Below are 72,089 nucleotides of genomic sequence, written 5' to 3' on the forward strand. Positions count from 1 at the left end.
ATAGAAGTTATGAGCTCTTATGGGACAAAGTTACAAGATAGGATTTTGTAGGTAGGTCAACAGGATGACAAATACATGGAGATCATGCACATGTTACAACAGGGTACATGTATAGGTATAGGTACAGGTGTAGGTACACGTATATGTGATCAGAATGCAGACTACTGTCTCATGGAAGATGGGTTGTTGAGATTTAGAGACAGGATCAATGTGCCAAACTGTAGTGAGCTCAAGAATCTTATCTTGAGAGAGTTTCATGTGAATCCATACCTAAGTCATCCAAGATATCAAAAGACATTGACGGTGGTAAAGAGGTTCCACTATTGGCCAAATCTGAAGAAGGAAGTGGTAGAGTTCATGGTTATATGTTTCGATTGTCAGCAGGTAAAGATAGAATGCAAACATCTAGGTGGTATACTATAGCCTATAGCGATTCTGGAATGGAAATGGGAGGTCATTTCCATGGATTTCATCATAGGTCTTCCGAGGACAATGAAGTATCATAATTCTATTATGGTTGTGGTTGACATGTTGAGCAAGGTAGCTCACATCATTTAAGTAAAGACTACATATTCAGCCAGTGAGGTAGCACAGGTGTTCATCAAAGAGATAGTGAGATTACATGGTGCTCCAAAGAATATTGTGTCACACAGGGATGCAAAATTCACTTCAAAGTTCTGGAAAGAGCTATTTGCAGGCTTGGGTATAGAGTTGGCCTTCAGTACAACTTATCATCCACAGACAGATGGATAGACAGAGAGGGTCAATAGGATCTCAGAAGATATGTTGAGGATGTACATGATGCACCAACAGAGGAATGGGAGGAGTATCTTCCATTGGTTTAGTTCACATACAACAATGGTTATCAGGATTCATTGAGGATGAGTCATTTTGAGGCATTGTATGGACAAAGTTGTAATACTCCCATCAACTAGAGTGATCCAGTGAATAGGGTACTTATTGGACCGAAGATGTTGATGGACATGGAGTAGGAAATGTAGGTTATAAAGAAGAATCTAAAGGAAACATAGGATAGAAAAAAGAGTTATGCGAATCAAAATAGGGTATTTAAGGAGTTTCAGGTTAGGGAGCATGTTTATTTGTGCATCAAGCCCAAGAAAAGCTCTTTGAGGATTGGTTCATGTGCCAAGTTGGCACCATGGTATTGCTAGCCTTTCGAGATCCTTGAGAGGATTGGAATAGTGGCATATTGAATCACACTACTTCCAACAGTGAAAGTCCATGATGTTTTCCATATTTCATTGCTTAATAAGTATATACAGGATGTTGATCATGTTGTTGATTGGTCTGTATTGAACGTGGAGCAAGAAGGAGAGTTGCAGTCGAAGCCTCAGTGCATATTGTAGCGGAAGCATCTCATGCTCAGGAATAGAGCCATATAGCAAGTTAAAGTGCAGTGGAAGCACTTTGAGCATGAAGAAGCTACATGGGAAATGGCAGATCAGATGCGGGCCCTGTATCCTTCATTGTTTGCCAGTTGAGGCAAATTAGATTTGGTTTGATGTTGGTATATGTTTGGCATATGTTTTGTTGATGTTTTGGTATATTTATGTATATGTATATGGATGTAAATACCACCATGAGAAAAGTTATAAAGCTCCAATAAGAGGTATGGTTGTCATGTTATTTTGATGGTTATATTGTCATGTTGTCATGATGTTTTTATTTTGAGAATGTCATTCATTGTAAATACTACAATGAGCTAAGTTATAAAGCTCCATGGGCAGTATGTTTATTTTTCAGTGGCTTTGCTAAGGTATCAGTGTGGTTTAATACGAAGGACAATGTTCCCCAAGGAGGAGGGTTCTGTAACAACCCTGGTGAAAATTCATGTAATAAAAGTTAATAAAGGCAAAATAAGAGCACGGTTAAGGGACACTTATTCCAAGATGAATGTTGGGAAAAGATATCCTAGTGGGCATCACTGGATGTGTGTTTTTGCTAAGGAAAATTGGAAAAGGATAAGGCAAAGGCATTAAAAAGAAAAAAGGTAGTTTTGGCACATTTATTTATGAAAATAAATGAAATTAGGAGAAAACTAAGGTGAAAGGTCACACGTTGCATATGAGGAGGAAAATGAAAAAAAATAATGGAAAACGAAGAAAATTGAGGCCTCATTCATAAAAAGTATTATGAGGATCAGTTGGCAAGATTTTGTCAGTGTGAATCTTGTTTCTAACCTTTTTTCAGTTCATATTTGGAGGTCTCTCATTATTCTATCTCTCTCACACTCTTGGTCACTTAGAGTTTTCTTCAAGCACTCTAGCTTTGGATCAAGGAAGGAAAAGCAAGAAAATGGAAAGAAAGGAAAGCAAGGATCAAGGAAAGGAAAAGTAAGATCAAGCAACTTCAACAAGAATACTTGCAGGTAACCTTTTGCATGTGTGATTTCCTAGCTAGTTTGGACATGCATGGTTTTTCATGTTGGTGTATGGTTCTCTTGCTGTCAGTGGCATGGTTTTGCCAAGTTATGGCAGTGGTTTTCGGTCTAGCCTTGCCTTTTTCCAGATGCCACACGATAAAGCCTAAGGGAGAAGTCTTGGTTTAGGGCATAGTGATTTGGGTTTGGATTGCGATAAAGCCTCAGATTCTGGTCTCAGTTTAGGGCCTAGTGTTATGGTTAGGATTGCGATAAAGCCTAAGAGATAAGGAGACAAAAAATTCCTCAAGGATAATGATGGATTCTAGATGGCATTCCAAGTTTGATTTGATTGTGATTGGAGCATTGGTTTTGGTGTGATCATGGTTTGATGAGGGTGGAGGTGGTTTAACCTCTCAATTCCCTTGGTTTTTCTTGGATTGGTTGTTCTATGAGATCCCACATTCATGCTTGGAATATGGCATGGGGGTGACTGGCGGAAATAGAGATTTGGTTCAGCCATGTCTATGGTCAGGTGGTATGTGGAAGTCCTAAACCTAGTCAGATTTTCCTATGTTTAATAAAAGCTAACTTCTCTTACTTTTTCACTGGTTTATATGTGGATTTAATGGTTGTCATATCTCTGATATTTATATGGTTGTATGCTGGTTATAAGCATGGTTAAATGAGTGGTCCATGTCATGGTTATTTCATGTATTTACTTGTAACTATTAAATGGATGGATGCAATACCTAATTGATGATATAATAGTTCAATGGAGAAGGAGATGATTATTCTGGTTATGTTTCATAAGTTCTTTTAGCCATTTATTGTATGTCATGTGTCTTAGACCTATAGGTTGCATTGATGCTAGGTGTTTAACAGAATGTCAGTCCCAGTTGGGGATGCTCAAGCTTAGTCTTGAGGTTGATTTTTTATTTTTTTATCTTGTCATCATGTCTTTGATTGATTTTGGAGGTTGTAACAAGTTATGGGCAGAGGTCAGGGTTTTGGGGTAGAAAAGTGGCTCAAATCTCAAGGTCGCTGGCACAAGTCTTTTGAGAAAAGTGCATAGTCATTGGCAGACAGGCCTATGGGAGAAAATTTGGGTGTTTGGTCAGTGTCTTGCCTATAACATGAGAGTGAATTTGGGTTAAAAGGCTTAAAACATCAGTTGCACCTAGGGACAGGATGTATGTGTGGCTGAAATTTATCCTCGGGGTGTTGTTGATGTTGATGGGTTTCTTTGATGAGTTCTGTCAATTCCATTTCCTTAAGGTCACCAAGGAGATTTATTCCCTTATATTAACCTCTCTCATCACCATTTTTCCCAGTTGGTTGATTTCTTGGGTGGAACTGGGAGGAGGGGATGTTACACACATGCTGAAAATTGAAACACCTAGCCACTAACTCTGCTACATCCTTCTTCATATTCAGCCAATAATAAAACTTATTTACTGCACTCAATGTCTTTTGATGACCTGGGTGACCTGAATATGGTTTCACATGAAATTCTCTCAAGGTCACCTTCTTCAGCTCATTGCTATTTGGCACATATATCTTGTCTCTGAATCTAACCAATCCATCTGGTGTAAGGCAATAGTCCACATCCAGTACACTTGCATATGTACCACTACCTATACCTATACATGTGCTACTACCTATACTTGTACCTATACTACCACCTATACTTGTACTTGTACTACCACCTGTACCTGTTGTTAGTGCCTAAATCTACCTTAGGCTGAGAAAGGTAGGATCTAGGATAACATCAAACCACGCTTAACCTGGTAGCTAGCCTTTCCAAGCCGGGAGAGGGCTCTCCCCTTGTCAATCTTAGCAAAATATGATCAATGAGGGCTTGAGATGACTGATATGAATACTGATCTTAGGCTAGGTATGTATGCAAAAGATCTTGATTGTATATAATGATGTTGTGTTCACTGAAATGGAAAGGTAGATTTGGGTCTAGGGAATGAGGCTCAGTTTTGCAGAGATTTCTATTGGGCAAGGTAGGCAACTGATTTGGCACTTCAAATTGAATGAAATGGAGAGATTTAGATAGGTGAGGAGTTGAAGAGGGCAAGAAAACCTCAACAATCCTCTTCAAACAACTGAAAACATCAATAACTAAGCAAACCCTAGGTAGAGCACTGCAATTTCAGTGGATTCTACCTTTATCCTTGCTTGTTTTAGTTAAGAAGAAGCAAGAGAGATAATGGAATATATAAAACACATATAAACTTACAATTTACAGAAGGAATCACAATACCAAAGCAAGATGCCACATGAATCCCATAAAGTGCTGCAAACCCTGGTCTATTCCTTAGCCAAAACTGTTGAGATGAGTATACAATGAAGCTCCAAGCTTTCTCAAAAGTCCAACCATGCTAATGACTGAAAAATCACAAGATATAGACAAACAATAACTCATCCTAGCCTCTAGGGGTCGAGCTCATAAGTTTAGGAGCTGTTCCAACTAATTCTAAACTGAGAACTAAAAATTAGGCAGTGGAATAGCTTGCCTCTAGAAACTAGGGAACTGATTCATTCAGTTGCAAACTACTTTTTGATAGATGAATCTACCTCCATGAGTGAAAATTTGACATAATTACATCAAGATCCATCAATTTACATTAAATTACATCATAATTTTGATATTAATAAGGAGAAAAGTCAAACCGTTCAAAAGCTAGGTGAAAAACAGAGTATTCTTGGTCAAACTGAGCAAAATTTCCCCAATGCGCTGTGGTGATTTCCCTATGTGTAGTGCCTGTTTGTAGCCACTTTTGGAGGCCTTCCTGGTGTCCAAATTTGCTCCAAGTGTGCTTGTTGAAAGGCCTTCATGTTAACTTTCTAGGAAAAGTGGACTTTTGGAATTTGGGCTCCATTTGTCCCTCCAAAAATGAGTTTTCCCAACACTGCTTCTTGTGTGTCCAAATAGGGGAAGAAAGGTCATTTTTGGGGTGTTTTTGAGCATTTTGGGGGCTCAAAACTTGTCAAAATTTCTTGGCCATTGGTAGTCATCCATATTTTTCCATGCAAAATCCATAAATTCTAAGTTTTCCTCATATGGAAGCTTCCATCAAAAGCAAGCGCCAAGTGGTGCGCGCATTGGGCAGAAAACCCTGTGTTTTGGCCCAAAAATTTAAAAAAGAAAAAAGTGTCCCAAATTTTTTGAAATTTGGGCTGACTGTTCTCCATCAAGTGCTATGTTGGGCCAAGGATGCCTTAGCCAATATCTGAAGTCTATCTGGCTCCTTTCGCCTCCTCGATGTCCTCTTCAACTTTGTTTTCAAGCTTCTGATTCTTGTCTTGTAACTTTTATTTCTCGCCATGTAATGATAGGCCATATGCCTCAACATTGTTTTTTCCCTGTAGGCCTTCTCTAACAAATTTTCCAAGTGGATATTAGCTTTCTCAAGCCAAGACTCGTGATCAGCATTGATTTCTTGTTTAAGTGATGTGAGCTTCACCTTCCTCCTTTTAGTAGCTTGGCGGTTTTCTCGTATGTTTTGCAACTCCATAATGGTTTGCTGATCCTCTAGTTGCTTGTTTCTTTGCTCTAGGTACTTTATTATCCACTTAACTCTTTCTAAGTTGAGAGAAAAAGCATTGATGTCCACCTGTTGCTCTTGGATGACCTCCTTGAGCTTTGAGCTTTGTGGGCCCAAATCAGTGTCATCATCCTGAATGAGAATGAAATTGATCTCTTGCTCACATGAAGGCTCCTCATCATGTAATGGCCTCTTTCCCTTGTCCTGAAGCTGCTGTGCTGATGAAGGAAGCAAGACCCCTTCCACCCAGGTGGAGATAATACTCGCTTTGCTGCTACAAACAACCCTCTAGTGCCCTCTTGATAGGTGACAAACGCTGGCACACTAGAGGTCTGTGTCTCATGACCCTCCTACTGATGTAAAGGTCCACCTATCTCATGAAAAACTTCTAGAGGTACCAGAGGATCTGTGAAGAACTCATGAGAAATGAAATCCTCCCATGAGATGCCCTGCAAACCAAGTTGATGCATGACCACAATCTTGATGAGTGCAAAATGATATATACTATTATACTGTTGCTGAGGAGTTTTCTTTTGCACTACGGTGGTAATATTCTCAATATTTCGACACATGAAGTAGGGGAGATTCATCATTCTTACCCTAGTAAAGTGCATCAACAATCTGATATGATAGGCATATAGGCGAGAAAAATGGCCTTCACAGATGAAATACTTAATTATGATTTTCGTCAACGGAGCATATGAGTCTTTCAAGTACCGAAAGGGAAAAAATCTACTGAGCTGTCTCAAATAACTGGGCTTGATGTATGGATCATAATGTTCCCTCTCAATTTGCTTCCTTTTATTCCACTGCTCTCTGATATTAGGAATGCTGATTGTTAGAGAAATAGACTCTGGTGTCAAGGTGAATGTCACACCAGCTAGAGTGGCTTGGCCATTATGTAGATGAAGCACAAACAACCTGGCCAAATCATGATGGTACTGGACTCTAGCAACCATCTCACAGAACTGATAACAGGATTGGTGTTGGAAGCATGTGATAGCAAGAGGGCAGGCTTGCAACTCGGCAAGTGAAGTAGGCTCCTCTCATATATATTTTCCACCCTTGTGAGGACTTCTTGTTGCATGCATTTCTGTAGGAGAGTCACTGTTTGTCTCTTCATCTCGGTCATATGAAGGATCATATTCCATGTTTGCTAATGTGTGAGTTTTCTTGATGAGTATGAAGAGATTTATGGTGTTTTTAGTTTTCTGCCACCAAGGGTAAGAATGTATGAGGGACTATGTTAGGCCCCTATACTACTAGTGTAACCCCTTATTGTTATTAGTACAACCCACTTATTATATTGATGTGCCCATGTAGTTCCCATATTGTTGTTATTTTGCCACATAGAAGCCCACTATTGTTATTATTGTGCCCTTACATTATTATTGTTATGTCGGTTCTGATTATGTTACGACCCCTTAGACTCCTATATATAGAAAGGAGGTCTTTTCATTTGTATCATACATGAATTGTTCATTTATGTAATGTAAAGGAGGTTTCCCCCTCGAAGAGGCTAAATTCTAAGGCGTTGATCCATCTTTTCTATCTTTTCTTAAGTTGGTTTCATAACATTTGGTATCAGAGCTTTCGATTCTAGGGTTTCGCTGCTCCAAACAGGTCATCGTGGCATTTTCGCTATAACTTTTTTCTATGATGTTTCAGAAGTCGCAAAGAAAACCCATTTGAGAAGAAATCGTGCTGAACCTTGGGTCCAAATTTCAGAGCTTTTAGCACGATATTGGCGGAGATATGATCTGAGAGAGTTGGTATTTTGTAGTCTCCTCAATTACATTCAAAACAGGTGACTTGGGGAAGATCGACATAACCTTCTCTCTGAGGAGCGGATTGAAATTTCGTAAGAAGGTACAAAAATAGGATGGACTGTAGTTTCTTGCATGCATTTTTCAGATCCATAGGTTGAAACAGTGACTCGTTGCACGTCGTACAAGTTTGCTCTACTGAACTAGTCTATAATCAGGTCATCTTGGGAGATTGTCCATAACTCTTTCTTAGAGAATCTAATTTGGATCAGACTGGTGGCATTGGAAATAGGACGCAGAGGGCTACTATATGTTGCAATTTCATAACTTAAAGATCTAAAAGTACAGAGTTACAATCATTTCAAGAATCGAGCTCCTAAAATCAAGAAAAAGCAATATGAGGAAGTTTGATGGCAAGGATCCGGTAAATTGGATACTTCAGATGGAGCAATATTTTGATCTACATGGTGTACCACTATTACAAAAGGTATGTATTAAATCTTCTTATTTAGAGCCAGATCAATTTTTATGGTATAAAGTGCTTTGTTCTCATAAAAAACTTGTTATGTGGTCAATTCTCATGGAGGAAATGATAGCACATTATGAGGATACAAAGAGCAACACCTTCTTACATCAACACCACAACAATTAGAAAGAGTAAAAGGGCTTTGTGACATATTGGAAAGTAAAATTATGGGAACAAGGAAGTCTACCCCTCAAAACTATAAATATGGAAGTGTTGTTTCTCCTAGCCTTCCACAACCTACAGGGGTTACACCACAACAATTAGAAGAAAAAAGAGAAAAAGGGCTTTGTTACAATTGTGATAGCAAATGCACTAAAGGTCATAAGTGTGCTGAGAAGAAATTATTTTACATAGAGTATGAAGAGGAGGAAGTAAAGGATCAAGAAACATCAAAAGAAGAGGATATACGCCAGGACCCCACCCTAGAGAAAGAAGAAATGAATCAGACCATATCTTGTAAAGCATTGGCAAGAATTACCACTCCTCAAACTCTCAAGATAGAAGGACATATCAAGAAGAAAAAGGTGCAAGAAGTGAAAGATCACATCGAGAAAGAAGAAATGAATACACCCATATCTTGTAATTCATTGGTTGAAATTACCACTCCTCAAACTATCAAGTTAGAAGGACATATCAAGAAGAAAAATTTTCAAGTGAAAGATCACATCGAGCATCAAGAAATGAATCCGACCATATCTTGTAAAGGATTGGAAGAAATTACCACTCCTAAAAATCTAAAGATAGAAGGACATATCAAGAAGAAAAAGGTTCAAGCAGTGAAAGATCGCATTAAGCATCAACAACAAGTTCTCCAACTTTTAAAGGATAACACCACTTTGGTGCAAAATCAAATGAAACAACAGGTAGATCAATATCATAGTGAAAAATGTTTTGATGTAGGTGATTGGGTATTTTTACTGCTACATCTCAAGAAAGCTAATTATGAGAAGGAAATGTTGGTAATACTACATGCACTTAAAAAATGGCGACCTTACCAAATGGGAAGACTCTTCAAGGATGAGGCTATGGAAGCATTGTTTTGTGCTATTTCTATTATCCAACCAGATTGGATAAACAAAGCAAGGGATGAATGGAAGAAGGACAAAGAAGTATGGCCACTTATTCAAAAGTTGCAAAAGATCCCAATTCAAACAATATTGCCAGAAATTGAAGAGGAAGGAAAAATCATATTGGAACCTGGAGTAGTCACAGAAACAAGAACCCGACAGCTATGAAATCGATCAATTTCAGAGTATCTCATCAAGTGGAAGAACTTACCTACTGAATATTCCACATGGGAGGACAAGAATTTTTTACAGAAGCATCAAGAACTACTCAAGCGTTGAGGACAACGCTTTTTGAAGGAGAGGGGCATGTTAGGCCCCTATACTACTAGTGTAACCCCTTCTTGCTATTAGTACAACCCCCTTATTATATTGATGTGCCCATGTACTGCCCATATTGTTGTTATTGTGCCACATAGAAGCCCACTATTGTTATTATTGTGCCCTTACATTATTATTGTTATGTCATCTCTGATTATGTTATGACCCCTTAGACTCCTATATATAGAAAGGAGGTCTTTTCATTTGTATCATCCAAGAATTGTTCATTTATGTAATGTAAAGGAGGTTTCCCCTTCTAATAGGCTAAATTCTAAGGCGTTGATCCATATTTTCTATCTTTTATTGAGCTTCTTTCATAACAGACTATGGAGGGAGAGGGTATGAGGGGTTTTGGGAATATTATGTAAGCTTAGGGATAGGAATTAGGGTTTGGGAATTTTGTAGTTAGGATTTGGGAAAATGGAAATTGGGGATAGGGGTGAATGATTTAGGAATATAAGAATTAGGGAATGAGTGGATGAAGTTGAAAAATAAATGGAGTCAAAGAGTAAGGCAGTGATGAAATAGACTTGTTAGAAAAAACATAAATACAAACCCTAGGCAATTGTTTTTGAGAAAAATTGCAAAGAGGTAGGGTTTGATGTTTTACACACTAAACCACCATAAATTATAAAAAAAACTCTTTCACTAGCAAGGGAAGAACTCTAGACATACTTGCACACCATAGGATTGAGCAATTTTGGAAATTTTAGGGAGTTTATGGTGAAATAGGGCTTGCAGCTCTATGCACCGCACCACAAACCCAAAGCATCGCACCCTTATATGCGCTACACCAATGTATTTTTTACACTTTGGAGGGTGGCCCTATGCACCGCGCCTTCTCTATGCGCCGCGACCACGAAATTGCACAGTTCTGCTGCAATTTTTCTCTCTTTGTTCAACACGACCTTATCTTGCTCAATCTTTCTTCTTTGAATGAAAATGAGATTTTTGAATCATGAAAAATGATTTATATACAAGAGCTTTTGATTTTTCATTCATAAAACCTACTTCTGTAATGTTTGCATTGTGACTTACTTTCTCAACTCTGTTTTTTGGGCAGTTTACTTTATTTGTGCCTTTGATGAACTAAATGACTTGATTTTTTGTTTGCTTTGCATGGGATGGAGAAACTGAAGCTTAGCAAGGTGACCAGGGTTTCCACTGAATTTTTTTTACATAGGAGAGAACTGAAATTACATCAATTTATACAATAAAAACCTAAAATACTCTGTTTTTCCTCAAAACAAGGTTTTGAGGAAAAATACATTTATGAGCAAGTGATTATGAAATTTATTGGTACTGGAACTTTATTCAACCTCCTCATGTGTATGCTAAATGTTATTGGACATTTTGAAGACCTTTTTGATGAAACCCTAGACCCAATGAAACTAAAACCATAGAAATGACTCTTGCAAATTTAAAGACAGAAAGTGACTGCAGATGATGTTGATGAATAGAAATGGGCTAGCAGGTAAAGGACATGAGGGAAAATGTACAACAAGCACTACCGTCAGATGATCCATGCTCCTAATGGAATGCAGTTTACTGAGCGAGATACCTAATATGAAATGAAACAAGAGAATTTGATCTCTAATAGAGGGATGAAGATACCGACACTAACACCTATACCTATACTACTACATGTAATTTGTTGCAACCAGTGCATAATCGCCATATACCTAACATCCTACTCACCTACCTGCAATATCCTATCCTGTAAGTCTATCCCATAGGAGCTCTTAGCTGCTAAGTGATTTACCTATATCTGCTTGCTAAGAGCATCTACCACCCTGTTCTCTTTACCTTTGATATATCTGATCTCAAAATCAAACTCACTAATCGTGGCCAACCATCGAGGTTGCCTACCATTCAAATTTGGTTGTTCAAATAGATACGCAAACAAATGTGATCACTCATCAACATAAATATCTTACTCAGAAGGTAGCACCTCCACATCTTCAATGCATGTATGACCACTTCCAACTCAAGATCATGTGTGGGGTAGTTCTGCTCATGCTCATTCAATTTTTGTGACTCATAGCATACCACTGGTCCATCCTGTAAAAGGACTCCACCAAGTCCTTTCGCTCAAGAATTTGTGCATACAACAAATTATTTGTTCAGATATGAAATCTTTAACATTGGTGGATGTGTCAACAACTCCTTAAGATGCTCAAAATTGGCCTCACACTCCTCTGTCCATTCGAACTTCTTACCTTTCCTCTACAATGATGTAATAGGATAAGTAATCTGTGAGAATTTCCTGATGAACCTCCTGTAATAACCTACCAACCCCATGAAAGACCTCACCTCATCTAAATTCCTAGGAGTTGCCCACTCCATGATAGCTCTCAAGGAAAATTTTAGGGGATAATATTCACAAGTGGGCTAATTTTCCATTGTTTTTCTAAAAAAAATCATCAATTTCAATTTTCTCTAAAAATGATTCACCCAAATTTTCTATTATAAAATTGTTTAACCTTAAAAATCGCTAAAAAAATCATAGATAATATATAAAATCATTATAAATTTGAGCATTTTTACAAAAAAAATTCCAAACATTTTGGAGTTTGGATATTAGGGACTAATGATATTCACCAATGTTTCTAAACTATAAGATAAATTTCGATCCTTAAAATTTTCCTTGATAGCCCTTATCTTTTTTTGATCCACTATAATTCCCTCCTTGGAGACAACATGCACCAAGTAATGTACATCAGTCTGAAAAAAACTGCATTTGTTGAGCTTAGCATACAACTAATTCTTCCTCAACAATCTCAACACTGTTGCTAAATGATCGATATGCTCTTCCTCATTTTTAGAATATACCAATATATAATCAATGAACACAATAAAAAATGTTTCCAAATATGAACACAACACATTATTCATCAAGCACATAAATGTAGCTGAAGCATTAGTCAAATCAAATGGACACACAATAAACTCATAATGTCCATACCTAGTCTAGAAAGTTGTATTTTAAATGTCCTCCTCTTTGATGCATCCCTGATGGTATCCGTATCTCATATCAATCTTCGAGAAAACTGCTGCTACCTTCAACTAATTAAAAAAAGTCATAAATCCTTAGTAACAGATACCTATTATTGATAATCACTTTATTAAACTGCCTGTATTCAATGCATAATCTGAGAGTACCATCCTTCTTCTTCACAAATAGTACCAGTGTGCCCCATGGTGATACACTTGGCCTGATGTATCCCTTATCCAACATTTCCTTCAATTGCAACTTCAACTCTACCAACATAGATGTACTCATCATGTAAGGTGCCTTTGATGTAGGAGCTTCCCCTGCTTCCTTACCTTTTTCACTAAAGATGTTTATGGAAAATAATAGACACCCTCTTATGTGACTACACTTTTCTTGCATAGGTGTCACCATCCTAACTGATGTGGATTTCTTCTTTCCCTGTAAGAATCTTGGTTCCCCATTGTCATCCAAGCACTCAATGGTATTGTCATAAAAATCCACCTTGTTTCTATGAAGGTACAACCAATCCATGCCCAACAACATATTATATGATCCCAATGGTAATACATTTAAATGTGCTACAGTAGACATACCATTCAAATAAAATGCACAAGCTCTTACCCAATGATGAATTCGCTTCTTTGTACATGTAGCCAACTGAACTAACCAAGATTCGACATGCAATTCCTTACTCAAACCACACTTATCCACCACGTTAGGACTAACATAGCTATAATTAGATCCACAGTCAATCAAAATAGAAATAACTTGATCACAAAGCTTACCATCCATCTAAATGATAGATGCGTCATGGTCTGCTTGTTTGTTATCTAATGCTGCATAGATACAAGGAACGCTCTCACGAACATCCCCAACGGTCTCTGCCTCTTGTGCTAGCCTATCACCCTAATACTACGAACAATCTCTGCCGTGATGATCTCCTCCACACATCTAAGACCGCATTATCTTCTTATTTTTCTCCTCAGATCGATTTCCCTATCCTTTATCAGATCTGTTGAACTTCTTAGGTGGTGCAACATTCTCTTTATTACCTCAATCCTAAGGTCTTACTCGCTTCTTGTCCCATTTTCATTTATTCCTTGCATTAACTTTCCTGCCTAGCTTAATCTCAAATCTGTGCTTCAATTTTTTATCACAATTCTTTAGCTTTTGGATGGGCTCCTCCAATGATCTAGGCTCATCGAACTCAATCTTGTCTTTGAATGCCATTGGTAACCCACTAGTGAATCTTTGAATCTTGGCCTTCTCCTCCTTGAGGTAAGGCACATACCTCAGTAGCTCCAAGAAATTGCTAGTGTACTTATCATCTATCATAGATACCATCATTAGCTCATATAATTCCTTTTCCCTATCATCAAAGTATCTTTTCGACAGGTACTTCTTCTTCAATAGCTGCTCAAACTCATTCCACGTCAATTTATCCTCATGTATACCTTTGACATTCTTCACATCTTCCCACCAAATGTATGCTTTACCTCTAAGAGTGAAGGTAGCTATTCTAGCTTTCATGTTGTCCGAGTATGCATGTAACCTAAAGAACTTTCTCATGCCAAGAAACCATTCCTCTGCATATGGCAATTTATTCGTGTCTCTGCCAAATAGGAGTGGATTTGATTTCTTAAAATCATCTAGAAAATACACCTTATCACTCCTCCTATAAAGATGATAACGATGTCGATCATCATGCTTGTTAGAACCAGAACTAGAATGGTACCTGTGTCTATCACCTCTCTTATCCGGAGTGTCCAACAATTTTCCATCTCTGACCATGTTATCTCTATCGGAGTTGTGACCATCATGTGACCTACTGCCATATGCCCAAACAATCACAATAAACCAACATACCTTAGTATAGTTCGGGGAGGATATATCGTCTACAAGATCAACCAATTAGCATGATACATGTATAATATAATCATGACAACATATAGAAACATAAGACATAAGCATATAACCATGTAACCATCATTCTAGCTAGGGTCCAATCATCAATGCATGACCTTATCAACAACACATACCATGACCTCATGCATGACGACAACCAGTACATCACTGTACACTTGAACAGTTTTGAACATTAACATGTGTAAACAATGTGTACTCAACTACACACTCATGACGACACACTCCACAACAACACCATCAACTTCCCATATCGACATCACTATAACCATGATCCATACCATACGAATGCAACAAGCACATGGCCCTGCAACACAAGAAACACATATGGAACCGACATGAATTCATGACCAACACACAAGCCATCTAGTCTGAGGGGTGAACCATGATATGATACCACTCTGTAACACCCTCCTCCCACATTTACCCAAGTACCCATCCAATTGGGGTAAACATGTGACGAGAGGCTACTATGATTGGATTCAACCTCCTCAGTGACCTTAAGGAAATGGAATTAATGAAAACACTTCATACAGACCTTCCACATCAGCTACAAGACACCTGAGAACCATCTCAACACTTCTGGAAACCAACCCCTGGGTCCCACTGAGGTTTTAGACCTCTTAACCTCTAGACGCTCCCATGCTATTGGCCTAATAGCATCTAGGAGGCTTTGGACGCTCTCATGACAAGGCATGCCAGTGTCCAAGGACTATTTTTCTCAGTGCTCTACAAGTGTCTCTAGGATTTGAGCCACTTTTTTAGGCCCAGAGCCCAGGTCACTTCCCAGAATTGAATGACACCTTTATAACAAAAAGATATCAATGAAGCAATGATGTAAAAGAAAATACTTGAACAAGCCCTTGAATGGACACCTACTAGCCATGATAGGAATTTCATCAAACATATCATGAATATTTAATCTACAAGTGTAAATAACATATCTAAGCATAGGGGTCTCATACTTAGCTAAGAATCACTAAGAAGCATTGATGCCTCAAAACATTAGCTGCCATTTCATCCATTAGGTCATAGATACATTGTTCATTCATTTATAAGTAAAAAAATGATGAGATCCATACATAAGTACCATCATAAAACATATACATAACCAACATAATAGCAACAGAAATACCAAGGAGATCACAGCCATATAATCCACATATAAACTAGTATAATACTCATAGAAATACAAGGAGAAATAACCTCATATTGATGATGCAAAATCCAAACCCGAGATGGGACTACCACATTCCACTCGACTGTAGACTATATAAGACAAATCTCTCTTCAGTCGTTCACCCCCATGGCATATTCCAAACATGAATGTGGGATCTAATAAACACATCAATCGAAAACCATCTAGGGCTTCCAGAGGCCAAGCACTTGAACCCATCAAACATTGATTCCACCCCACAGTCAAAAATCACAAAACCATCATTAGATTGGTCTCTATCCAAGCCTTCTAGGGCTCTAGAGCATTTGGTCCAACCAAGGCTCCAGGACTAGTAACTCATCCCATAGCCTATACCAGGCTCCATAGCAATTGTCCAACCAAGGCTCTAGGATTACTAATTCCTACCCTTCTAAGGCATTCAGAGTGTTTGTCCAAGCAAGGCTATGGGAATAGTAACTCAACCAAGTTGTTAAAGGGCTCCAGAGTGTTTGTCCAACCAAGGATCTAGGAACTAGTAACTCAACCAAAGGTAAGGAAACATGAGAACCAATCACAAAAAAAAATAAAATAAACCCACAATCTCCATGTCTATCTAGGAAATGGAAAGGATAGGAAAATCCACTATTAATCCAGGCAATCCTCCATGCCAGTGACATATCATGACCAATAAACCACATGCATATGCCATGCATGCCAAAAATAGTGATGAAAACATACATGCAACTCAGTACCTGCAAGAAAAAACCCATTGTAGCTATTGATCCTGGTGTCATCTTGTGTTTTCTTGCTCTTCCTTTTCCTTCTTGCTCCAAAACTCCAAGTATGTCACACCCCCCAAGAGTGCTCCAAGAAAAAATCTAAGTGAAAGAGATAGAATAATGAGATAGCTCCAAAAATGAATGGAAAAAAGGTTACCAATTGATCCACAAAAGCCTTTTTATCAATTAGGCCTCTATTTTCTTCATTTTGCATTATTTTCCTTCAATTTTCTCCTCACATGCAACATGTGACCTTTCACCTCCCTTTTCTCCTAATTTCCATTGTTTCCATAAATAAATGTGCCACAAATGCTATTTTTCCTTCCGAAGCCTTAGCCATTTCCTTTGCCAATTTCCTTAGCTATATTAACCAAAATGAACACCCACACTAGGATGTCTTTCCCAACATTTAGCTTGGAATAAATTTCCCATCAACCATGGTTATTATTTTTCCTTTATTAACTTTTATTACATGGAATTTCACTAGGCATGTTACAACGATATTCTTTAGAAATGGTTCATTTGATCATTGTTACCTCCTATAGCCAAGGATGTATCTATGTTCAGGGCTCTTACCGAGGAACATGCTAGCTTAGTTGCCCAACAACTGGACTTGATTTACTCTCAGTCAAGCATGCTTTATGAAGTAATTCCCAATCCTCCATGCCCTTCTACCGACCCACCCAAACCTAGTCTGGGACCACACTCTAATGGCATGATTGGTTCCCTATTAAAATTTTTGAGGCAACTTGTTTCCAAAGTTGGGAAATTTATCATTACATCACAAGGCCCAACAAGTGTGTCTAGCTCTAAAAATGCACCCACTTCCGAGAAACTTATCAATGTTCTCATGGTAAAGTCCAAGACACCCAAGAACACTCAACAACTTGGTGGTAAAAAGAATAAAAATAATAAACAAAAGAATCAATATTCTCAGGAGACTCAACCAAATCCATCTAATCAAGGAGGTGGCACCACTTAATGTGATCACAAGACAAAGTTCTCTTACAATACTTTTCAAGGTGAGAATTTGACTCATGAGTGCCCTCGAATGGATGACATTCACTCGCTTCTTGCACCCCCACCTGCTACTCAATGACCAACTGTCTTGACTCATCCATTCCTTGCACAACCTCAAAAGAAAAATGTTTCCCAAGCTCCTCAAACTCCGCAATGGAGCATTGAGGGGCTATATCTCTATCTTGCCAGTAATATGTTCATTTTTATGTGCCAAGAGCAAGTCAATGTGATTATGTGAGCCAAATATTATGATACTCCTGAGTCGAGTTATTCCTCTATGGACTCAACCACCCAGGCTACTTCCATTGGACCTCTCACACTAGATAAGCTTATGGAGCCAGTCTATCACCCACCTAAGGTTGTCATTCACAAGTCAACACACAATCCATCTACACATGTTTCCCAATGCTACATTATTTTCAAGGCTTTAGCCTAGGATCCTTGTGCAATGATTTCCTTGGAGGTTTTGTAGAGCTTCCCTCAGAAATGAAAAGCCTTCCTGACTGTTATTAGGGGGATGGATCCCTTATAGTATTCTCTCATCACTTTTAATGTTGATACTCCTTAATTTACCACCAGGTCACCTTTTAGATCGATGTGCAAATATTCCATAAGAATATTCATTGCACTTTGTTGGACAACGGCTCTTCTACCTCTTATATTTTAGCATCATGTTGGAAATATCTCAGTTCTCTATCCCTCACTAAGTTTACTACCACTCTTCATGCATTTGATGAACATCATTGTGTACCTCAAGGGTTCTTCCTAAGTTTACCATCGAACTAGGGGGCAAGACTTCCTATGTTGATGTTGAAGTTTTCAACACATCCTTGGGCTAACCTAATCCTTGACCGTAGTTGGTTTTATCCTATGACCATTGTTATGTCTTTGATATTTCATATTCTTTACTTTTCCCATGAAGGCAAGATCATGATGATCAATCAGTTGGATTATTGTGTGTTGTCAACCTAACTTACAGCTACGAGGAATTCTCTCCGACTTCTTGGAGATAACCCTGGGAGTTATGAGATTGTTGGTGTGGGTTTATTCAAAAGCTCATCCCTTATTGTTGTCTTTCCTTTACCCCCACAAAACATTCCTTCATCTTCTACAACTGCTCCAATGCACATGATCTCTTATATCACTGGTGGATCCTGTGTGTCACCTGACCCTTGGGAGGTGTATTCTTCTATAGATGTAGATCATCATGGTGAGCATATGACACCTTTTTTAGAGGATATTAAATCTTAGGTAGTCTCTTCATTACCTCTTGATGTTGGTTAGAAACTCCATCCTAATATGGAATGTGACCAAGATACTTTTCCCACAAGACTTGTCACTCTGACTCTTCCATGTAAATCCCTTGATGATGAGTCTCCTTCTCGACAAGTAAACATGAAGGTCATGGATTCACCTATTTATTATCCTAGGGATATTATTCCTCTTTCTTGCCTCTAGACTTCCTGACTTGGAAAAGGTATAGATTGGCAAACAAAATCCTGAATCGATAGAGGGAGAATATCCTCGACCCTCCTTGGAAGTTCCACCCTTAGATTGAGTCATGTCTTGGGTTTCTAATTCTTAACTTGCCAACGAATTATCCAACACATATCCACCTATAGATGAGTGTCTTGTGCCCCCTTTACATCTTGATAGTCCTTGTCAAGGGCTCCATTAGGTCGCGAGACCACTCACCTTGTATATCCTTGTGTTATTCTTGATAACGCTATGATTCTAGGTTTTCCTTGGTATCATAAACATTTAGGAATTAGGCAGCTCAAATTTCCATGGTATGGCCCCACCATGGTATGCCATATTGTACCTCCACTCTTCCATGAGTTCATGTATGGAAATACTTAGCCTATGCCTCGTAGTGACCACACTTTGATGTGACCTATTAGACTGAGTTATGCTTGTACATTTTTTACATAAGAGTGTGTGTGATGCTTTTATCTATTTTTGGTTTGGTGTGTGATGTGAGAATTTTTCTAGCATCTCATATATGCCAAAAATCCAAAAAAATTATAAATTCAAAAGATCAGAAATATATGGTCCTGTTTTTACCTCCTCCATGTTTTATGTCTTTCATGATGTGATTTAACCATGAGTCTAGTCTTTCTAGATGGATTTTATAGGATAGAGTGGTGTTTTTATTGTGACATGCATTTCTCTTGAACATGGCATGTAGGGGCAGGTCACATATCGCCATATTTGTTGCATTATTGACTACCAATGCCATCATTGTTCCTTAGGTCTGACCTCGTCAAGTTGCAACATTAGCCACTCTTCTCTATGCACGTCGTAGCTTGACGGTAGAGCCCACCCATACATGGATACCCTAGACTAGCACCTCTTTTTCGTTGTGGTGTCCATGTAGTATCTTATCCATTTTCTCTTCAGAATCCCTCCTTATAACCCTCCATGACCTAGAACATGAGCCCCTTGTACTGTTTTTTGTCATATTTTTGGCCTTACCTGAGGAGGATTCCACATTTTATCCCTTATGATTCCCACTTATTATCAGCCTACTTTTGCACGATGAGCCTTGGTTTTCTCATTCCATCGTGATCACTTGCTTGGCCTATCATCCCCTTTCTCTTGGTGTTTTACCCTTTCTGGGAGGAACCACTATGATGAGTGGTCTTATTAGCTAGCTTCTTGACCTTTCTGTGTTTTGAGTCATTCCACGATAACCAGAATGAATTACTACCCTTTATACCACTCGTTACTCTGAGAGGAGTTTCCTATAATATTTTTTCAGAATCCTTAATTTACAAAATATTGTAGAGTCAACTTGTCTCCTTCATGCTTGATAAAGTACTTTAAAATATGTCTATTCAATATAATTTTAACCCTTTTCTAGAATGAGTAGACTAATTAGGAAAAAGGAATGCTCTATTCCTTTATGGCTATAAGTTTATCCCTTGTATTTGTTTATCTCTTTTTTGGTCTAGGGGGACTAACTTTATGAAAAAGGAACCTATTGAGCATACTTGTCTTCTCCTTCGTGCTCATAAAACCATAAATGAGACCAAAAAGAGAAATGGGGAGGGAACTTTTATTTTTATTAGTCATCAAAATGGAACCATCAGTCGAACCACCCTTGAACATGGCATCTATCTACATCATTATCTTATAGTTGGGTTTTAGCTTGCCTATGAGTAATACCATGCATAAGTCTGTCTACTCCTCTAGTTGGTTACTCTTCTAGTCAATATGGAGCATGATTCAATGTCTCCTATGTTGTTTCATGATATCATGTGGTGCTCATTAGTCATGCTTCCAAGCCACTCTTATGTCCTATCGTTATGTGTTTAAGGGAAGTCTTAGCCTATGTCACCCATCTGCAGTTGTCTGTTGACATTTTTGAGTCGGCCATCAATGTATCAATTGTACTTCATCACCTCATGACTTCATCCATTCACATTATCTCTTGAATTATTTTGTGTCGATTTATTGGGGATACATTAAGGCCCTCCTTCGATGGATCTTTTTCTAACAACTTTAGCTCATTATCTAGGAGCTTGATCTAGGAACTAGTAGTACCTTGGAGCTTGTAGACCTTAGTGGTAGGTTTCCTCATGATCAACAATTGGTTTACATCATTGGATCCTGATTAGTCAAGTCCTTGAGTGTTCAACATCAACTCATATATTCATACTTAGTAGACTATACTAGGTACATTGGGTTCCATTTTCATCATTGGTGGGTTCCCTCACATCTGTTAACAATACACCTCATTGACCGGTAATCAAGTGGTTTCTACCATGTTCGACATCAACTCACTTATTTTCATGTCATAGATTTGTATCATCAGGGTTATGTCAAAGACCTGTGGTTAGGGACACTTCAGTCATACATGGTACCCTTCCTAGGCTTCATTGGAGTTATGTATTCATTATGTTCTTTCAAGAATACTTTGGGACATCTCCTGTTTGTTATGTGTCTAGAGTCCCACTAATGTATACTATGACATTATAAAAGAATTAATATATGAGTTAAATTAACCTTTAGGAATCAAGAAGTTCAACTTTCCATGGCATGGCCACATCATGGTATGCCATATTGTACCACCACTCCTCCATTAGTTCATGTATGGAAATCCTTTGCCTATGCCTGGTAGTGGGCAAACTTTGACGTGGCCTATTAGACTGAGTTATGCTTGTACATTCTGTACATATGAGTGTGTGTGATGCTTTTATCTATTCTTGGTTTGGTGTGTGATGTGAGAATTTTTCTAGTATCTCATATATGCCAAAAATACAAAAAAATTATAAATTCAAGAAATAAAAAATATATGATCCTATTTTTACCTCCTCCTTGTTTTATGTCTTTCATGATGTGATTTAACCATGGGTCTAGTCATTCTATATGGTTTTTATAGGATAGTGTGGTGTTTTTATTATGAAATTCATTTCTCTTGAACATGACATTTAGGGGTGGGTCACATATCACCATATTTTTTGCATTATTGACTCTCAATTCTATCATTCTTCCTTAGGTCCAACCCCGTCAAGTTGCAACATTAGGCAGTCTTCTCTATGCACGACGTATCTTGATGGTAGAGCCCACCCATACATGGATACCCTAGACTAGCACCTCTTTTTCATTGTGGTTTCCATGTAGTATCTTATCCATTTTCTCTTCAGAATCCCTCCTTGTAACCCGCCATCACCTGGAATATGAGCCCCTTTTACTCTTGTTTGTCATATTTTTTGCCTTACCTGGGAAGGATTCCACATTTTATCCCTTTTGATTCCCACTTATTATCAGCCTATTTTTTTCATGATGAGCCTTGGTTTTCTCATTCCATCGTCATCATATGCTTGGGTTATCATTCACTTTATCCTGGTGTTTTACCCTTTCTTGGAGGAATTGCTGCGATGAGTGGTCTTGTTAGCTAGCTTCTTGACCTTTTCGTGTTATGAGTTGTTCCACCATGATGAGAACCAATTGCTACCTTTTATACCACTCGTTCCTCTGAGATGAGTTTCCTTTACTATTTTTTCAGAATCCTTAATTTAGAAAAGATTATCGAGTGAACTTATTTCCTTCATGCTTTTTAAAGTACTTTAAAACATGTCTATTCAGTATATGTTTAACCCTTTTCTAGAATGAGTAGATTAATTGGGAAAAGAGAATACTCTAGTCCTTTATGGCTATAAGGTTCTCCCTTTTATTTATTTTTATCTCTTCCTTGGTCTAGGGGGACTAAATTTATGAAAAAGGAACCTATTGAGCATGCTTGTCTTCTCCTTTATACTCAATAAACTATAAAGCAGACCAAAAAGAGAAATGGGGAGGGAACCTTTATTTTTATTACTCATCAAAATGGAACCATTAGTCATGTTACCCTTGAACATATGACCCGTCTACATCAATATCTTATAGTTGGGCTTTAACTTTCCTAGGATTCATACTACACATATGAGTCTATCTACTCCTCTGGTTGGTTACTCCTCTAGTCACTACAGAACGTGCTTTAATGACTCCTATCTTGTTGCATGATATCATGTGGTGCTTATTATTCATGCTGCCAAGTCACTCTTATCTCCTGTTGTTATATGTTCAAGGGAAGTCTCAACCTATGTCAACCATCTACAGTTTCCTATTGACATTTTTAAGTCGGCCATCCATGTATCAGTTGTACTTCATCGCCTCATGACTTTATCCATTTGAATCATCTCTCGAATTGTTTGGTGTCAATTGATGGGGGATACATTAAGACCCTCCTTCGATGGATATTTTCTTGTCAACTTTAGCTCATTATCTAGGAGCTTGACCTAGGAACTAGTAGTACCTTGGAGCTTGCAGACCTCAGTGGTAGGTTTCCTCGAAATTGAGAGTTGGTTTCCATCATTGGCTCCTGATTTGTCAACTCTTTGAGTGTTCAACATCAACTCATCTATTCACACTTAATGGACTATACTAGGTACCTTAGGGCCCATTTTCATCATTGGTGGTTTCCCCCACCTCTGTTAAAAGTACACCTCATTGACCAGTAATCAAGCGGCTTCTACCATGTTCAACATCAGCTCACTAATTTGCATGTCATAGATTAGTATCATCAAGGTTATGTCAAAGACCCTGGGTTAGGGACACTTCACTCTTATATGGTACCCTTCCTAGGCTGCATTGGAATTATGTATTCATTATGTACTTTGAGGAATACTCTGGGATGTCTCTTGTGTGTCAATATTCTCACTAATGTGTACTGTGACATTGTAAAATAATTAATATATGATTTAAACATATAAATACATTTAAAAAAAACATTTACAATAATATTCTTAACTATGGAGATTCATCTTATTTTAGGATGAAGATCCTTACCTTGTAAATAGGTTTTGTTACAATACCATAGCTTATTAATACTACATGCAAAAAATAACATAAATCATATTCATAACATATGTTCATATGCTATTTTTTTAATTAATCAATATAATTATGAAAGAAAGTATGTAACCATTTTTGAAATAAATTTCAGTCTTTGATTTTTAATTATGACATTCACGATAAATATATAAATCCAAGATCTCAATCTCACATACCAAGACCTATGCACAATCTAGATTCCAATTGAATCTAACTAGCATGACCAATAGATCAATTTGACAACATTACAATTTCTTTCTGTAGCTATATTCTAATTGTTAGATAATTTGGATCTTGGAGGCATATTTTCTGGTCAAATTTATTTAAAATTTGGCAAGAATTGTTAGATTCACAACTCCAATTTTCAAATTCCACATATTCCTCATATTTCAAAAAAATCAAAGTATTAAATCTGTTTATACATTCAAAAATAAATTTAAAATAACAAAAACACATCATTACTCTAAAAAAAGATTACCAAATTCTAACCAAAAACTCATTAAAAAAATAAAATTAGTTATACAACTAGTTTTCTATGCAGCGTGATGCATATGAAATTGGTTACTTGCATTCTACACAAACTTTAAGACTTTCCCTGACCATTCATGTCTTGACTTCGATGTTATGCATCTTAATCATGGCCTTTGTGAAATCCAAATCAGATCTGAAACTAAGGATCTTCTCACGGTAATTCCTTCATACTCCTGGACCATGGCTTTGTTGTCAACCCATCATACGTTGGCAACTCTTGATCCTAAGTTGTTACGCAACACAACGACCTAGTCATCATGTTGCAATTTAACATTGTTACTCTGTTCAACCGATTATGCCATCGTTCGCCTTCTTCATCTGAATCTGAAATGCAGGCCTCTGCGCGCTCCCATGATATTCTTCCTTCTGCAGTCAGAATTACCCAATCATTATCTCACAGTTATCTTGTAGATATGATCCAAGTCATCATCATTTTCATCGTCGCGTACGGGTTCAGTGTAGCACGCTCCTTCAGCCAGGTCTAGTGGAGTGACTACGCATAGGGACTTTTTCTCAAATATCATCTTCCATTTCTTTAAATTAATGACTCCATTCATATCTGTGGCCTAGTCTATCCCTAATAATGCAGGGTAAGGGTTATTGTCATCCACAATTTCTATTACCTCAAAGTCTGTTTTTGTGCTCGCGCCTTCTATATCCACTGTGACTCCTTGCAATCTCCCCATGGGCAAGATCTTTTGTTAGTTCACCGTCCGTAATTGAATAGGAGACCATTGTAATGTGGGCCTGCCCATGCATTCCCATGTTTGTTTAGGTAGCACGTTTTCATCCTAGCCTAGGTCCAGAATGATCTGATCCATCTCATAGTCGCCAATCTGCATCGTTAATCACATTTCCCGTCTAGTGCACAAAACATGTTTTCCCAGTTTCTGGACCACGCAAGGTTCACGTGACCCTGTGCACCTAGTTATCAGCTCTTGTAATCCTTTAACTACCTTATTATCGTGTAGCAACTTCATACATGTCTCTAAAAAGGTAGTTAGCATCAAGGGATCCATTTCTCGCATGGGTGGATCCTTACTATCTAGAGTAGAGACCTCCGCGAAGCTCTTCTTAGCTTCCATAAATGTCTTCTTCGCGCATTCCAAGTCGAACTCAGGCTGCTTTGTAGGGGACTTGTGAACCCCTAGGTCTTCCTTGGTTAATTTCCCCTTATCTTCCCCTATGGCCATGCCACTTCTGAACATCATGTTCACATTGGGGTCTTCCTCACGCAGTTCGGACCTCATCATTTGGACGTTCTGCATCTGTGTAGGTTGTGCTTCCCTTTTCTCACGTATCTGTGCTATCAGCGTAGGGAAATCTATCATTTCATGATCGAACTACTCACAGTAGGGGCACGATATTGTTGTTGGGTTGGTACAATCATGCGTAGTGCCCTGGTCCTCCACAGTTATAACAGATTAGCTGCCCGCAGCCCCTTCCCAGCCCCATTTCTCCCCATCCTCGTCCTCACCCCTGGAACCCACCGCGTGCTATTGCCTCGGTTGGATCCTAATCTCGTGCCTCAGTCGACATCCTATAGGTAGGTGTTCGGTCCATCAACAATTCATAACTACAATAGTCTAGTTCATCATGGCCCACTAATCTACAAAAATTGCAAAATAGCTGTTGGGGGGTTTGGGTAATTTTTTGCAGTAGGTGACAATTGTTCATGGTGTTTTTTCCTCCCACCTAACAGATCACACACCAGAGCGAGGGAGCATGTTTGGCCCCGCCTATGCCTCTGGTCACAATGGAATCTGCCCCCCCCACCAATAGTTCGTAAATACCGGACAATGATCTTTATTGTGGCCCTCGCTTCTATAATTTATGCACCACAATTCTTCTCGCGCTTTTGGCTGGGGCGCCTTCTCCTGTTTCAAACTCTCCATCTCCAAGCATAGGTTTTGTAGTTGTGCGTGGATCTGTTGAACTCCCATCCCACGATCCTGTATCAGAGTCTCATGCAACCTCGTTGCTATCTCCAATGTTTCAGCTTGGATTAAGATCTTCTGCTGTGACAACACCGTCCTCAGATGTGGCGTCAAAGGTGCCACAAAACACATGCAGTGATGTGCATCTGTTAGCGTCATGTTAGCCTCTCGGATCGTACTCTTCAGTCTTTGATCCAGATCCCAAGGGGTTTCACCTAGCATCATCACGATCTCCTTGAACCTGATGATAGACCGTGTCTTTGATTTTGGTCAGCTAAACTCTTTGTTCAATGCATCTTGGATATTTGCTATTCCGTCATTTGGTTGATCGCTAGAGTGCTTGATATACCAAGTCAGTGCGCAATTGAAGTGAACAAAGTTCCTTCTATAAACTAATTACTCTAGAAGACTTGGAATATGAAGTTATCCATTGAGGATATAAATATTATATTAAATATATGAATAAGAATGATAATGATTGATTTAGAAATGAGAAAGAGAGGCTTTCTTATATACCAAGCAAGTGTCTCTTCATGAAGAGTCATGTCCTATTTGACATGCCTCTTTAGCCTAATTACTAGCTTAACTAACTATTATTTATGATTATTATCTTTTACATTATATTTATATTATTTATATATTTTATTCGTTATAGCAATCTTGCAGCACACTCACCAAGGTAGCCCTTTTAATTTTATGTCCGTAACTCTGTGTGTTTCCCACACTGCCCTTACTACAAACCAAAACTATCCTGGATCTTCGCTTCCTATTCCTTTGAATACAAGCAACTTGATCTCACTCGCCATGTTAAACTTTTGGTTTAGCAGAGGTGGTGTGCGCACATGTGCTGAGGCCAACCACGAACTCGTACAACTTCTGATCCAACCAATCATCAATCTTTTTCTATGTAGGGTTCCATCATTCTGACATCAGACATCCCTTAGGCAGATCCTAGTCCCGACAACGGAACCATTTGTTGGCTTGTTGGGTCCTCACACAGGTTCAGAATTTTTTTAGCCAAACAAATCTCGCACTATTGACCCTTTCGGCAATAGTCCACGGAGTGTGGACTGCAGTCTCATCCAAGGTAATAGGGGAGGGTGCTAGAACTAGGTTTCCGCACCCTAGGGATGTCTAAATGGGGACTGGAGGGGTCGCGATCTGATCTGTGCACTCACATTGCTCTGCACGGCTGTCCTTCCTTCGCGTAGATCCACGACAGGCGCTTCCTAGATCCTTATTATTATATGTGTTTATTATAGATCTTATCTAAGTCTTAAGGTCTTATTCAAGCATTCAACAATAATAACCAGTGCACACAATAACAATTCTTAAAGACAGACATAAACTCATATAACAGATGCATAAACCAAAGTATAAACATATCTGCAATAATTCAGAACCAACGCAATATTTCAGAACCAATTTATCTTTATTAATGTCTTTGTTTCAGTACAATCCACTTCCTTCCATGCGCAAAACTACAAGGGTCCACACACACACCTGCGGACTCTACCAGGCCTCTACGCATATAGCTGTGGATCCTTTATCTAACCACTAACACCCACGACTCAGACTTACAGACTGAGAGTGAATATTTCTTTCACAAACCCATAATACATCATATCTTTTCCAAAAGCCACTTCTACCCTTAGAGCCTCGCTCTATTTATACATTCCCATGGTCCGTGGACCATGGGCAGGCTGACTCACTTTCTATTATTTTACATTATTTTCGGGTGGACAACGCTTTGACTCGACCTATTACAGTTCGCGCTCTGCACACTTCGCGGAACTTTTACAATATCATTACCCTAAATTATGGGCTTTAAGCCCAAAAACTGTTACGCGGGGCCTCCGCTACCCAACAACTCATATATTCATACTTAGTAGACTATACTAGGTACCTTGGGGTCCATTTTTATCATTGGTGGGTACCCACACATCTGTTAACAATACACCTTATTGACCGGTAATCAAGAGGTTTATACCATGTTCGACATCAGGTCACTTATTTTCATGTCATAGATTTGTATCATCTGGGTTATGTCAAAGACCTTGGGTTAGGGACACTTCACTCTTATATGGTACCCTTCCTAGGCTTCATTGGAGTTATGTATTCATTATGTACTTTGAGGAATACTTTGGGACATCTCTTGTCTCTTATGTGTCCAGAGTCCCACTAATGTATAATATGACACTATAAAAGAATTAATATATGAGTTAGATTAACCTTTAGGAATCAGGAAGTTCAACTTTCCATGGCATGGCCTCATCATAGTACACCATATTGTACCGCCAGTCCTCCATGAGTTCATGTATGGAAATCCTTTGTCGATGCCTGGTAGTGGGAAAACTTTTGATGTGGCCTATTAGACTGAGTTATGCTTGTACATTTTGTACATATGAGTGTGTGTGATGCTTTTGTATATTTTTGGTTGGTGAGTGATGTGAGAATTTTTCTAGTATCTCATATATGCCAAAAGTCCAAAAAAATTATAAATTCAAGAAATCAAAAATATATTGTCCTACTTTTACCTCCTCCTTGTTTTATGTCTTTCATGATGTGACTTAACCATGGGTCTAGTCATTCTAGATAGTTTTTATAGGATAGGGTGGTGTTTTTATTATGAAATTTATTTCTCTTGAACATGGCATGTAGGGGTGGGTCACATATCACCATATTTTTTGCATTATTGATTGTCAATTCCATCATTGTTCCTTAGGTCCAACCCCGTCAAGTTGCGACATTAGGCACTATTCTCTATGCACATCGTATCTTAATGGTAGAGCCCACCAATACATGGATACCCTAAACTAGCACCTCCTTTTTGTTATGGTGTCCATGCAGTATCTTATCCATTTTCTCTTCAGAATCCTTCCTTGTAACCCGCCATGAACTGGAATATAAGCCCCTTTTACTCTTCTTTGTCATATTTTTTGCCTTACCTGGGGAGGATTCCACATTTTATCCCTTTTGATTCCCACTTCTTATCGACCTATTTTTTTCACGATGAGCCTTGGTTTTCTCATTCCATCGTCATCATATGCTTGGGTTATCATTCACTTTCTCTTGGTGTTTTACCCTTTCTTGGAGGACTGTTGCAATGAGTGGTCTTATTAGCTAGCTTCTTGACCTTTCCATGTTTTGAGTTTTTCCACCATGACAAGAACTAATTACTATCTTTTATACCACTCTTTCCTTCGAGATGAGTTTCCTTTAATATTTTTATAGAATCCTTAATTTAGAAAAGATTGTCGAGTGAACTTGTCTCCTTCACGCTTACTAAAGTACTTTAAAACATGTCTATTCAGTATAAGTTTAACCCTTTTCTAGAATGAGTAGACTAATTGGGAAAAGGGAATACTCTAGTCCTTTGTGGTTATAAGGTTCTCGCTTTTATTTATTTTTATCTCTTTCTTGGTCTAGGGGGACTAACTTTATGAAAAAGGAACCTATTGAGCATGCTTGTCTTCTCCTTTGTGCTCATTAAACTATAAAGGAGACCAAAAAGAGAAATGGGGAGGGAACCTTTATTTTTATTACTCATCAAAATGGAACCATCAGTCACGTCGCCCTTGAACATGTGACCTGTCTACATAAATATCTTGTAGTTGGGTTTTAACTTTACTAGGAGTCATACTACACATAGGAGTCTATCTACTCCTCTAGTTGGTTACTCCTCTAGTCACTATGGAACGTGCTTTAATGCCTCCTATCTTCTTGGATGATATCATGTGGTGCTTACTAGTCATCCTGCCAAGCCACTCTTATCTCTTGTTGTTATATGTTCAAGGGAAGTCTCAACCTATGTCAGCCATCTGCAGTTGCCTATTGACATTTTTGAGTCGGTCATCCATGTATCAGTTGTACTTCATCACCTCATGACTTTATCCATTCACATCATCTCTCGAATTGTTTTGTGTCGATTGATGGGGGATATATTAAGGCCCTCCTTCGATGGATCTTTTCCTGTCAACTTTAGCTCATTATCTAGGAGCTTGACCTAGGAACCAGTAGTACCTTGAGGCTTGCAGACCTAAGTGGTAGGTTTCCTCGAAATCGAGAGTTGCTTTCCATCATTGGCTCCTGATTAGTCAACTCCTTGAGTGTTCAACATCAACTCATCTATTCACACTTAACGGACTATACTAGGTACCTTAGGGCCAATTTTCATCATCAGTGGTTTCCCTCGCATCTGTTAAAAGTACATCTCATTGACGGGTAATCAAGCAGTTTCTACCATGTTCGACATCAGCTCACTAATTTGCATGTCATAGATTCATATCAACAAGGTTATGTCAAAGACACTTCACTCTTATATGGTACCCTTCCTAGGCTGCATTGGGATTATGTATTCATTATGTACTTTTAGGAACACTCTGGGACATCTCCTGTCTCTTATGTGTCAATATTCTCACTAATGTGTACTATGACATTGTAAAATAATTAATATATGATTTAAACATATAAATACATTAAAAAAAAACATTTACAATAAGATTCTTAACTATGGAGATTTATGGAGATTCTTACCTTGCAAATAGGCTTTGTTACAATACCATAGCTTATTAATACTACATGCAAAAAATAACATAAACCTTTTTATGACATATGTTCATATGCTATTTTTTTAATTAATCAATATAATTTAATGAAAGAAAATACATAACCATTTTTTAAATAAATTTCAATCATTGATTTTTAATTATGCCATTCACTATAAATATATAAATCCAAGATCTCAATCTCACATACCAAGACCTATGCACAATCTAGATTCCAATTGAATCTAACTAGCATGACCAATAGATCAATTCGGCAACATTACAATTACTTTCTGTAGCTATGTTCTAATTGTTAGATAATTTGGATTTTTGGAGGCATATTTTCCGGTCAAATTTATTTAAAATTTGGCAAGAATTTGTTAGATTCACAACTCTAATTTACAAATTCCACATATTCCTCATATTTAAAAAAAAAATTCAAAATATTGAATCTGTTTATACATTCAAAAATAAATTTAAAATAACAAAAACACATCATTACTCTAAAAATAGATTACCAAATTCTAACCGAAAACTCATTTAAAAAAAATAAAATTAGTTATACAACTAGTTTTCTATGCAGCGTGATGCATATGAAATTGGTTACTTGGATTCTATGTTATGCATCTTAATCATGGCATTTGTGAAATCCAAATCAGATCTGAAACTAAGGATCTTCTCACAGTAATTCCTTCATACTCCTGGACCATGGCTTTGCTGGATTCGGAGCCCCAAAGTGTGTCGAGAGCTATGCACTTCGAATCGTTGCCACTGGAGGAAGACTTGCAAGCTCTAATCTCTCAAATTGAGGCACAAGACGATGTCTAGGAGGATGTCTCACCAATGCATTCCGCAACAAAGTTACCCACGTAGGTCCCCCCATGGAAAGGGAAAGCCAAGATACCAAAAGACCTGGAGGGCACGAAGAATGTGCTCTAGACCATGCTCCTCCCTGATGGTATAAGGTTTGAAGGTCTACCTTTGGGACAAGTACCTATCATGAAGTTCGATGATTGGGACCTCACAGACAGTGCGAAGTTCTCACACCTGGCCACGGAGAGTTTAATGAAACAGAATTCAGAGGGGCCGATTACATTTTTGGAGCTGCGAAAATGGTTGCGCGGTGTGGAGATGCTAGGTTACTCCATCTGCAATGGATACCCCACTACCGTCGTGCACCCATCACAATTTTTGTCGTCAAGTAGCTACTGTGCTTAGTGCATGATGCGTATCTTTGGCTGGAGGAGCCTATTGCCATCACGACCGACCTAATTCATAGAATTTCCCGACTTCCCTTCAGAGGACACGACCCCACGACCATAGTAGGAAAAGGCAGGGACTTGGCCCTCGCAGAAGCTATGAAGGCCAGGTATAAACTAGAGAAGAAAAAGCGAAGGTATGCAATCACAATCACTAAGGAGAAAGGGGTGTGTGTAGCCACCCAGCTACTGGTTGGCAAGCTGATGAGGAAATGATGCACTGAGGAAGTACCAGTGTCTGTGATTGTGCTGGCAGAGAAATGCGTGTAGGGTGTACAGTTAAACTGGGCACAGTTCCTCTTTAAGGAGTTTCTGACGAACTGCAAGGAGGCCTAGGAGTAGGGTAAGGCCTTCCGCTACACATGGTTGTTGTTATCCATCTTTTTGCTTGCAGCGGAACTGCTAGAGGATAGTCAGTTTCCCAGTATTGAGTATGATCTACCTGAAGCCGCGAGGTACACCTCGCTCTAGGCTACAAAAGATGTGAAGAGGATTCATGAGACAAAAGAGTCTTGGGTGTTCATGGAGGCGAGCATCCGAATGTGGATCAACCAAAGGCCATGCCTGTCTCCCATGGTTTATAACAGCTTGCAGAGCTTGGCAGAGTTCAAGGTGGATATGCATAACCTGTATATCAAGGTGCACAATGATCCATTGCAGAAATGGGTGAAGCTTCTGTTAATTGCAAGGGATGATGCAATCTTCACAATGATGGAGTCATGGCCTCCAGAGTAGCACGCCCCGGACTTGACAGGAATGGAGAAGGCTGCAACCCAGCAAAGGAAGAAGGACACCAAGCTACGCATCACGCAACTGGCTGAAAAGAGGGGCCAGGAACAAGAAGCAGTCGCACAACAGAAGACGGTTGATGCAGCAACAGTGGCGCAAATGGTAGAAACCACAACAACACTAACCGAAGAGCCTGAGGAGGGCTAAGAGATGTCCACATGGTAGTAGACCGAGGAAGTGGATAGGACATAAGAGCTTGCATACCCCGGTTCAGCATCAACCCAACTCAAGCAGCCACGCATCCCTGAGAAAACAAGTCCCAGGAAGAAGGTGAAGGTGAGAAAGTCTTCATATGACAGTGAAATAACAGTGAAATAATCTTCACTCAAAATTCTAATGCAACATTACACATCAAAAGAAAACTTTCAACAGAATATCTTGTTCAGTTTGCAATAATTGCTAGCCATGTCGAAAGAAATAACATCTTGGATGGAGGATTTTTAGAATATTTTGAAATCTGATAAACATGAGCTAAATCTATATGTATTAAATTTCAAAATATTCCACAAATGACCAATCCACTTAAACTCAGAGATGTAAATTGCATGGATGACTCACAGTAATCTGAAATCTAATCTTTAAAATTAGTTCTTTGTAATCTGTATATTATATGATTGCGTTAAAAAAAATCAGTGTTTTTGTAATCCAATGTATATTATATGATTGCATTAAAAACAAAAAATTATAGCTATTTTCTATCTATGAATGTGGAATAGGGCTTGTGAGGAAGTTGTGAACATTGAGGAAATTTTTATTTGTGAGTACATATTATGAAAGAGATTTTTTATTTTCATTTACATAGTATGTTTGCGGGAACTTTAGTTTTGGGTTGTTTTTGTTTTCTGTTTTTTCTGTTTTTGTTTTTCTAAAATTAATATTTTAAAAAAAATTATAGTTATTTTCTATCTTTACATAGAGTTGTTATATTTATGTAAATAGTATGAATGTGGAATGGGGCTTGTCATGAAGCTGTAAATATTGAGGAAATTTTTATTTTTGAGTACATATTATGGAAGGGAATTTTTATTTTCATTTATATAGTTTGTTGGTGGAAATTTAGTTTTGGTTTTTATTTGTTTTTTGACATTGATAGTTATTAGTTTAAAGTAGTTCAAATAATGATCACTTTGTTATGAAATATTATGTAAACTATAAAATTCAAAGTTCAAATCTTTTGTGTTTGAAGTCAAATTATTAAATTATTTTAAGCTTTCTATTGTTCTTTAGAATATTGTAACTCTTTAAATTAATTTCTAAAATTATTCTATGTAATTATAAATTTTAATATTATTTAAAAATAAATTCTTATTTTTTATTTTTAATATGAAAAAATTTCAAAAAAAATATATTAAAAAATAAACATTTTAAACAGAAATTAAAACACTAAAAAAATATTTAAAACAAAACAAAATTTTGATTTTATTATATAAGAAAATTCAAAATATGAAAAAACCAAGTGTGAGGTGTAAGGATGTCCATCTGTCATGAAAATTGAAATTTTACTCATTTTAGCCAATTTTTTTTTTTTTTAAATATAAAAACAAAAAATAAATTAAATAACTATATAAAACATTTAAATAATGTCATTTCATTAAAACAAATTGCAAATGATGAAATTAAATCCCTCTTCTCAGCTGATATTAAATCTATATTTAAAATAGATTTATGCTAGGTTAATAATAAAAAATAAGTATTTTGATTCATATTAAATCCATATTTAAAATAGGTCTATGCTAATTTAATAATAAAAAATAAATGTTCTGGATAAATGGTCAATAAATACAACCTTTCAAAAATGAAAACAAAGTTTCTCATCAAATTGATTGTAAGTGGAAATGATTTATGGTGATATTGATGCTATGATTGTTTCATGGTAAGTATCTTTTTCTCACTTCTCATACTGGATGGTAAGAGAGTTAGTAACTATCTTTTTCGTTGTGTTCATAGTTGTCTCATACTGGTTGGTAAGAGAGTTGGTAACTATCTTTTTCGTTGTGTTCATAGTTGTCTCATACTGGTTGGTAAGAGAGTTGGTAACTATCCTTTTCGTTGTGTTCATAGTTGTCTCATGCTGGTTGGTAAGAGAGTTGGTAACTATCTTTTTCGTTGCGTTCATAGTTGTTGGTAAGAGAGTTGGACGGATGTGCAACATTACATTGGGGAAAATGGAAATTCCAATAGCACAAGAATACTTACGGTGGCATTATATAGATGGATTTTTAAAAGGAGGGATGCTTTTTATAGTGGCATTATATAGATGGATGTTGCTAGATCTTTCTTATGGTGGCATTATATAGATGGATTTTTAAAGGAAGGGATGTGAGATAGTGGGGATGAAAAAAACAGTATTTTGAAGTTAGATAAGTATGGGAAAAAAGTTGATTAATTGAGTAATAGTCTTAGTATAGAAAGGGGTATTCATATTTCCAATTTGAGTGGAAATTTGTTGTGTAAGTATATTGAGCATTTGGAATATAGAGAAAATGGGTAAAACAAGAAAGTGATAAAGAAATAATATATTATAATAATATTTTAGAATTAGATAAAGTATATATTTCAGAAAATTAGAGAAAATGGGTAAAAGAAGAAAGTGACATAGAAATAATAGATCATAATAATATTTTAGAATTAGATAAAGTATATATTTAAGAAAATTTGGGGTGAGTGGAATCTTGTTTTTAAAGTCATCTTTAATGCCACTATTAAGAGAGAAAATAATGGACAATTTGAACATTATTATTTAGACTTTTTTATGCTTTGTTAAAGTCTCGTTAAGATTAATTGTCTTAATTAGATTTTAGATCTTATCTTTTGAGTCTCTTCAAGTTGTTGAAACATAATGTATTTCTATAGTTGTAATTCAATGTTTGTCTCATCAACATGAGAGTGAGGAGCCTCTCAGTGTGAGCATTGTATCACACGTCTTTCATTAATTTGTTTTTTAATCAAAGCTTTGGTGAGAGGCATACAAAATCTAAAGTCTGTTTCTTTCATTAATTTGTTTTCTAATTAAAGCTTTGATGAGAGACATACAAAGTCTAATTGCTAGTAGTGTGCAATGCCAATTAGCAACATGGCTGAGTCTATGGTAGGAGAGAAAGTGTTGACATATGTCAATATCAAAATTTTACAAATCATTGCAATATCTTCCCTCTCTTGCTAATAAATAAATTTAATACAAATTTCATAAAAGAAAGCAAAAAAACTAATAAATAAGACCCTACCTTAAGGCAATGATATAAGAAGATGCCACACAATGTTAGATTCTTGGGTTTTGATTATGTTTGTAATCAAGGAGAAATTTTCTCTTATGAACATGACAGATAATAATACTACTGAAAAGGGAATTTGAGCACATATTCATATATTACCAAAGTTTACACATCAGGGAATAATCATTAGATTTAACATGGGTTAAAATTTCTCATAACACATCAGTGAATAATCACTAAAGTTTTGTATCAATCCAACTCCCTAAGTCTCGAATATGAAGGTTTGAGGGCCACGTGAGGCCCATATATATGATGTATTCATAAGAACCTACAATATAATTTATACCAATATTATGTTTCTTTGATTATCAATCATATGATGTATTCATAAGAATCTACAATATAATTTATACCAATATTATGTTTCTTTGATTATCAATCACATGGTCAAAACACAGTTTACTAATTCCATGATTGGAGGGTTCGAATGGTTGCAAGATACATTTTTTATATCTCACCTATTTTTTTATGGTCCATGAGTTTGTAACGACGCATCATAAAGGAAGTTACACTCTATTAAAAATATAAGAAAGTAAGTATTTGCTTTAGGTTATCGTTGCATGAAACATCAGACCCAAAACATTGTATATGTGGCAAGATCTTCAAGCATTGCTTGTTTTGAATTTTTGACCATCTAATATTTTACATTGCAAGTTAAAAATTTTGTTTGACATTAACCGTGGCATTGCTCATTTGAAGAACAAAAGATTGAGGCATAGATGTATCTACAGGTAGCATGAAATATTATTCATTTGGGTTAATATTTGGTAGACGAATACAAGGAGAAAGTTGGAATATAGTTCATGGTATTTTTAGATTATACAACATGTCACCTCTTCATAACGCAGTGTGACCTCTTCATAACGTAGTGTGTAAGTCTTTCTGTAAGGTGATAATGCACGAAAAAAGCAACCTACAAGCATGAAAGATCATTCCATGTATGCTATCCCACAGTGCCAAAGTTTTATTTCTTGCAATGTTTATGTGACTCGTCCATCCCATAATCTCCACAGGATATACGACACCGTAGATGGTTATTAATGGCTTGTTTTAACTCTTAGTCATGGAGTATGCCGATAATTTTCATGTCCACATGAAGCCCACCCATATAATCCACCCACGTTTCAAATTTTTAGGAGGTTAGTAGTATTGCCAGTTGGCACTCATACTCCTCTTGTCTTGTGATGTGGATGCTCACATCATCAATTCTTACACTGGATATTACTCCTTCCATTTACTGGACATTACTCCTTCCATTTACTTGCCATTACTTCCTAGTCGCGACTATCGCATGTATCCCCACTATCTGGAAAATTTCAAGACTATTGTGGACGTCAAGCTAGCTTTAACTCAGTCAATTGCAATTCGAACTATCTGTAACAACTGCTGGAAACTAAGGGTGGAGGTTATTAAAGCACATGGTAACCATTCCTTACCGCGTGAATTTACAATCATGAGCTGTTTTAATTGAAACAGTTAGGGAAAAGGAAGAAACAATGAGAGGTCTTGGAATAAGAGACAAGATGCCCAGAGTTTTTAGTGCATTTTGATTGGAGACTCAAAAGAGTTAAGACAACTGTTGCAAATTGTTGTAAACTTAATGGCTTAACCTATTGTTTAACCCTACAACCATTTATTCATAACAAACCCAACATTAGTATTCTAGTGCCCCCTCATGTTTGAGTTCTAATTGTCGTCTCTACCAATGATGCTTGGTAGAATACTATCCAACCACCATCTTTATAATCTATTAAGAATGGCCAATAATTTCTTTGCCTCCCCTCTAGCCCATTCTGAAGCACATTTATCACAACAGCTGCAATCTGTTACCTCATTCATTATTCCCACTCAACATATAGCTCAATCTTCAAGACTTGTTATCCAATATCATCAACCTGCTGCCAGCCTCAAGAAACAAAAGGTCTAAGTCACAAAATTAGATTCTTCTCATGGCTAATCTCATTCTGTTACCTCTCATACCCATCATTTTGAGAAGGAATACCATGTTTAAAGTGAAACGACAACAAAGACCGCATCACACGGGTCTAAGTGATAGTTTATTTATACTTTTAGATCTGTTTTATGTTTGTGGACAGAGCATGCCTCTAGTTTTGCTACTTTCTCATATTATTTTAGTTTGTTTATGGATACTTAACACTTATTTTTAGCATGACTAAGGTTTTATCACATTTATCACATCATATTATATGCAGGGATGGATGGACAATTTTGATAGCACATGTATTTGGGTTTTGTTTATGATACATATGCTACTTATTTTTGGGATGTGTGTGTCTTTTGTTGATTATTATGGATAACACATGGTGTTGGAGATAAAGGGAAATCATGGGATGCACAAGGTTATCCTAGTTTGTCATTTTCTATTTAATGATGATACTTTGATATTTTTATTCTACTCCTTTATGGATATTTATTGATACATAGAGGCAATGTATTTTGTATTCATATTGGAAGGGTCTGGAACTTTATGCAACATAGTTTATATTAGCATATTCTATTTCATCATGTTATATATATATATATATATATATATATATATATATAAATACTATGATTATTTTAATTATTATTCTTGGTCAAATGAATGATAAAGGAAAGTGAAATATTAAATGTTTTACTTAATGGATTAGGAGGGCATCATCTACTAGGAAACTAAAACATAATAGTTAAAAAGTTAATTTAATTTAACTTTTCCTTTAGAAACCTCATCCTCATATTCTAATCAACACTTGATTAGAAATTAAGCCATAATTTACTTCCAAAGTGGTTCAACTTCCCAACTACTTTAAAGAGGCATAAAAGAGGAGGAGGATTATGAAGAGGAGGGAGAGAATAATGCCTAGAGAGGTATGCATTAAATTTTTTCTAGTTATCATTCCTTCCTTCTGATTTTTTTTTTTCTATTACTTACAAGAAGCTGAACCAAAGGTGGCAACAAATTGTTTTCGAAGGGCAGAGACAATCCTAAAGGAAAGTGCACTCAACTTTTCAACACATATTTTTAGGTAAGTTAAATTCATGTTATTTTACTTGTTATTAAAAGGTATGGTCTTAATTTGACTAGTGCTAACAACCATTAATATTGTAGAGAAAACATGTTGTCTATAATTGTATCAAATCATTCAAAGGTGTTTGAAGGATGTATCATAAATTTTCTCTTTCTAAGGTGTATGTATACCATCTCTTTTTCTTTGCATATACTTAGAATCCAATCTAGCCAAATATTCTTTGCAAAAATATGCCATTGTATTATACTATACTATTAGGCATTTGTTTAATAAATCAATTTCTTTCTCTATCTTTTATAGTATATATTTCTCACATGATTTTGTACAAATTTTCTACAGTTTGTTCTTTTAACTTGATAAAGTTTACTGTAGATGAGGCTCTATAGTTTTTGGGGTTGCAAGACTCCAAAATACTGACTAGTTTGTTGCTAATTCATGTCTGATTTTTAATTATATTAGTCGATTTATCTTGTACAACCTTTATTTCTAATTTTTTTATGAAATTTGAGTTATATTCTTGTAAATATTAACCTTACTTTTATTTTTTGTTTTAAATATCTTGTGCATAAACTTCTTTTTATCATAAAAACTCTATAAATTTCCATCCCAACTAGCCATCACATCTGGGTGTAAAATATCAGGAAAACTTATCCCACTATCTCACCTACCCTGTGAGGTTCGAGAGGTTAATTAAGAGAAGTATAAAAAATTCTCCTCAATCAACAGAAACTATGAATGTTATGTGTTTAACAACAAATCTAGGCACTACTCTATGTTTTGTAATTGAATCCTTTGAGTGTGAAATGTGATTCGGATGAGTACCACAAGTTGTAAGAGTGTGAAGTGTGAAAATGGTTACTGGATGGCTACAAGGTGAAGTGGAATAGAACCACCTGCATTGAGCCACTTAAAGCTTGATGTGAACTCTTCTTGAGGTGTTGTGGCATAGGGCATGAAGAGGACTCTGCTATGCATATTCATGTGCTTGAACTACTTGGAAAGAGCTACCATCATTGTTGGAGAGACGAAGACTCATGAGAAAGGAATGGAGCTCATATCTTGTCTTAGGATAAAAAGAAGGCTATCCATTGAATATCGATTCGTGAACAATAGACTATAAATATGTATCATAAACTCTCATAAATTTTGTATCATGTCATCTCACCATTCCATAGTAACTGTAAGTATGCATGAATCATGTACGCTTAGCTTAAAATGTTGTTTTTCGATTCATTGAAACTTTAACAATGTTGTAGGCATTAATTACTTGAGCCTTCCCTATATCAAGGCCCTAGATAAGCCTTTTTATCATCTCTAGAGTGGTAAGGGAGGCTAATACTTTATCAATAGAAGGTTCATGGGAAATCCCTCTCGCATGAATATTTGAACAATAAACTATGAATAATACATACCCAATGTCATCAATAGAATATATGTTCAATAAACAGAGTACTACAAGATCATTGAGGTGAAACTAGCTCACTAAGAGTTTATGATATGAGATCAAGGAGTTTATACCACATGATCATTCCAACAAATCAAATATTTATACAAGTTCCTGTTATCAACCCAAGAAACTCTCCTAGGTTGTAGCTTGGAGATGCCTGGGAACATATAAATTGAACTTATTGTTGCAAATGGATGAATGGAAGGAATGATATTTGTCCAAGCCGGATAACCACTTCTACTTTGCTTGACTCCAAACATGTGTGAACACCCCCAGACTACAAGGCTTTAGACCACCAACTACTCACAGTTTTAAGGTTGGGTGAATATGGAGAATATTTACCACACTAGTAGATGCACAAGACCATGTGATGGCCGGCTGCAACCAGTAAAGAAGTCTGCAAATCTAATCTACTAATGCACAGACAGGATGACAACTCTTTGTCAGTAGATGAAGAGAAACCTGAATAACTTATTCAATGACACATACAAGATTTTAACACAGAGGTAGGATGACAGCTACTCTAATGCTAAACATCAACAGTTCAAGAATAGAGCATATCAAGCACAGCTTGGAAGAGAGAATAATGGAAAGTGAGCAATTAACAACAAAAGAAGCTTGTATTAGCTGAAAATGAAGATGAGACGCTGCAAGTATCAAAATAGTTACAGTCTCCAGAAGTTGGACCTTACACCAAAACATAAACCATCAACCCTGATTACATCTTGTTTCTGGGTATATATAGAGTTTCAATACAAAGGCACTTGGAGATTCTAGGTATGGAGGGGTCATAATTGACCACCAACCGCATTTAGCTTCTTGATGGAGCTTCTAAGTGCATTTGCTTGCTTTAGTGGATGAGTCTGATCTTCTCCTATGCTCTTCTTTCCTCTCAGGCAAATCGAGTGCTCGAATCAATGAGGCACCATAACTCTTAAATGCAGCTATCTGTTCATGCCTCGTCCTTTTCCTCCTCATCCATACTATTTGTTAAATATGGTGGTTGAGGAGGAACTGCAAACAGTACTGGAAAACTGGTCACCTTCATCCTTCGGGTGCACGGAATAGTCAAGGGACGCGGACTGCATAGCGGGTGGACGAGTCGGATGAAGGAGTAAGATTGGCTATCGGATCGGGTGGATAGATGGCAGAGATGACTTGGTGGGGGCTATCGGGAAAAGTAAGGCAGAATGAATCATGGGCCATTAGATCTCAAGCGGGAAAATCTAATGGTCGTTGGGCGGCGGAAGCACGCGGTGGTTATCAGGAAAGGACGGAGGACCAGGCTGTAAACGATATTGATCGCACCACCGTAGGATATTGGGTGGTAAGCGGACAGTGGTGCGTGATCCAATTTAGAGTGTGATGCATGGCGGTGGAGGAGAGAGGAAACCACTCTCCATCGTGCATTAATGTCCCGACACTTCGTGGATGCGCGGAGAGCAAACGCCATCCGATCATGGTGGAGCTGATCAGATGGTGGGGTTTCAATCACGCGGGTCATGTGGACACAAATTTATGAGGTTTTAGGCATTGAGCTTGAGGCCTGAAGAAATAGGGGTTTATGTTGGGTTTTAGAGGAAAAACGGAGGCAATGGAGGTGAAAGAAAGTAAGTGGAGTAAAGGAGAAGAAGGAAGATGACTGCCATGAGCTTCTTTTGAGCACCACCACTACGGCCAAGATTATCTCCAGCCTTCAAAACCTTAATTATGTAGCAGGGCTAAGAATGACTCCTTCTGGGGATGAGATCCTCCCTATGAGGTCTCAAGAGTTGCAGTTCATTGCCTTTCCTACAAAAACTAGATTAGCAAAGTTTCCTAGTGTTCCATTGGGCATGGAGTCTAATTGAGCTTACACTAAAACTAATGAAACAACATATTTAAAACTTTAAGGCTTGAAAACCTTAAACAACATAAATTTTCAAAAATCACCCATTAACTGGGACATCAAAAACTATTTCTTGTTCCAAACTTTGCAGCATGAAAGTATTTTTTCCTTGGAATTGAGTGATGACAAAAGGCCCAGTCCATAGAGCATCAAACTTCCCATGGTTTCCCTTCTTCTCCTTTAGTGCATCCCACTTAAGGACCAAGTCTCCAACCTCAAAATTATCTGCTTTTGCCCTCCTGTCAAAGGCTTCCTTGGTTCTTCGCTGATGTGGTGTAGACTTTTCAACCAGCTATTCTCGGATATGATTTACTTCTGCTAAATTAGTGATTCTTTTTGCCATGTCCCCTTCCTCATTCTGCTCTTCTTGCAAGAACTTCACCATAGGGATGGTCAACTATATTGGGAATACAACTTCAGTGCCATATACCAACTTGAATGGAGAATTCCCTGTGGATTTCTTGGTGGTCACTCTGTCAGCCCACAGTGCATACTTGAGCTTAGAATCCCAATTCTTTTTGTTGTCTTCCAACAAATTTTTAATTATTCTTATCAGGCTCTTGTTGGAAGATTCTGCTAGACCATTGCCTTGAGGGTAGTATGAGGTGGAATGAGCTAGCTTAATTCCCATTGAGTCACACATGTCCACCAATTCATTTGGCCTTAAGGCTGTTGCATTGTCTGTAATTAGTTTATGTGGACAACCAAACCTAGTGAAGATATTCTCTGTTAGGAACTTCATGACCTCATGGTGATCAACCTTCCTAGTAGGGATTGCCTCAACCCATTTAGTGAAGTAATCAATGGCCACTAAGATCCATCTGTGTTGGCCACTGGAATGTGGATTGATTTCTCCAATGAAATCCAAGCCCCACTGCTAAAAAGGGCCATTAGCCTGTATGGGTTTTAAGGGCAGGGACTTCAATTGCTGTTTCCCTTCAAGTATTTGGCACCTGTCACAAGATTTAAAAAATGAACAAACATTAGAAAATAATGTGGGCCAACAATACCCAGCTCTAAGGATCTTATGGGCTGTAGTTTTCCAATAATGATGTCCTCCACATATGTTGGAATGAAATTGTTGCATAACCTCCATGGATTGTTCTTTGTCCAGACATCTTAAAAGAATTCCAGAGGGGTCCCTCCAGTAGAGCAGGTTTTCATGAATGCAATATTTAGTTGCCCTGAGCTTAATAGTTCTGGCTTGGCTTGAACTAAGGCCTGGAGGAACTTCTAGCTTTAGCAAGAATTGTGCCATTGTAGAATACCAATCACAAGAAGCTATATTTTCTGCCAATGACTGACTTTTCCCTGGTTCAAATATTTGCCCTTCTGCTTAACCATCCTTTGAATTTATGCTTATCAAATTCATCTCCACCATTCTGCCATTTTCTTTAGCCATTAATCTATCAAGGCCCCGACCTTTGACAAGCTTGGTGGGCTTTAATTCTATGTTAAATTCAATAAGCTTTGCAATCCATTTAGCCCTTCTTCCATCAACATCAAGCTGTGTTAGGACATCTTTTATTGAAGCAGAGGGCACATACGCAATTATCTTGGAATGCAGAATGTAAATTCTGAAAGCTTTCAAGGATTTGATAAGGGCATATGCATGTTTCTCAATGATATCATACCTCAGCTCAGCATCCCTTAAGGTTTTGCTGAAAAATTCCACTGGATGCTCCGAACCTTCCTCATTTGCTTGCATCAAGACTGCTGGAAGGGTGTCATCAGAGGCAAGTGAAAATATATGGAACTCCTTTTTGTAATCTAGGCTGACCAAAGTATGAGCTTCCATAATGGCCCTTTTGATGGATTCAAAAGATTTTCTTGCTGCGTTAGTCTGTTTCATTTCTGACCCCTTATTCAACATGGAGGTAATGTGTTTTACAAGTTCTGCAAATTTTGGGATAAACCTCCTTACAAAATTTATCTTGCCCAGAATGGACAGGATATCCTTCTTTGATCTCGGGACAGACAAGGTCTGTATTGCCCTTACTCTTTCTGGGTCAATTCTGACACCTGCAGAAGAAGCAACATGTCCTAACAACTTGCCTTCTTCTAAAGCAAATTGTGACTTTTTAGGATTCACTAAAATCCCAAACCTTCTACACTTCAGGAACACTCTCTTCAAATGTTGCAAATGGTCTTGATGGCTGCTAGAGTACACTGTTATATCGTCAAGGTAGATAAGGACAAATTTATCCTTCTCTCCCACAAATGCTATATCCATAGCTCTCTGAAAGGTGGATCTAGCATTCATCACCCCAAAAGGCATCTTGGAATACATAAAAGTGCCCCAAGGAGTGGTGAATGCAGTCTTCTCTTGGTCATCTGGATGCACAGTAACCTGGTTATACCCTGAAAATCCATCTAGGAAAGACATCACTTTGGCTCCTGAGACTTTCTACAGCAAATGCTCCGTCTTGGGTAGAGGATAATTATCTTTCTTAGAGCATTTTTTTAAGCTTCTGAAATCAACACAGAGCCTAATTTGGCCATTTTTCTTCCTTACCACTACCAAATTGGCTACCCATTTTGAATATCTAAGAGGGACTATGATTTTGGTAGCCAGTAAATTCTTGATTTCTTTTTCAATCAGAGGGAGGAGCAAAGGGTTTATGGGTCTTAGCTTTTTCTTGAAAGGGATGGTGTCTTTCTCCAAAGGAATTTTATGCTGGATGATCTTTTTGTCATAAGTTTTGAGGTTACTATATTCCTAGGCAAAAAGATAAGAAGATTGCTTCATTAAATGGCAATACATAGAACTTTGGGCAGCAAATAGATGGGTGGACAAATTTATATATCTTGGATTATCTGGACTCCCAATGTTATGACTATGGACTGTAGATTGATCTTCTTTTTGGGCATCCTTATAAGGCACATCATTCTAGTCAAATAGCTTCTCTAAAGGAACTAGGCCTTTAGGAACGTAATTGTTGGGTAGTTGGACAATGCCATTCTTGCCAATTTTGTTCCTAAGCTGGGACTAGGGACCTTCTTCCAAGGCTTCATTCTCTTGATCAATTTTCATTTCAGAGAATTCATCAATGACTTGCACAAACCTATTCACTTCATCATCATCTTCAAAAAAATTCCAGTGCTAGACATTATCAGGCAAGGATGGTCTATATTTCATCTGAACTTCATAAACTAGTTTGGGAGGCATGGGAGGGATAAACATGCTAGTAGACACAACAAGGGAATCAACGAGTTAATTTTTGACTCTAGGGATGTATGAGATACAAAAACTATCAAAAGAATATTTAAGTCTCCATACCTCATCTATATATGCTTTCAGCCTTGTGTGCTTTGCTTGAAACATTTTTTTCACTTGCTGAATGATGAGATCAACATCTCCAAACACCTTTATGCTTCTAATTTCTCTGTCTTTAGCTACGCTAAGAGCCAATACCAGAGCCTCATACTCTGTTATATTGTTGGTGACTTGGAAAGGCAGCTTAAAATATATATGTGTGCTTTCTTGTTCTAGAGATATCAGCACCACCCCTCCTCCTGCAGTCTCCCTTGAACATGCTCCATCAAATAACATTTCCCAAACCTGACTTCCTTGCTCTCCCTCGGCCTGGACTACTGGTTTCTTGAGCTGCAATGAGGACTTCTGGGATTCTTCAATTTGGAGAATACATGCTCCAAAATTAGTGTCCACAGCATAAATGGGATGATTAGAAGGGTTCTTCTCATCACTGATGATGTAGGCCAATTGTGATTCTCTATACAATCTCTTGCTTTCTCCCACAAAGACTGGGATAGTAGCATAAGATAAATCATTCTGTAATGTCCCACCTAGTCTCTTAATCAACCCTCTAGACAATAGCATGCCAAACTTAGGGGGGACATCTGCTACCACAATGTCAATAATCATGCTCTTCATGGGTAGCTGCGTTAAGGTGATGGCCAGGTCTTTGATTAATCCTAGGCATTTTACCTTTCTTGAATCAAACAAGAATAAATCATGATATGGTCTGCTGATATCAAGGCCTAGCTCTTCCATGACAGCTTTGGACATCAGATTGTGGCTAGCCCCTGTGTCCAGTAGGCAGTTATGGAGGGTTTTGTCATGAATGGTCAAGGAGACATAGAATGACAGGGAGCTATTATCAGCATGTTCAGTTATTAGGCTAAGCACAGCTGCAGGCTTAACATCTTGCAAATTTACATAGTCATGAGAGGCTTGTGAGGCTTTTAGGTCAAGGGCATCAAAGATAAGTTTTCTAAAAACTTCACTCTTTACAAGTTCTATCAGAGGCATAGATATTTTTAACTTTTGGACTTCTGATTCAAAGCTGAAAGGGGAAGGGGACTTCTCAGGACATATTACCTCTTGAGCTGGCGCTTTGAGGATGATTGGATCAGCTGCTGGTCTTTTCTGTCTCATATTTTGTAGCTCTGTTGTGACAACAGCTCTTTGGGCAGCATTCTCCTTGACATTGTTTGTTCTTGAACTCAGATTGTATCTTTGTTGTTCATCAGTCTGCATAACAGCCTCTCTGTCCCACTCTTGACTCGTTTGGTCCCATAACAATGATTCTTCGTAGGCAGCCAATGTCAAAAATGTAGTACTACCTTTATCATCCATGCAATAAATGTCATCCTCTTCTTCAAACTGCTCCTCTTCCATGACTACGTTGTAGAAAGGAGCCTTAACTCTTTGTTCTTCATTGGCCTCTTTACCCCTCTGAATGATCTGTAATTATTCATTTTCTCTTCTAAATTGATTTGGGTTTCTTGGAGCAAATGTGTTTGGAAGTCTTACCTTCCTAGAGCTCTGCTCAACCTTCAGCTTAGCTATCTCAATAGCCAATGACTCTATTATTTTAGTCATTTTGTCCAATTTAGGTTCTGGAGATGAAGTAGAGGAAGAAGAAGCGTCACCTCTCTACCTCCTTTTGTCAGCATGACTTTTGAGCTTTTCTGTAGCCATGATATTAGATTTCACCTCTAAAGCTGCATCTTGCATTTTAGCTAGAGTGGCACACCTTCTTTCTCTTAAAAGCAGGTAGAACTCAGAGTCAAAAGCATTGGCATAGGTGAGTTTGGTAGAGGTGGGGTAGGCTTTACGTCAAATGGTATCTTACTATACATACGATTGAATCCTTTATTGAAATCAAACAAGGATTCCCCATTTTCCTTCTTGAGGTTTCCAAACTCAGTGTGGTAATATAGCAGGTCTTTTTTATCTCCCCAATAGTTCAAAAATACATCATCTAATGCTTCAATGTCTGCTATAAACCTAGGACACAGTTCTATGAACCGCTTTCTAGCTTCACCATCAAGGCTCTGGATAAATACTCTCATCCAGACATCATCCTCACTAATATCTAGGTTATCAGCATAACTATAAAAAGACTCAAGGTGTTATTTAGCAGTTACTCCCTCTGTACCAGTGAACTTGGGCATGTATTTATGATACTCTCTTGCAGGCATGGCACTCGAAGGAACATGCAAGACCAGGGGTCCATACCTAGCAGCTATTATTCTTTCCATCTTCATGGGCGCTTATTGAGCTGCCATGGCTGGGATAGGTGGAAGGATACTGGCAGTTTGAATGGTAGGGAGTAGTGAAATAGATGACAGAGACAATGGAATATGATGGACTGTATGCGAGGCTTTCTTTGGACTGAGATCCAAAGGGGAACCAAATGAACAAGGAGCTTCATGAATCTCTGAGGGTATTTCTTCACTAACAATGCTAGGCTCTATATCTTCAAACTGTACATTCTCAGCTATAATCTTCTCTTGCAGAGATACATAAGATTTTTTAGGCTTACCTAATCCTGATGCTCCTTTCTGTGATGTTTTCCTCTACTTGACAATCCTCTCAGGGTCAAGCACTAGGTCAACTGGTGATTTCTGAGGGTTTCTCTGAGTATGCCTCACAAACTGAGCCAGAACAGTAATGTTGAGTCGCCACTAGGTTTGTCCTCTAGTAGAGTCACTAGATAGATAATTACAACCAGAAATGTGTCTAGACTTTGTCTATCATCAAAGCTGGAGCTGTGTCATTCTCCCAAGGAAGCTGAGCTTCAATCTCCTTTCCCCGGCAACGACGCCAATTATGTTATCACCCCAAGAAACTCTCCTAGGTTGCAGCTCAGAGATGCCTGGGAACATATAAATTCAAATTATTGTTGGAAATGGATGAATGGAAGGAATGATGTTTGTTCAAGCTGAATAACCACTTCTACATTGCTTGACTCCAGACATGCATGAACACCCCTAGACTACAAGGCTTTAGACCACCAACTACTCACAGTTTTAAGATTGGGTGAATATGGAGAATACTGACCACACCAGTAGATGCACAAGACCATGTGATGGCCGGCTGAAACCAGTAAAGAAGTCTGCAAATCTAATCTACTAATACACGAACATAATGACAGCTCTCTGGCACCAGATGAAGAGAAACCTGAATAACTTATTCAATGACACATACAAGATTTTAACACAGAGGTAGGATGACAACTACTCTAATGCTAAACACCAAGAGTTTAAGAATATAGCATATCAGGCACAGCTTGGAAGAGAAAATAAATGGAAAGTGAGCAATTAACAACAAAGGGAGCTTGTATTAGTTGAAAATGAAGACGAGACGCTGCAAGTATCAAAATAGTTACAATCTCCAGAAGTTGGACCTTACACCAAAACATCAACCATAAACCCTGACTACATCTTGTTTCTAGGTATATATAGAGTTTCAATATAAATGCACTTGGCCATTCTAGGTATGGAGGGGTCATAATTGACCACCAACCACATTTAGTTGCCTGATGGAGCTTTTGAGTGTGTTTTCTTGCTTTAGTGGATGAATCTAATCTTCTCCTATGCTTTGTTGTCCTCTCGGGTAGCTGGAGTGCTCGCATCAATGAGGCACCATAACTGTTAAATGCAGCTATTTGTTCGTGCCTCGTCCTTTTCCTCCTTAGCCATACTGTTTGTTAAATATGGTGATTGAGGAGCAACTACAAACAATACTGGAAAACTGGTCACCTTCGTCCTTTGGGTGCATGGAACAGTCAAGGGACGTGGACTGCATAGCGGGTAGACGAGTCGGATGAAGGAGTAAGATTGGTCGTTGAATCAGGTGGATAGACGACGGAGATGACTTGGCGGAGGCTATTGAGGAAATTAGGGCAAAATGAATCGTGGGCCATTGGATCTCAAGCGAGTAGATCCAATGGTCATCGTGCGGCAGAAGCGCGTGGTGGTTATCAGGCAAGGATGGAGGACCGGGCGGTAAGCGGTATTGGTCGCACCACCATAGGATGTTGGGCGGTAAGAGAAAAATGGTGCGTGATCCCATTCAGAGTGTGACATGTGGCGGCGGAGAAGAGAGGAAACCACTCTCCATCACACATTAACGTCCTGACACTTCATGGACGCAAGGAGAGCAAATGTCGTCCGATCATGGCGGAGATGATCGCACAGTGGGGTTTTGATCACACGGGTCATGTGGACATGACTTTATGAGGGTTTAGGCTTTGTGCTTGCGGCTTGAATAAATAGGGGTTTATGTTGGGTTTTAGAGGAAAAACGGAGGTAGTAGAGGTGAAAGAAAGTAAGTGGAGTAAAGGAGAAGAAGGAAGATGACTGCCATGAGCTTCTTTTGAGCACCACCACTATGACCAAACTTATCTCCGGCCTTCAAAACCTTAGTTATGTAGTAGGGCTAATAGTTCCAATGGTAGTTGATGTTTTAAGAAAGTAGAAGGAGCTTCAACAAATTGTTTTGAAAATCATATTCATCTATTACATATCTTATAAGGAAGAGTACACATCTTACCAATTCAAGAATAGAAAATAGATTGTGAATGCGTCCTTAAATTTTTGACATACCATAGCAAGGAGGTAATATCTAGAAAATTGTTAATTGATTTGAAGTTGGAGAATAATTTTTTTTTTTTTTTAAATGGCTAATTCTCTCACATACTGTTATTCAAATGAATCAAACAAGTTATATGGGTCAAATTCTATGAATTATAAGTTAAAGCTTCATAACTTGCTAAAAGGGGAAAATGTTTGGCCCATTGTATATGGACTTGAAGATAAACCTGAAGCCCTTACGTACCTAGTTCATGATTGGGAGCACTACGAGAGAAAAGAAAGAGTACTTCTCAATGTTCACAAAAGACAATATTATTTTGTATATCAGAGACTACAAGACGTCTAAGGAGACATGGGATACCCTTAAAGGTTTGTATGAAATAGCCAATACAAACTGATTTTTATTATTAAAATATAAATTTCTTTCAATGAAAATGGAGGAGAATGACAATGTCAAAAAAATTTATTTCTAGAATTAAAGATTCGAATGACAAACTGGGTGATATTGGTCAAAAGATCTCAAGCACTGATCTAGTAACTATAATGTGGAATAGTATGCTAAAGTACTATCATATGTTTATTACATGTTGTACATCCTGAGAAATAGCTCCTACATTTGATGGACTCATAGGTATTCTTCTGCAAGAAGAAGAATGTAGGGAAAATCTTAATTTTCGGTCTCAAAATTTAGACTAGGCATTGATGGCGAAAGGGAAACAGCCTTCCAGAGGAAATCCATGGGAACAAAATAAGGGAAGTAAGCCACCATATTTAAAGACACCATATGGAAAGCCACATCAATGTATGATGCCGCCAAAATTTTATGCTAATGTTAAAAGGAATGGTACATGTTCTTATTATAGCAAATTTGGACACTATTCTATAGATTTCTTTAAAAGGAAGTATCATGAGTTCAACCATATAAATGGAAGGCATACTAGTCATTTTGTTAATAATGGAAAAATAATGAACGATTACTTCAATAATCTGATATTATTTATTTTAGATGCTTCATTGTTCGCTAAAACAAATGAGTTAAATGCATGGTTTACTGATTCTAGTGCATCCATTCATATGTCTTGTAATAAGAACCGGTTTTCAAAATTATTATGAAATAAATAATGATGCTAATATATATCTTAAAGATTATTGACCACATCAAATTAAAGGATATGGTGATGTATCTATGACATTACCAAACAATCGTGTTAAACAAATTCAAAATGTGATGTATGTTCTTGGTATAAAGAAGGACTTAATTTGAGCTTCTACCATAACAAATCAAGATTTGAAGGTAGAATTTGTAAAGTCATATTGTAAGGTGAAAGTTATGCAAGATCATTACAATATTATTTCAGCAAGAGTTAGAGTTGGAGGTTTATACAAGCTTGGTGTGATGAGTAGAAGACATCAACCATTGATATCTACAACCATGTCAACAAGATTTTTATGGCACAAAAGGTATAGTCATATTAACTATCATAATTCGCTAGTACATTAAAAACAAGGAATGGAGGAGGCACTTCCATTGCTTAAAAATGAACATGATGCATGTGAAGGGTGTGCATTAGGGAAGCTGCATAGGGAATAATTTCCTACTCATATAGATAAAAGGAAAATAGAAAATTCCTAAACTTGTCCATACATATGTGTGTGGTCATATGTAAACAAGATCACTTGGGGGAGCATGTTGTTTCTTGATATTATTGATGGTTGCATAAAATATACATGAGTTTATCTTACGAGAAATAAAATGTTGTATTTGAATACTTTAAAGAAATTAAAAATATGACTAAGAATCAAACATGTAAATATATCAAGATCCTTCAATCAAACCAAGGGGAAGTATATACATGAGATGCGTTCACCATGCATTACAAAGCCCATGGAATTGTGTAATAGTATATAATTCCACATACTCCATGACATAATGGAGTAGCTAAGAGAAAGAACATAACCTTAGTGGAATGTGGAGAGAGCATGATAAAAGGAAAAAATCTAACCAATAATGTTGGGTTCTAAAAAATTGAGTCCAACTAAAAGTTTATACTATAAAATTTCTCTTGAAGTTTTTTATGATTATAAACCAATAGTAGGTCATTTAAGAATATTTGGAAGTAAATAATTTTCTCATGTTCCAAAAAATATAGGATGAAACTTGAGGCAAAAACAATCAAGTGCACTTTTATTGGTTATTGTTTTGATGACAAAGAATATAAGATGTTTAACCCCTACATACAGAAAGTTTTTTCAAGTAGAGGTGTTATTTCAAGAGCATGCAGATGAAGGCCACAAGGTGGATAGTTATGATGCATGGCATATTCCTTGTGACTATGATGATAATGTCAAATAAGTAGTAGATGGTAAACAATAAAAGAAATGGTAGGAAGAATATAATGACATGGACACTTCAAGCAGTGAAAGCACACCAAGAGCAAGAGATGATTCACCAAAAAAGGAAAATAGAATTGATAGTAGTGAAGAAATAAGAAAATCATTACACAAAACTCAGCTACCTATAAGCTATATACACGATTTCTTTGTGATTGGAGTAATGAATCTCATAAAACATCTTAATTTTGAAGCTAGAGAACATGAAAAATAGATAAATGCTAGAAGAAAGAGTATAAATCTATAATGAAAAATAATACAAAATAAAATATTTGAAAAAATAACATTTCAAATGTTGTTCTTAAAAACTTCTCTCTTATCTATAAAACTATTTTTTTTACTTATGACAAGAAACTATTTTTTAATTCAATTACATGATATTCTAATAATATCACTAATATCTTTTCAGAATTGTAATACTTTCCTAAAAAAAAATATTCTCTTCTATATAAAATTTTATTGTCTTATTTGAAATATTTTTTTAGAGAACCTTATTCTTCAAATCTATGAAACTTTATTCTTTTATCTATGAATCATTCCTCAACAAGATTAATAAGGGCAATGCAGTATGTTCCTGCTTCTACATAGAGAATCCTAATATTGTCGTTATTCAATAACAAACTTAGAAGAAAATAGTAATTTATCTATGTCCTTCTCTCACTCCCCACAATAAACTTCATTCCTCAACAAGATTAATAGGGGCAATGCAGTATGTTCCTGCCTCTACATAGAGAATCCTAATATCGTCGTTATTCAATAACACACTTAGAAGAAAATGGTAATTTACCTATGTCCTTCTCTCACTCCCCACAATAAACTTCCTCCACACTTTAAAGACTCTGTAGCTCCACAACACCCACAATGAACTATAAAGATGCTTGAGATCCACTGTATACTTATACAATGAACTTTCGCTGCAAATCTAGACATTGCACTATGCCGAAATTCTATGCAAGTAAAATAGCTGTCAAAAGAATTTGGATTGATAAAGGTGAAATTGTAGCTACTTACATTCAAGCTCAAGTAGCCCGAATCTAGACATCGCACTATGCCGAAATTCTATGCAAGTAAAATAGCTGTCAAAAGAATTTGGATTGATAAAGGTGAAATTGTAGCTACTTACATTCAAGCTCAAGTAGCCCGAAATAATCCTGCAACGGTGGCATATTCAAAGACAACTAATGTATTCCGAACTCCAAACACGATTGATGCTCAAGAAATCGATAAGCTGTAAGACTATTGAGATGTCTTCGTAACCAATTCAAGGGCCCACAAATAATGTACCATAATGTGTTGTCCATTCAAGTCTAATTTTAGAGCAATAAAAATTATTACAATGTGTTGCCAAAAACTGCCATAGATATCACATTGCCAGCAGCCAAAGTCACTATATTGCCTAAACCGGAATTCAAGTAGCACTGTATATCAAGGTCATGTGAAGTCAACTTTTATGCCCTGGGGCAGAAGATGAATCCCCATGGTGCCTTACATGCGCAAAGCTCAGGATGTAAGTAATGAACTTAGCTGAACGGACGAATTACTAACTTATATCACGTAAAAAGATTTTGTTATAACAAAACAAATTAGTCTTCTTCGTCTACTAATTTCGTTAATGATGGATATTTAATTAATACAACCAGTTAAGCATTTCAGAAGTCTGATTCTACATAAGCAGAAGAAAACAACTGTATGAATTATTAAACGTAACAAGATAAGAATAAAGAGTATCGTTATAGTTATACTTAATTGCAAATTGCAGGAATACCTCTTATACAAAACATGACACATACGGTCGATAAGGACATCGAGTGCGACGTCTTCTACATTGAGTTGAGAACAGATTCCATTGGAACGACTTTAAGGAATGGAGTAATCATTAATAAAAATAGAAGTGGAAGAAAGAAAGAAATTATTTTTAAAAATAGTGTGATGAGAGATGGAAATGTTGTGTGACTTCTTCTACATTGAGTTGAGAACAGATTGCATTGGAACGACTTTAAGGAATGGAGTAATCATTAATAAAAATAGAAGTGAAAGAAAGAAAAAAATTATTTTAAAAAATAGTGCGATGAGAGATGGAAATGTTAGAGCAAAGCATACATAACACACAATGGATTTATACTGAGAGATAGATAAATGGAGAAACAACAATATTACTCAAGTAGAAATAGCGGAATAGATAAAACAATCACTCGAGAACAGAAATCACTTTGCATTACATTACATGCTTGGGCCTTGGCTTGCCTTCCTTGGCCACATAAATTACAAATTTATAGAGGCAGAAGAAGAAGGATCTAGAATCCCGTGTGTGATTTGGATGGAGATTTGGAATGGTCTAGAAACCAATAGCAGTGTAGGAGGTTCTAGAATCTTGCATGTGATTCTAGAAACTAATGGTGGTGTAGAAAGATCTAGAATCCTGGAGATCTAGAAAGATTTGATCTAGAATCCTCCGTGAATTTGGCTTCACACTTAACATTCTCGCACTTGAAGCCAAATAAGAGTCATCAACTCACACCGAGTCCTACCACGCCTCTACATAACTCATGTTTATTTCGTGGTAGAATCTTAGTGAGCATATGAGCAAGGTTCCTATCTGTATGGATCTTTTCCAAGAATAATTGTTCTGCCTCCAACACATGCCAGATCCAATGGTACCTTAAATCAATGTGCTTGGTTTTTGAATGAAATGCTAGGTTTTTCGCCAAGTGAATGGCACTCTAACTATCACAACATAACACATACTTGTCTTTCTTTATTCCTATCTGTCCTAGGAATCGCTGCATCCACAACATCTCTTTACAAGCTTTTGTTGCAGCTATATACTCTGCTTCTGCTTCTTTGTAGCCTTGACATCCAAGATACTGCTGCACCTGCAAATGTATACAAACACCCTATAGTGGACTTTCTGGTATCCATATCTTGAGCCATATCTGCATCTATAAATCCTTCAAGCATAGTCTCATCCTGACCAAAACATAAATAATAATGACTAGTACTCTTGAGATACCTTAAAATCCATTTTACTGCTTGCCAATGTTGTTTCCCTGGATTGGCAAGGAACCTACTCACTACTCCCACTGAATATGCAATGTCTGGTCGTGTGCATACCATGGCATTCATCAAACTGCCAACTGCAGAAGCATAAGGAATTCTACTCATTTCTTCTTTCTCTTTGTCATTACTAGGGCATAATTCAGTACTCAGTTTGAAGTGGGCTGCAAGAGGTGTACCAACTGGCTTGGCATCCTTCATATTAAACCTGTCAAGCACCTTCTTGATATATTTTTCTTGTGACAGCCACAACCTTTTGTTTTTCCTGTCACGCATAATCCGCATGCCCAATATCTGTTGTGTTGGTCGCAAATCCTTCATTGCAAATGTGCTACCCAAATCTTTCTTCAACCTATTGATCTTATTCTTATTATGCCCAACAATCAACATGTCATCCACATATAACAATAATATGATATACTTTTCTTGATCGTACCTCTTGATATAGACACAATGGTCAGCTTCCAACCTCTGAAAACCATGTTCTAACATGAATGAATCAAATTTATTGTACCATTGTCGAGGTGTTTGTTTCAACCCATAGAGACTCTTCTTCAACCTACAAACAAGGCCTTCTTTGCCTTTTTCTATGAAGCCTTCTGGCTGCTCCATATAAATTTCTTCCTCCAATTCACCATGAAGGAAAGAAATTTTTACATCTAACTGTTCACATTCTAGGTATAAAGCAACAACTAGACCAAGAATGACTCTAATGGATGACATTTTAACAACAGGTGAAAAAATTTCAGTGAAGTCAATACCTTCTTTTTGGGAAAAACCTTTCACCACGAGTCTTGCTTTATACCTCTCCTTCTTTTCGTCACCTTCATGCTTAATCTTGTACACCCATTTGTTTTGTAGAGCTTTTCTACCTTTTGGGAGGTTTACCAACTCCCAAGTTTTATTTTCCTACAAAGAGTTCATTTCTTCTTTCGTTGCTTTCTTCCATTATTTACTGTGCTCGACTTTATAAGCTTCTTGAAAACAATTAGGTTCACCTTCATCAATCAACAAAATATAGTTTAAGGAGGATACCTTTGTGAAGGCTTATGAGGCCTAGAAGATCTGCGAACTAACTGTGGTGGTGCATTGTCAAGTTGAATCTCCTGTAAAGGTTCCTGAAAGATTCCTTCTTCTTGTTGTTCATTATTTTCCACTTGTTGTTCTTCATTCTCCTGAATTTGTTGCTCATTTTCTTGTGTTGGTGGTATGTTTTCCTGCTGCTCTTCAAACCTGTTAATAACCTTCTTGACCTTCAGCTCACCTACAGTCCTCTTGAACATGTTAGGGTCCCACCCTAACCCCCTTATTTATGTCATGGGATCACGTCATAGTCAAGAGTCAATAAAGCCCATATTAATATTTGTAAGTGGTTCACCCGCAATTAATGACGGGACCACAGTTAGTTGCAAATGGGCCGTAGTATTAGATAGATGGTATTAATAAAACCCACGGTATTGGCCCGTGGTATTGCATGTATGAGTCATATATAAAGGATAGAGACTCTCTGCGAGGAGTATCGTGTCTTATTCTGTAATCGAGCTCTGCTCTATTGGAGGTTGCCCCCTCGAAAAGGCAAGTGAACATTACTCTCTGAATAATAAAATCATTGCTATTCTGTGTTCTGGGTATCTTTTCTTCGCATATTCTGTATTGGGTATCATTTTTGCAGGTTAAGAGCATAACAAGTGGTATGAGAGCACTTTCCACAGCCGGTGGGATCGCCAATTCTTAGCAAAAAAAATTTTTTGGCTAGAGACGTGTTTCGACGTCTTTAAACCACAGGATCTATCGTTGAGCGCATAAACCTGCAGATTTGGGGGGCATGCACGCAGGAAATACAAGAGGTGGTCACATCTGTTGGACTCCCTTGTAACCCCTGTGGGTACCCCTTCGAGTAGTAGCGCATTAGACAGAACCGCGCACGGACTATTTTCCACGTACCCTTTGGGTATATTGGAAGCCCCTAGGCTCCCTTGAAACCTTGCCATAGATAAACCGTCGGCCATCTTGTAGCTATAGTACACTGAGAACAGCACTCGGAGAGATTATTCACCCATACGATAGGGTAGTCGGGTTGTACGGCTAAGGGTACGGTCGATCCTCCTTAGTTAGAGCTCTAAAACATTGGTCGAGTACTACTGCGAGACCCTTATGTATATTGCGATCTGTAGCACCTGACACTCCTCAAGACCATAGTTCCCTTTTCTCTCGGGGGACCGCACATCATCTATTCCAGATCCGCTGGTGCAAAGGGGTGCAGAAGCAGCCGACACCAGTCTCGCAGTCTTGAGTTCACAGATCAGTCATTCCGATCTATTAGAGCCAGCCGATCCACATTCAGATCTCTCAGATCCACCAAATCAGAGCTGTTGTGAAGGGTTCCTATACCGAGGTATAATTTTCGCAGGAAGTTTGGCCGCATTGACATTTTGAGGATTTGGCGAATGTAGTATTGATCAGGAAGGAGTAAAACTCTGTTAGGAGTTTTCAAAAAAAAAAAAGTCTGAGATCTTCCTGGGCGCTTATTTCTGATCTAGCCCATCAGAATCAGGATGACGAGCTGAGCACGGTGGTACCATTCAATTATTAGTGAAAAATTTTTGGCGGTCCCAATTTTTCATCAGGTTGGTGTATGGTAGAAACTAGAGCTCAAGCAATGGCCAATGAAAGACTGGACAAACTTGACGAAACTGTCCAATCCATCAATAGGCAGCTTAACGGACTATCTCTCCAGGTCCAGCAATTACTCGCGAAGGACAAGGAGCCAGCCCACGAGGAGGCGTATAATGACAATGTATACAATGATGGTGAGTCTTGCCACTCTCCTCACGTCTGGCACACCCACCCACCACCCAGTCAGTGACCTCCCAAGTTGGATATGCATAAATTTGACGGTTCTCACCCGTCCGCATGGATAGCACAAATGGAGCAGTATTTCAAACTGAATCATATCTTCGATGATGCGACTAAGCTTATGTTGGGGAGCATGTACTTGGACAATGAACGGTGGCAATGGTGGGAATGGCATCAACGTTGCAATGGACCTTTTAAGATGTGGACCCAATTTACCAAAGCTCTTCGAGACCGCTTTGAACAGGAGGACTCTTTTTTGGGTCGTCTTACTAAGCTCTGACAGACAGGTACCATCGATGAATATATTACAGCTTTTGAAGCCTTAGCCTTCCGCACTTGGGGTCTGTCAAATGATCTCTACACGGAATGTTTTATCAGTGGTCTTAAAGAAGCCATCAAAGCTCAAGTCTTACTGCACCACCCTCCCACTTGGACAGAGGCTTGCAAGGTAGCCCGTAACATGGAACGTGCATTAGCAGCCCAATACAGTCGCCCAAATTTCCCCACTAAAGGTCGTCTCCCACAGGCTCACAACACGACTCAAACACTTAAGGTCCAAAAGGTGTCACCGGCGGAAATGGCCGAGAGAAGGAAGCAAGGACTACGTTACTGCTGTGATGAAAAATACTCCCCTGGTCATAAATGCAAGGAGCCCAAATTTTTTCAAATAGATGCCACTGACTACAGCTCAACAGAGGAAGATCCACCACTTGAGGAACATGAGGCGCTAGAAGAAGACAACCCAAAGGAGAATGTCTCTGACGAACCAGTTATTTCACTGCATGAGTTGGCAGGGATTTCTTCCCCTCAAACTCTCAAAATCAGGGGTTTTCTTAAACATCGCCCAGTAGTAGTCTTGATTGATAGTGGAAGTACCCATAATTTCATCCATCAAAAAATCGCAAAAGCAGTGCATTGTTTCGTAAGAGCAGTTTCTAACTTCCAAGTCCAAATTGCGGATGGGGGCACAATGAAATGTGAAGGCCGCTGTGAAAATTTCAAACTTTGAATGGGGGATTATCACTTGAAAACCCACATGTTTTCCATACACATGGGGGGTTGCGACATTGTCCTCGGCGCTGAATGGCTCCGCACACTTGGGCCAATCACAATGGATTTTCAGGAGTTATATATGAGTTTTAAGCAGAACAACTACACACATACCCTCCGTGGACTCCAGGCGGGAGCCCCCTCTATCATCAGCTCACATCGGATGGAAAAACTGTTAAAAAGGGCAATCATGGAGTGGTAGCTCAATTTAATGCCATCCAGGTCATCGAAACCAAGTCTCTACCAATTCATCCTGAGATGCAACAGATTTTAAATAACCATCTGCCAGTCTTTGACAAGCCTCATGAGCTTCCACCCTCGCGAGCGGAACATGATCATAGCATCACCTTGGTTCCAGGGGCACAACCCCCAAATGTGCGGCCATACAGATATCCGTTCACCAAAAAGAATGAAATAAAAAAAATCATTAAGGAACTTTTGGAAGCAGGTGTCATTCATCCCAGTATTAGTCCTTATTCATTCCCAGTGGTCATGGTACTCAAGAAAGATGGGGAGTGGCGGGTGTGTCCCGACTTCAGGGCCCTCAATAAGTTGACAATCAAAGATAAATTTCCCATTCCGGTGGTTGACGATCTGCTAGACGAACTCAATGGGGCTCAATTCTTCACTAAGCTAGATCTTCGCTCAGGCTACCACCAAATTCGCATGAAGGAAGTCGACATTCCCAAGACTGCTTTCCTAACTCATGAAGGCCATTATGAGTTCCTGGTCATGCCATTTGGTCTTTGTAATGCCCCCTCTACTTTTCAGAGCCTTATGAATCACATTCTCAAACCATATCTCAGGAAATTTGTCCTTGTCTTCTTCAATGACATCCTCATCTATAGTGGCACTTGGGCTGCACATCTTCAGCATGTAGATCTACTCTTACACCTACTCCGCAAGCATAAATTATTTGTCAAGATGTCCAAGTGTGCGTTTGGCATGGAAGAAGTTGAGTATTTGGGCCACATTGTGGGGCGTGAAGGTGTCAAGGTGGACCCCAAAAAGATCCAGGCAATGAAAGAATGGCCTCAACCTAAGACTTTGAAGAGCTTGAGAGAATTTTTGGGTCTCACAGGCTATTATCCTAAATTTGTCCGCAACTATGGCCGCATAGCGAAGCCCCTCACTCAACTCCTAAAGAAAAATTCCTTCTTCTGGAATGAGGAAGCACAACAGGCATTTACCGCTCTCAAAAACGCCATGTGTTCCACTCCAGTCTTAGCACTACCTGACTTCACCAAATCCTTTGTCATTGAATGTGATGCTTTGGGGACCGGTATTGGGGCAGTCTTAATGCAGGAAGGGCGACCTTTGGCCTTCACAAGACAACAATTAAGTGGTAGGAATCTGGGCCAATCTACCTACGAAAAAGAAATGATGGCCATCTTACATGCCGTCGAGACCTGGCGACCTTACTTATTGGGGTGATGTTTCCAAATCCGCACAGATCATCACAGTCTTCAATATTTTTTGGAGCAACACTTATCCTCCCCACAACAAAATAAATGGCTCGCCAAAATGCTGGGATATGATTATGAGATCATTTACAAGAAAGGGAAAGACAATAGTGTAGTAGATGCATTATCTCGCCAATTTGAGGAAGAAAGTACTCTGCTAGCAATTTCCCTCCCTATTCCAGAATGGATTGAAGAGGCTCACAAGGAATGGTTTTCACACCCCGGGCTATCCCAACTCATTTCTTAATTGCAGGTAGATTCAAATTCCACCAAGGGCTACTCGTGGCATGATGATATTCTTCACTACAAGGACAGAGTCGTAATATCCCCAACATCCACCCTCAAAGGTCGCTTTTTGGTAGAATTGCACTCATCGCCCATTGCAGGACATTCAAGCTTTCACAATACGTATGCTCGCACCAGAAGATCATTTTTTTGGACAGGCATGAAAAAGGACATCCTTACTTTTGTAGCAGAATGCGATGTCTGTCAATGCCACAAAGGGGAAACAGTCAACACACCAGGCACATTACAATCATTGCCCATTCCGACATCCATTTGGACGGAAGTTTCTATGGATTTCATTACAGGTCTTCCAAAGTCCGGGAACAAGTCAGTCATCATGGTGGTTGTGGACCGACTATTGAAGTATGCTCATTTCTGCGCACTACCCCACCCATTTACACCAACTTTGGTCACTCAATATTTCATGGATCAGATTTTCAAATTGCATGGCATGCCCACTTCTATTGTGTCCGATCGCGACCTGATCTTCACCAGTAATTTTTGGCAGGAACTCTTCAGGATACAAGGCACTCAACTGAAACTCAGTACTTCATATCATCCGCAAACGGATGGTCAAACTGAAGCCGTCAACAAATGTCTAGAAACCTACCTTAGGTGTTTCACTTCAGAAAAGCAACACCTTTGGGTACAGTGGTTACCTCTGGCTGAATGGTGGTATAACACCAACTATCATGCCACCACCAAAATGACTCCCTATGAAGCAGTATATGGTCAACTTCCGCCTTCCCCTACTTCTTATCTCAAGGGGTGCTCCAAAGTACAAGCAGTGGATCAACTCATACAACACCGCGCAACCATGCTCGCCCATCTTAGAGAGAATCTTCATCAAGCTCAGAACCGCATGAAGCAACAGGTAGATCAGCATCGCTCAGAGCGCCAATTTCAAGAAGGGGATCAGGTCTTTTTGAGGCTACAACCATATAAGCAAACATCACTCAATGACAAGGGTTGTCAGAAGCTATCTTCAAAATTCTACGGACCATACCAAGTACTTCAGCGCATTGGAGAAGTGGCTTACAAGTTGGCTTTGCCACCTACTCCAAAAATCCATCCAGTTTTCCATGTATCGTGCCTCAAGAAAGTGATCGGGAACAATTTCCGAGTTCAAACCAGTCTACCTAAATTGGACGAAGAAGGGTCAATCTAGCTTCAACCCGAACAGGTTCTAGACACAAGAAACAAACACCTGCACGGCCGCATGATTAAGGAAGTCCTCGTCAAATGGAAAGACACCTCTCCGGAAGATGCAACTTGGGAACCAACCACTATTCTTCAGCAGTTTCCGCAGCTTCAGCCTTGAGGACAAGGCTAGTCTTAAGGAGGAGGGCATGTTAGGATCCCACCCTAACCCCCTTATTTATGTCATGGGATCATGTCATAGTCAAGAGTCAATAAAGCCCATATTAATATTTGTAAGTGGTTAACCCACAATTAATGACGGGACCACAGTTAGTTGCAATGGGCCGTAGTATTAGATAGATGGTATTAATAAAACCCACGGTATTGGCCCGTGGTATTGCATGTATGAGTCATATATAAAGGATAGAGACTCCCTGCGAGGAGTATCGTGTCTTATTCTGTAATCGAGCTCTGCTCTATTGGAGGTTGCCCCCTCGAAGGGGCAAGTGAACATTACTCTCTGAATAATAAAATCATTGCTATTCTGTGTTCTGGGTATCTTTTCTTCACATATTCTGTATTGGGTATCATTTTTGCAGGTTAAGAGCATAACAGAACATTTCTGACTCATTAAATATAACATCCTTGCTTCTAATAATTTTATGTTTGACTGGATCCCATAGAAAATAACCAAGATCTTCATCCACATATCCTAAAAAAATGCATTTCATACATTTATCATCTAGCTTAGTTCTATTTTCTTTGGGAATATGTACGAATGTTTCACATTCAAAGTTTTTCAAGTGAAAATAATTCAAATTCTTACCAGTCCAAACTTCTTCAGGGATAGTGCAATCCAAGGCTATAGTTGGAGATCTATTTATGAGGTAGCAAGCGGTCATGACTGCTTCAACCCAAAAATCCTTCTCCAAACTAGAATTGGACAACATACTTCGCACCTTTTCCATAATGGTGCGATTCATCCTTTTCTGCGACACCATTTTTTTGAGGAGTACCAGGCACAGTCTTCTCATGCTTTATGCCAAACCTGTTACAATATTCCTTAAATGCATTTGAGCAATATTCTCCACCATTATCTATTCTTAAACACTTTAGCATTTTGTTAGTCTCTCTTTCAACAACAACATGGAATTTTTGAAATATTCCAAACACCTCACTTTTATTTTTCATAGGATATGCCCAAACCTTCCTAGATTCATCATCTATAAATGTTACCAAATATGATGTTCCTCCTACTGATTTGATGTTAACAGGCCCAAACGCATCTGAGTGTACCAATTCTAACACATTTTTCTTTTTGTCATGGCCACCTCTAACGAATGAAACTCTTCTTTTTCTACCATATATACAATGCTCACAAAGATCAAGATTATAGTATTTCAAACATGGTAATAAATTTTTATCAACAAGGATTTTTAGGCCCTTCTCACTCATGTGAGCCAAACGCTTATGCCACAGATATGTTGAATTTCCTTCTTTTGTGGCAGCAGCCAAATCTGATTTTCCTATCATTGTCTTTAATGTGTATAATGTGCTTGTCTTAGGTCCTTTGGCCATGAACAATGCACCTTTGCTAATTTTCCAACCTCCTTTTCCAAAGCTTGTCAAATAGCCTTCATCAACCAGTCGTCCCATAGAGATTAAACTCATGCGCATCTCTGGTACATTCCTAACCTGTTTCAACAATATATCTTGTCCATCTTTCATCTTGATTTGAACATCTCCCACTCCAACAATACTGCAAAAATGATTATTCCCGAAATGCACTCTACCATAATCACTGGGATTATATGAAACAAAAATATCTTTGCATGGGGTTACATGGTGAGATGCCCCAGAGTCAAGGATCCAATCAAAGCCACTACTAGATGTATATACACATGCATCCTCTACTGAAACAGTAAACAACACATTGCCATATGTGGCTACAATAGTAGTCTCACCTTCATCTGTGCTAGATGACTTGTGATTTGTACTAGATGGTCTTTGATCCTTTTGTCCTTTCTTCCAAAATCAACATTCTTTCTTCATGTGCCCGAGTTTGCCACAATGAAAGAAAATGATCCTTCCTCTCCTTGATTTTGATCTGCCTCTCGATCTTGATCGCCCTTGCCAGCCTCGATCCATTCTGCTACCATGATCAGCTAGAGCTAGAGCCTCTCCTCCCTGGTCTTCCACAATTGACTTGCGTCGCAACTCCTCATTCATTAAACTATTGCTAACATCATCAAACTTCAGGGTCCCCGTTGTTGTTGAAGTGCTCATAGCTACAAATAAATTTTCTCAACTGTCTGGCATAGAATACATTAGCAAAATAGCTCTAATTTCATCATCTAAAGTGATTTTAACAGAGGCAAGCTAATTAGTAATAATATTAAATGCATTCAAGTGCTCAGCAACTGAAGTACCCTCCTTCATTTTGAGATTATAAAGCTTCTTCATCAAGAACACTTTGTTTGATGCTATGTTCTTCTCATATAGATCATGGAGCTTCTTCCATAATCCTTCAGTCATCTTTTCTCCATACACATTGAAATAAACATTCTTTGCTAAATATTGGCAGACTGTTGCAATCACATTTCTCTCTAGCTTATTCCAATCTTCATTTTTTATCGATGAGGGTTTCTTTGTTATGCCCTCAATCAGAAAACACTGATCCTTTAAAATCAGTATATCCTCCATCTCTCATTTCCATAGGGCAAAATTAGCCCCGCTCAACTTCTCTATATCTGTAAGTGTTGTCTCCATTTTCAATCAAATTCATAGCCCAAAACACAAAAAACTCTACTTAAAAATAAAATTTTTATTATTACTCTTTAAAATTTAGTAATAATGACATTCCTCCTTTTAAAATACTCTTTTCAAAATTCTTGCTCTTTTTTAAAATATACTTTTCAAAATTCCAACATATAATTATATATGTTTCATAATAAATATAAGACATATATAATGTTTTAACCTTTTCACATTTCACACATACATATGTTGGTTTGTGAAAAAAACTTCACCTATTGCAAGCTTGATGTAAAAAAAAACTTACGAACACCATGTTTCAACTCTAATCTCCACTTTTCAAATTCTAGAAACACATTTCAACATAGATCCACGACCTTGTTTTTCTTGCAGCAATTGTCTTTTAGTTCCAACGTTCCTCAGCTATTTCCTGGACATATCCTTCAACAGCTCCAGGAGTAAAAACCAACGTTTTAACGAACTTTGTCAGAGCAAGGTGGTGCCACTAAGCGGCTTGCACCATGGATATTTGAACCATGTTTTGATACCAGTTGTTAGAGCAGAGCATACATAACACATAGCGGATTTATAGTTAGAGACAGACAAATGGAGAAATAACAAGATTACTCAAGTATAAATAGCGGAATAGATAAAACAATCAGTGGAGAACAGAAATCACTTTGCATTACATTACAGGCTTGGGCCTTGGCTTGCCTTCCTTGGCCATAGAAATTACAAATTTACAGAGGTAGAACAAGGATCTAGAATCCTGTGTGTGATTCGGTTGGAGATCTGGAATGGTCTAGAAACCTTTGGCAGTGTAGGAGGTTCCAGAATCCTGCATGTGATTCTAGAAACTAATGGCGGTGTAGAAAGATCTAGAATCTTGGAGATCTAGAAAGATTTGATCTAGAATCCTCTGTGAATTTCGCTTCACACTTAACAGGAAAGATATTCGAAAGGGAAACCTTTATCCTGGTGGCAGCTTCTTAGCATCCACTTAAGTAGCCCGCTCAGGCCCACCTGTCGACCTCCGTATACATAGACGGATGTTGGAAATTATTTGTGGCCAGAGACTTTCACTGCCGGAAACCCTACCGGTATCTTTCGCGCGGTACGAGAACGAGGAGAAGGTAGCAGGCACGGCGCTATCCACTGTAGCAGTCATTAAGACTGTCAGTCGGATAGTTGGTTGAAATCAAGGACATCCATGACAAAGGGTCATCCAGCAACATAAGATATGTTCATCCACCAACTTTTCATTTTCAAATTCAAAAATTCTATGTGGACCACAATGTAGTTACCTCCTACCTCTTTAAAAAAAACTAAAATGCTCTGAATCTAGCATAAGCATGAGCCAACCTTTGCACCTCCATGAAGACTCACTGTAGTGAAAGTGTAGAGTTGAAAGCTTCATTTTTTTCAATTTAATTACTATCCATTGATTTTTCTGTTTGAAATGTCTGCTACATATTGGAATGCATGATCGATGTATTTGAAGGTAATTAAAATTTCACTTTTTATAATCTATCTCAAAGAGTAGGTGATTATCTTAGTATAAAATTGTATCCAAATGTTCAGAATGGAACATTAAGCTATTTCAAGGGTTTTGGAATAGGGTCTCATCAAGAAAGGTTATTGTTCACTATCTTGGTTTTTATGATTCTACTTTTTATCACATTATTTTAACTATTGTTCACTATCTTGGTTTTTATGATTCTACTTTTTCTCACATTATTTTAACAATTTTACCAATTTTGATGAACTTTGCCTAGTGGGTTGAATCTTTAAACTTCTTGATTGTGTCATATAGACTTAGTTATCAACCAAATTTGGCAGGAAAGAAATGGCCAACTAATGTGGTAACATCAACATTTTTACCATTTCACTAAACCGAATTTTCCATGGAAGAAATGACCAACAATTGTGGAAAATCAATTTTCTTGACCATTTCACTAAACCAAATATGTGGAAACATCACCATTTCAAGAAGGTGCATTTAAATGTCCTAAAGTTGAGATAAGGTTGGTGTGGTTTAAGATAAGGTAGGTGTGGTTATGATGTGTTGTAGGAGGTACTCTTTTGAATAGTCACATTTAGTCTATCTACATATTTTTAATATATTCAATAACATTTTTTTTTTGAAGTAACTAGTGGATTTCAAAAGATCTCGTGGAGAAGCAATTTTAATTATAACAGAAAACATGAGCACCAATGAAAAATATTAAAAAAACTTATCTTCAAATAAAAAATAAAAAGAATGGTCTCTTATAAATGTATTTTTTAAAATTGTTTGAATAATGAACTAATATTATTATATACTTCTAAAGTTTTTGACGGTTAAACCAATAATTTTTTATACTTTGAATTTTTTAATGATTTATGGCTAGAGCTTGATAACCATTATCTTATTGTTAATCATTATCATGGTCATTTGAGCTTCTATATTGTGCACGCAATGCAATATTTAATATGTATTTTAAGTCTTTTATGTGAAGTTTTTAAATTAACCTTTTGTCCTATGTGTATGGGGCAAATATAATTGTGAATTTTTTTATATACGTTTTGTTACTTTCTAATGTTTTTTACTAACTTTGAATTATATTAATGTTTTGAAAATGATTTTAAAATAAATTGGGTGTCTTTATTTCATTTTTTTTAGAAATTTTAAAAATAAAAATAGTTTTTTATGACTTTTTTATTGAAAAATGTTAACTCTCACCCACAATGGGATGTCTTTTTGGAAGTTTAATTCCCCCAAAATAGCTTTTATCCTCAATCTCCCTATAAGGTTTGAACCTGATCTAGCTAGGACTACACCACATGCTAACCAATTAAACTACACCTCAAAAGTATATCATATATCACCATTAATCAATATTAAAATATTCCATAAACTAATGAAATATGTTTGGGTAATTGCATAATACATAATATTTCATATTTTGTATATTTATTATATTATAAATATTTTATTTTTAATGTATTTTTTATTAATTTCGTAATTATTCAAATATTTAAGATTATATCTCAATTTAAAAAGGTATTGTTTTAGAAATTTTAGAAATTTATATAAATTTTAATATATTTACAATTTTCATTTACATTTTTATTGAGAATGTTGAGAATTTTGTTTTATTCGTATGTTATATAAATATTATGGTTTATCTTTTGGACACTATTATTCTAGAAATGAAGAAAGAAATCTATATATATATATATATATAAACTAAAAGTTTAAAATAATAATTGTATTATTAGTTTAAAAATATTTTATAATTAAATTAGTTTTATTGATTTTATGCGTTTGCAATCTTAAAATTTATAATTGTAATAATTTTGGTTTGATAAAATTAAATTTTTAATGTTGATTCAATCCAAGTAAATATTAACTATTATTATATGTGAGATTTTTTTTTATATAATTATTATTTATATTAAATATGAATGTTTATTCTATAAATATATTGATGCTTAAAATTTATTATTACTTTAATTTATATTATTATTAAAATATTTGTTTATAGTTAAAAACAAAAAAAAATTGAATAAATTGTGGATATGTGTGTTTATTTTGGAATAGAGTTTCTTGAATTTTAATTTAATTATGAATAATTATTAGGTAGGCGGTAGAGATTTAACCTCTATTAAATATTTTAGAATATTTATAGCACTATACACAAATTAAAGATTGAGATTTATCTTGAAAGTAGTTGTGTCATTTTACCTTTTTAACTAAATTGATTATTATTTTTTTAAATGGAATATGAACAACTGTTATATGAAGTGAATGATGGTGTAGTTTGTCATTTTACCCTTTTAACTAAATTGATTATTATTTTTTTAAATGGAATATGAACAAGTGTTATATGAAGTGAATGATGGTTTTTTTGTGTATGGAATATCCATGGGAAAGTGAGAGTAAATCTCCTAGTTAAGAATATTTTTCCATATGATTTTAAATGTATATATGTTTAGCTTATATATTACTTCTTTTTACTATTTATGAGGGATACCATATGAATTAAATAGTTGGTCAAGTAAGCATCAATTCATAATAAACAACAAAACTAACTAAATTATAACTTTATTTTAACTTAAATCCTTATAGGTATACATCCATAATAAGTATCAAAATATTTACCACATGATACATATTTAGTTGCTAAAATTTAAAAATTATAAAAACTAACTAAATATAACTTTATTTTAAATAATTATTATTAATAATTACTCTAGACGTCTTTATTTTGGAATATATATTCCAAAATTTGTATTTAATTATCAACGATTATTAAGCGGGTGGTGTCGACACTTCTCAATATTCATTCATTTCCACAAGTCATTGCGGTCATCATTAACTAATTCTTCCCTAATAATAACAAGATAAAAAATGTTGAACTAATAATAATAAATCGACCTAGTAGGTGGGATCCTTCCTTAAAGAGAACCCTTTGCCAAAGTTCAAGGTCAGTATGCCTCTTGGTTGACATGAATAAAAATATCTTATTAAGAATGTGCTACACCGATCATATAAATGTTTTATTTGTCAATTCAAGAGTTCGAGGTTTCTTTTGCTATATAATCATTTGAGTCATAAGAATATATATCTTATATATATGTGGTACGAGGATCTGAGACTCCTCGTAAAGAAAAGGGATTCGATGATGCTCCTTTTGTAGAGGCAAAAACCACCTCTGATGAAGGTGGGGATGTGTACTTGGATTTTTCTTGAAGTACGTACATAGACCATGAGGCATGATTGATTGACTTAGGTGCATCCTTTCATATGATTCCCCACAGGGAGTGGTTTTTCAAAAATGAGAAACATGATGGCAGTGATGTCTTCCTAGGTGGTGAAAGGAAGACCATAATTATAGAGCGAGAAAAATTCAAGATAAATGTTATAAGTGGAAGGATTAGAACACTTCCTGGTGTTCTCCACATTCCTGGATTTGCCAGAAATATAATTTATGTAAGCAAGATGGATGGTGCAAGTGCAAAGACAATGTTGGAGAAAGATACTTGCAAGATGGTTCGAGGAGAACTGGTACTAATGAGGGGATTTTAGATCAAAGCTCCATACAAGATTATGGGTCGTAATGTTATTGATGGGTGAAACAGTTCTATCATTACTAAAATTAGAGTAGAAAATATTATAGTCTCTAGTGAAAAGGTTATGCCATGGCATCAAATACTAGGGCATATTAGAGAGAAGGGCCTTTGGATACTACATGGTAATGGTATGGTAGAATGTATGTCTAATTTCTTTATGAACTTTAATTTCCGTGAACATTATGTATATCGGAAGCAGAATCGATTGAGTTTTCCATCTGGTGCTAAGAGGGAAGAATTAATATTAGAGCTTGTGCATAATGATGTGTTTGGACATGTTTTGGTTGCATAACTAGGTAAGTCTATGCACTATGCCCCATTTATAGATGAAATCTCGAGTAATACATGGATATATTTCCTTAGGAAGAAATCTGAAGATTTTGATAGGTTTAGCTTTGGTGGAAAATTGGATAGAGAAGAAGATCAAGGTGTTGATGTGATTTGTTTATGAAACTTGAAGGGGATATACAAATTGCAAGTCAAATTCTATGTATTTTGCGTAATGGATGAAGTTACAAAACACATAAACAAATGAATTTTAAACTTAGTTAATAGCAAAAACAGAGAGAAAATACCATATCATAAATGAATAACAACAAACATGATAAAGGAGTTCACCCCTCTCCTAGGCTACATCTCCTGGTCCAACTTCTAATGCAAAGCCTCTTTCATTAACTTCTCAAATTTATGTTTTCATGGCTTTAAGATGCTCAAAATGCAAAAAACAATGTCTCCAATAGATGTAGAACTGTCATAAACCCCCCTCTAGTGTTACCGGGAATAGTGTCTATGCAGAACTGCTAATCCCACTAAGGGTGGTAGCAACCTTAGAAACAAACAAAGTAAAGCTACTTTTGTATTCCTTTATGAAAAATATATAAGAGAAGAATGAAGACACGAACCTCAATCTTGTGCTTGGTCCCTCTCTTGATTCCTCTCCCTTCTGATAGATCCTCGTCGCTTGCTTCCCCGTCAGCGAAGCTTCAAAGAGTACCTGTAGAATCAAAGCAGCCCAATACTATCTGAGAATAGAGATCTACTAGCATAAACAATATATGATCAGATGTATATTGACCACACACTAACATATATCATAAAATATGCAAGAACATGGAGGAAAACTTGAATAGCTTTATTGATATCAAGAAAAGAGCAGGGGAGGATTACAACCAATTGTTCTGACCCAACGTCATCCTCTGAGCAAGAAGCCCTTATTCACCTCATGAAAAGCTTAGATCACCCAACACTATGATGTTGCAGCAAGAAACCAACAACACTTCCTTACAAGATACAAAATTCCAGCCTCTGGATCTCTGGGATGAGGGATCCATATATAGATGTTTGAAAGGGGGGTGAGTCAGCTTCTGGGGTTTGATTAGTGTCCTCTCTCTGATAGTTCTTGATTCCACTTGGAGAGATATGATCTCTTACTCATCCCTGGGCGAATTCAGGGAGGCAATTGTCACAGGAGAAGTTTATGGAAGATTCCATGATTTTCCACCTCGCACACTGCCTCTGCCATTTCTCAATTCTCGCCCATCGCACCCCATAGAAGGGATTTTCAACATGCAT

This window comes from Pinus tabuliformis, chromosome J, assembly GCF_031772625.1.
Source record: "Pinus tabuliformis cultivar Carrire ecotype Pingquan chromosome J, CPIR1, whole genome shotgun sequence".
NCBI lineage: Eukaryota > Viridiplantae > Streptophyta > Pinopsida > Pinales > Pinaceae > Pinus > Pinus tabuliformis.